This window comes from Ylistrum balloti, unplaced genomic scaffold, assembly GCF_031769215.1.
Source record: "Ylistrum balloti isolate Yb309-2 unplaced genomic scaffold, AGI_CSIRO_Ybal_v1 Utg371088, whole genome shotgun sequence".
NCBI lineage: Eukaryota > Metazoa > Mollusca > Bivalvia > Pectinida > Pectinidae > Ylistrum > Ylistrum balloti.
The window spans coordinates 898543-970631 of NW_026782600.1; the positions used below are offsets into that span (position 1 = coordinate 898543).

The window sequence follows — 72089 nt, forward strand, 5'->3', positions numbered from 1 at the left end:
CCCACTATCTAAAGAGTTACGGCCCTCCGTTCTAAAGAGTTGCGGCCCTTCCTTTGTCGGGTGTTAATTTTACCGGCCCCTAGATCTCCATATCGTATTGTCATTCATCAAACCCGTAATTGACATATCTAGCGTGCCACGGAATCTGCAGCTGCTATTTTTTGTTATTATTTTAACACATCTAACAGCGTGGTGTTGAATATTCGACCCGACGTTTTACTACCCCACTGACAGGAATATATATGTACTTACTGGGCACTGGTTTACTTACAGTGTTATTTTGTACTTACGATATGAGGATGCCTCGGCCACGTGTTCGTTCTTTTTACACAAATTGTTCATATATCAACTTATATATACATGGTTTATTGGACGTGCACTGTTCGTATGTCTTCAGTTCAACACAACAGTCATCGTGTGTCTAAGCAATATAAATGACCTTCTTGGTGATGTCGGTTATGACCTTCAACTGACCATGATGTCCAGGTCAATGAAATGTACACCAAAAGGAATGTTGTATATACGCATAAGTAATATTACATTATTGGGAAGAATAGACACCCTGATCCTAAACAGAAACAGCGTCAGAATGATCTAGACTCGCCTCTATTGTAGCCTTAGTTAGATGTATTTACTCACCGGACCCTACCCTAGGACCGAAGTTAAAAGGTTTCCCCACCAGTTATAGTCGGACAGAAGTTATTCAGTTTGATTTATGTTATGAATTTATAATTTCCTCGTGGAAACAAATAAAATGTAACAATACTTCTGGCTATTTTGGCTTCCGTCTCACTAATTATCCTGTTTGCTTCTCTGCATGGGACAGCAGTGTATTGTAGATTTTTTTTCAAATCTCCAAATTAGGCAAAAGTTGGAATAATTATGTACAAAGTTGGGAAGATCAGATATATATGAAAATGGTTGATAGTCTTTATCTTATAATAGTGATCATCAGACAGTATTATGTGTACGCAGACACAATTGAAATGGGCTTGTAGGGAGCTGCTCCAAATCTGGAAAGAAATAAGACGCAATTAATTATTTTATGGGACGATATTGTGAAACCAGATGCGTAAAGGAAGCCATGCACGTGATCATCAATGATTTACCCACAGAAACGTCGGCCTGAAAATTACAGATTTAGATAACACCAACTATGAAATGTGTGGTAAATCTACTATTGATATATATCACGTGTAGGTAGTCAGCGATTACATATGGCATCTGATTAGTAATGTCTAATGGTGCATGAAACATGACGCGAACACTCCTTTACTGATGGATAAATAAATGTTTTAAATTTGTTATACCAAAGATCCAAATTCACTTCGGGAGAATTCCACCAATGTGCATTACTTTGTATGTCTTTTTAAAGATTGTACGTTCGACTTGGGCATATCAGTGGAGATATATCAACTTAAAAGCACAGAATAAGTTACAGTCTATTTGAATATAAACTTATCCAGGTCTGTATAAACTAGGACATCAGAATAAGTTATATGTAAGTGAAGATGGACCTATCCTTGTCTCTACCACAGGGACATTAGAATTGTTACAGTCTCGATGAATATGGGCCTGTTCCGGCCTATGTTACAGGAAGAATATGTTATGTCTAGATGAATATGGACTTTTATCATTGTCTGTAGCACAGGGACATGTTAATTAGTTACATTCGAGATGAATAATGACTTATCATTGTCTGTACCACAGGGACATGTTAATTAGTTACGGCCTATAAGAATATGGACCTATCCTGGTCTGTATCGCATAGACGTGAGAACTGGTTAAAGTCTATGTGATTATGGGCCAAACAGAGTGTGTATTTGAGGGACTTGAGAATCATATAGTGTTTTATGTACCATTTTCTGTATAAAACTAGTATTAGAGAATCGTATTATAATCAACAATTCGTAAAATGACATTTACCCTGGTATATCATTTATAAGAAAAAACACTGATAAGGAAAGGTCCATTATAAACTTGACTGTTACCTTAGTCTCTGTGAATTAAAATGGCGTCGTTTCCAGAGAGAATGATCGTGGTGGATATTTAAAAGGTGTTTATCTTCTTCAAAATAATTTAAAACTTGAATTTTAAACAAGATTTATACAACTATAGTTCAATCTTGTTGACTCGAAATGCCATAACCCATTTGGAATGCATGTCGTTTGAGAGAGATAAACCTTTTTGTTGTGACGGCGTCGGGGTACTTTGTGCCGTAGTAATTACATCGAGAGCTTTACGGATTAACAGGTATACTAGTTTATACATAACCGAACGTACGGTCTAGATTCAACTGATATTGATTCTCAACATTCTATTATCGAACGGACACACGCGGGGACCTTTCGCTGTACATGTTGATTTACATTATGTACAATCATGCTCTGAAACTGTGGCATATTTGTTGGACATGAAATAGCTGTTGGCCTCGGAATTGTGTTCTGGTAGTCATCCTCGAGGTGTTCTGAGAGGTGAGTTAATGGCACATCTGATGGAAGATTATCTTCACGGCGATATGTTCTCTTCACGGTGAGAAGTTCTAGTCGATGAAGGAAAATAAGTGATACTCCATAAAAATGTAGCAACTCCATAAAAATGTAGCAACGATGTAAGAGGTTTACACGGCGGGATACGCCTTACAGAGATACCTTTGTGTTCGAGCTTCAATTTTCCCGTTTATCCGGTCGGTAAGTAGTATATCCCTGTTGTTGCTCTATTCGTTACAGATAATATTGGGATGGGGTAGTTTTATTCTATAGTTTATGTTACGTGATGTGTTTTTTTCTCGATTTCAGTATCTACTGTAGAATGTTAAGTTTTCAGAGACCAGTAAAACACGATTCCCTGTATGTAAACAATGGTAGGTCATATACATGTGTAAATTCTATATATGTTTGTTTACTTTAGCCTTCAAAATGTTTAAACTGAGGGAAACAAAACACGTGTATTTGACATAACATGTAAATCATATGAATTTATGTAAATGTGTGGTCACTTTCATGAATAGGGTTGTTGAGACCAAGTCCGCCTCGAAAGCCAGCAACGTTAGAAAACATATCTTGATTAATTATAAAACTGGGCCAGCACCGACACGACGGGGATCACCTGCTTAGCAACCATATTATCCTCGCGGGGATTATGGCCTTACGAGTTGTCCGCGCTGTCTTAAGTATCGGTTATTTTGTGGTTTTGGAGTGAAACAGGATAGCGAGGGTTTGATGGTTTGATAAGTTGCGAGTGACGAGGATTCATGCATTAATTACTGAATACTTATCATCTCGAGCAAACACAACAGAGCGTGAAAACAGTTCACCTTGTCGGCCCCTAGAACCTATCTCTTCATTTGTTATATAAATGATATATTGAAAAATATTTTACAAAAAATATCGAAGTTCTAAATGCCTTGGATATGATGCTTAAATCGAAAATCTCATCCGCTGAAATCTACAGTGACGATTTAAAAATACTACGTCAAGTAATTCACCAATGAAGTTAGGTATCTGACTTGAAATAAATGATCTTTTAAATTTCAAACTGGTATCACGTGTCTTGTCCGAACTAAGTACCTATAGTAGTGTGTCCTTTGTATGACCGCTATATAAGATATTTTATCTGTTATCGCTAAACGGTTACTTCACTTCTGCATTTTAATGATTACATTTACCATTTTATTTACTTGTCCCCTGCTGACCTAAACCTTGTAATTACAACGTATAAAATGTCTATAGAGATGCGAGATCCTACCAACAAATGACCCAGCTACTACGAGTGCAGATTGTGTTGTGAGCCTCACATTTAAGGGTTTGATTTTTGGTGAACATATTGCATTATTTTTCAGCATAACCCCGTTCAGGATCTATGCATTTTGCCAGCGATGTTTAAGGGCCTCAATGCCACTTTTAAAGAAGTCATTTTCTTGACCGTCCAGAAAGTCATCCACTGCATGACGTTATTGTCCTACCGGAAGTGGGTACCGGAAATGATTTGGCGAATAAGACGGATATTCAAATCAATTCAAAGCCACACTCGTTAATGGCTGTCATGACATTGAAAACTTGTGAACAGGGCATTGTCCTGGTGGAATATTATTTACACCTTTACTGAGTTTTCCGCCGCGCATGGGTTTAATATTTTCTCTTAACTGCCTAAGGAGTGATGCTTTTTTTCTGCTATTGATTGGTTGTCCCTTTTGCAGATAATCAGCCATAAACATCCTAGAAAACTGAGACCATAACCTTTCCAGCTGATGGAACAGTCTTTGCCTTCTTTGGCGGAAGTGAACCAGGGTGCTTCCATCATTTAGACAATTATTTGGCCTCTAGGGTGAAATGATGTACCCATGTTTCATCCATAGTCAAATCTCTGCAGAAAGTTAGCAGGATCTGCCTCTATAAGGTTCAGATTAGCACGCGACAAAGTCCGCTTGGTGTGCTTCTGATCAAATGTCAGAAGTCTTCGTACTCAACGGGCTGAGAGCAATATCATTGCAAGATCTTCCGTAAGAATAGAATGTACTCTTCCCTGTCAAATCCAAGCTGTAGTTGCTATGTATCTCTCTGTAACTCGCCGGTCAGTCATAACAGTATCATTGACTTTATTGACCATTTCTGAGGTTACAACAGTGACAGGTCCAGGACGGGCGTCACCCTCAATGCCTGCCTGACTCCCTTAAGTTCCGCCTACCACCTGTTTACTGTACCATATGTTTACTGTAGAGTGCTAACTCTTCGACAAAAACTTACCAAATTGCACAAGTCTTCGGGTACACAGCCTTAAATAGTCAGTGAATAGTAGAGCTGAAAAAGGGGGGTGGAAGGGGGTAGCCAGTCTTGTTCGGATGGAAGCGGTCATTGGGCCTTTCTGTGGGAGAAAACTTGGGTACACAGGAACCCATGTCGTCAGACAGAACATCCTGATACATTTTCACATCAGAAACGGCGAGGGAGCTACACCTGTATCACTTCTCTCGACTTTCACTGTCAACAATCCGAGCACATCACAGTTAGGGCTGAAATTTGAAACATGCCGCTTTCGACGCAACGCATCAACTTATTAAGACAGTATTTCATAACAGATCAAATTACTCTAACGGTGCATGGTAGGACTACTTACCCTTTTTCTTCTTATTGTGGATTTCCTGTGTATGCAGACCCCTCCTGGGGAATGGGGGGTGGGGGTAAAGTTTGATGATGATGACGCATCTCCTAATATTGATAATCGGTAGAAGTATGCTAACACGCAATTTCTGTGCCAAACATTTTATCTGAATTGGTTGCATAGAAATTTAAACAATGATAGCCTTGAAAACACTATCCTGAACAAATACAATTTGTTTGGCATTTAGCGATAATGTGTCTAATAATATCTGTAAACATCGGCAAACCAGGCTCGTGCATATCGACGACTGTCGAGCAGACGCGCATGCGCTTATCAGGCTGTTAATGTTAAACTTACGATGCTCTGACCTGTAAATGAGATGACATCCACTGATTTCAATGTACTGTATCACCCTCATAGTTATCTTTTCAGACAATGGTTAGAAATAAGGCAGAAAAAATCTATGCACCCGATATCCACTCTTCGGAGTTTACGAACTTTTCTGCGAATATGAATAGGGGTCGAAGGTTAAGTTATCAGGGCTGCTATGAACTTTACTAAGGATGCTGGCGAATTCTAAATGTTATTTTTAAAACGTTGATGTGTGCCTTCCATTAACACTTTTCCCTCCAGAAGTTTAAGATATAGACGTTTTGTGTTTTGCAGACACACCATTCATCGAAGATGACCTTGACATCTCTCGTTTGGGTCGTCGTCATGGTGATTCTCGGCTCCCTCCCCACCTCCCGCTCGGTCACGCCTTGGAATCCATCGTTGCCATGGAAGCCGTCGATGTCAAGTAAGTAGCTAATTATATTTCATAAGAAAATGTATATGCCATTACATTCGACAAAAGTTCAGCTCAACGTTTCGTTGGTCGAGACTTCAGTCGATTTGTGACTACAATCAACGTATCGACAAGAAGAACGTGCAATCCATAAACCTATACACATGTTGTAATGCGTTGAATGCTATGTGAAGAAAAATGACCTTCCAAAATCCCTCGTCTTTAGACGAAAATATATTTCTCGGAAGTGATTTATATGAAATCAAATATTCATTCAATGCCAAGACGATGCGTGCCATCTTGTGTTGAGTTGGAAATGAAACGGTAAATTGATTTATGATTCCGCATTGAGACGGAACTTATTTTGATAAAGATGGTGTAGTTTAAATGCGCGAGTTTCGTACAAATTACAGTCTTAAACATGTGTCATATATCACATATATTGCCACATGCTTCTATAAGTTACGGTTTAACCACATCAGTTGGGTGCCACATGCTTCTATAGTTTACGGTTTTGCCACATCAGTTGGTTGCCACATTCTTCTATAGTTTACAGTTAAGTCACATCAGTTGGGAGCCACATGCTTCTATAGTTTACGCTTTTGCCACATCAGTTGGTTGCCACATGCTTTTATAGTTTACAGTTTAGCCACATCAGTTGGTTGCTACAATCTTCTATAAGTTACGGTTTTGCCACATCAACTGGTTACCACATTCTTTTGTATGAATCAGTTTAGCTACATCACGTTTATGTCACATGGTTGTCTTGTTATGAAAGGGTATTGGATACTAGAATCTTTTTGTGCCATACAATAACGATACTGAGTTTCCTGAAGAAAACTTGCCAAGAGATGGCAGTGTTCTGTCATTCTCACGCGATCTACATTTGTAAATGATATGATGTTAAGATAAAGGGTTGAGGTTAAATGCTATTACATGGTGATATTTGGCCTTTAAAATGAAAGCTGCATTGTTATAAAACTTGGCTAAATTTACATCAAATGTCGATTGTCCTTACTATTTCAAAACCACACTGTGTCATTTGCGAAACCATTTCCGCGTTGGCCTAAAACCCCCGATTAGTCATAACATGAAGAGTAGGTAAAGCATACAATTGTAAAGTGTGGTTGTGAAAATTTAATGAGCCTACGTTTGACAAGGTAACATCCCATGTAGAATGAGATGTAGGTAACGTAACAGACATACCCTAAATTAATTCTAGTGTCACCTTGACCTTCAGCTATTCTGTCAACTTGTCTTACGATTTGCAATATTTGTCACTATGATTATCAACAACATGCTTGGCAAGTTCAGCGTTTTCAGCCCAACATCATCGGATTGTGCCTTGTTTAAATCGCCCTTCGTCCATGGTCTTTCGTTCGTGCCTTGTCTGTTGTAAATTATTCTTGTTATCACTATTTCTTGGGAATTACTGGATGGATCATTTTCAGATTTGATATGCAGATGTCCCTTGGTTACTAGTTGTGTATTGTTCATATTGGGACTGATCGGAAAAAGCAAAGTGCCATGATGGGTGGCCATATTAAGTTTAAGCAGTGGTAGGTAGTTAACGTAATTCTAAGGAAGTACTCGATGGGTTATTTTCAATTTCATATGCGGTTTCTCTTAGTCCCTGGTTGTGCGTGTTCTCCTTTTTGGAATGATCCCTGAAACTTAAATGACTGACAGACGGCCATCTTGTATTTTGACAATAATAATTTGTTATCGCTATTTCTTGAAGTATTGGATGGATCTAGCTCAAATACCACGTGTAGGTTTCCCTTGGTCTTAAGTGGTGCTCTTTTGATTTTGGGTTTGTTAACACGTGCAAAATTTTATTGTCGACAGTAAAAGATTTTGTAAGTACAAATACAGGTCATTATATGTCTACATGTCGACCGTGCCATTTGACGAGCCCTTAGCACCTCCTTTGTTTTCTTATTCATTATTTCCGCATCTCTTTTTCTTTCTGTTGTTTGCACCTTACTTATAATTAGAAAATTTCATTTGTATACTGATTAATTTAGACCATTGCTAAGTTATGCATATGTATAATTGTATTATGGAGATGACATTTATTAGTTGTGACAACTTGCGTCCGATCCTTTTGTGTAATATTTATGCAATAAAATTGATTTAAATTCAAATTTGATTTTGGGACGGATCATAAAAATGTAGTGGTAGGCGGCCATTGTTGATTTTGACAATAAAAATTTGTTGTCGCTGTTTCTTGGAGTACTGGTTAAATACTTGACTTCAGATAAATTTCAGCGCTTTGTGTTCCCGGTAATAGAAAGCCGAGATTAAGTAATGGTGTTGTTGTAATTGTGTCTTTAGACGAGATCACACTTCATGATCGCCATGGAAATTCACGGGACGATAAGCATTGCAAAGACGTGGGTTTTCCCCCTCTGTTATCAACGTTATACAGTTGGATTACTTACTATTAATGAACAATAGTTATCATAGTTCATGATAATCAACGTCCGATGTTCTAATCCTAATCCTAATCCATGTTAGATAGGTCGTACATGTGCTGATAACGGCAGTGGTGGCTAGCACGTCTCCTGTATCAAAGCCAGGACTTTATGACATCTATGTACATATATGTATGTCATGCTAAGATAAGGAGAACATGCTGATTTAGCACCTCCCCATTTGCCGTGCTAATACTACGGAACTAACACGTCACCAATGTTGTCCATGCTTTTTATGCTTTAGCTAGTTTATTACGTTCATAACTAGTTTATTACGTCGCGTGCTGTAGTATGTTTGCTCTGTTATGTCGTTGTTGTGTCCCTCTTCAGATGTTGTGCTAACGTTGTATGACTTTGTGCTTACTTGGGGTTAATAGGTCTGATGTTGGTGAGTAAACCTGGAGATATCTCGACAAAGGACGTATGTTACGAAACCCATCGTGATAGGACTGTGGCAAAACGTAAGGATGCATGAGTGTGTATAGTGTGTGTATACTCCGTCCTGTGCGTCGTCTGTTGTCGGCAGCTCTTGACACCTTAAATAACTCTAACAGCGGAAATGTCACCTTTTTATAAGTAGTCTCCGTAATAAATTATCACGTATTTGCCGTTTTCCTCAACGTTTCTGTTACGTACTAAAGAAAATAATTTGAACAAATGTGCAGGGTCATCAAAATGGAAAGATGGAGGTAAACTTTTACTTACGTAACAGCTGTGTGTGAGAGGTTGTAGATTCATTTTCGCGTTCTCAAACCTCTCACGTTTATCTCATATTTCAGTGGTAAACACGATAATACACACTACTGTTCGTAAACATGTAATCTAAGTCTGTCACACCGACCATGTAGTTACCTTTTCACTGATTTACGTAAAAATCAGTTAGCATATTAAGACGTTGCATTAAGCTCCATTTTGGCCTCGTGTTCCGTCCGTCTTCAACCGTCCGTAAACTTCTCCTCTAAAATGCTGCTCCTCTCTAACGCCTAAGTGATATTGCCTGAATAGTCCTGGAAGATAGGCAATTGTTTCTTACATACAGACGATTGATTTGACCTCTAGTGACTAGAGAGGGAGTTTTTTAGGTGAAAATTTTGCGTTCCAATGCGGGCATTCTTACATGCCAAAGTGGATTTCAGCAAACTTTCATTTGAAACATCACGTGGGGGTTCAATGATTTCTGAAGTGAATGATTTTGTTGTCAGATGACTGTTAATGCCAATAGACCACTTCTAACGATTAAACTGAGTTAAACTCGACCCCATTTCATGGTCAAACTGGGTTAAACTCGACCCCATTTCATGGTCAAACTGGGTTAAACTCGACCCCATTTCATGGTCAAACTGGGTTAAGCACCACTCGCTTGATTAATTCCTTGGTTTTGATACATTTGTATGATTGAACTCAGTTTTCAGTTAGATTCGTGTGTTTTTAACGAGAATTTAGATTAATATTTGATATATTATTGTACATAAAATGACGCGTTACCTGGTTCGTTGGCTGGTTCACTGTCCTGATAAAAATACGATAACTTAGTCTGGTGGCGATAATGAAATGTCTTTCGTAGACAACACACAATTGTAATAAACGGACTTATTCCAATGGTAGAAGAATAAAAAAAATCACCAGGCAATAGTGCAACTTCAAAAGCCCGCATAGAAACGTTATAATCAGTTGTGTTTTTCTCATCTTCTCTCATGTCAATATCACCATGAACATTAACAATTTTACCTCACCTCGATAAAACGATATGGGGGCAAATGGCATGGAGCAAATTTTTCATGGGTCTAGGGCCTCAGGGGCGGGGCACAGGAGGGGAAATCAGGCAAATTCTTTAAAATACTTCTTTTGTAGGAAATCCAGGAATTTGTTCATCGTCTTGATCTGTCCCCGTTGTGAGAGAGGGTAGGACAGGAAAGTGATGCAAAACTTCAGAATGCCTATTTTGATCCGCTTAGTTACAGGTATCCTTGAGGTAACAATTTTGTAACGTTACGTGTTTACCCCATTGGGGCTGGTGGTGGGGTACAATAAGGAAAATTAGGTTGTTTTCCTAAACCCGTCTGTAGGAATGACGGGATTATATCAAATTTTGTCGGAAGCATCGTTAACTAAAGAGAACGCAATCTGATGTAAAAAGTGTGGGCTTCTCTCAACAATTAACACCACCACCATCACTACTTCTCTCCATGGGGACAGAGCCGAGCTCATTAGTGGAAATGGAGGAGTCGCTTAAAATTATTTGATGTATTCGGGAGGGATGGAATTTGTTGACCAAATTTAGCCTTGAACATAAATATGTTGATGTAATCCAGTTTGATATAACCTGAGGGACAAAAGCACGGGGTTTAGTAGTGCAACGAGCTGTAAACTTTGAAAAATGATTATGTCAGGACAAATCAATGTCTGAACAAAACCAAGAGAAGCTATAGCTTAAGGGTCACTTGTTCCAGAACATTATCGAACTGGAGACACAAACAGTACATAGTTTGTAGATATTATAATCATAATATCAGTTTGTACGGTATATTTACATATTAAATACCTTTTTCTGTTTTCCGCACCTGTGTTCCTAGTCAGAATTTAGAATAGTTTATTTCGAACTGGAGGTCACCGAATGCGCCTTCGCTGTGTTTTAGCTTTCGTCATCCTTCATAAATATTTATGTTTCCGTTGTAAACCCATTAGATTTAACTACAAACGAATTCTAATGAAAACTTTCATTCAGAAAGGGTTCGGGTCTTTCCGTCATGATGTAACGGTAGATTCGGATACTCGACGGAAAGTTGAAATGTCTATGTTGGTTCTGATTGACGTGCGTTTCTCTGGAAACCCAAGCAGAGTTACCTTAAATCAACATTCGCTTGTTTTTAGCGTCAAGGAGCTTTGATGTCTAGGTATTTAAGAGAAGGATGGGACGTGATCCTAACACTAGAACACTTCTCACATATATCTAACCCAAAGTTCACCCCTCCCCATTGTCGCTCTCCGCAGACAAATTTATCTCCGTTTAACGATCTAATAACGCTGGACGATTTTCTTGTTGAATAGTGTTAATAGCGTCAACTTTGACGCATTTACTGCCAGTTTGAGAATTTCGGCCCACTCAACCTATATTACTTCCCAGTGGATGACATAGAACTTAATCACCATGTTGAACATGAAATTACTTCACTCCGTTATACTCTGAGTTCGTTTTACCATAGATTGCATTACGGCCTCCCGAAGCGACGCGCTAAATATAAAAACGCATTAACTCCCGCAAATGAAGTGTTGATATGACGTCACTGTAGATTTAACAATCAGGTGTTTTTGTTGCTGTTCTTCAATAATTTGGCAAAATGACTCGATAGCAGTGCGATATGAATATGATTCACACAGGGATTATATATGTTCGTGTTCAAGGATGACTGCACATTCAACATTACTCGAAATTTACCGTGTATTGACGTATAACATAGGTATGAAATGAAAAGTTACCAACCAACTATCATTCTCGATATCTGTAACATAAAATGTGATATTCATATAGAAATAGATAGGAAACACAACTACCAGTGGTCACAGCTTTTTACATTATTTTTCATTATTATAGATACTATTTTTTAATGATGACATTACGAGAAAGCAGAAAGTAACCGTAGTGTTAAAATAATTATATAGTATCTCAAATCAGCCTGAACCAGTTCATAGCTGGGAATCAGCGTGAACCAGTTCATAGCTGGGGATCAGCGTGAACCAGTCCATAGCTGGGGATCAGCGTGAACCAGTCCATAGCTGGGGATCAGCGTGAACCAGTCCATAGCTGGGGATCAGCGTGAACCAGTCCATAGCTGGGGATCAGCGTGAACCAGTCCATAGCTGGGGATCAGCGTGAACCAGTCCATAGCTGGGGATCAGCGTGAACTAGTCCACATAGCTGGGGATCAGCGTGAACCAGTCCATAGCTGAGGATCAGCGTGAACCAGTCCATAGCTGGGGATCAGCGTGAACCAGTCCATAGCTGGGGATCAGCGTGAACCAGTCCATAGCTGGGGATCAGCGTGAACCAGTCCATAGCTGGGGATCAGCGTGAACCAGTCCATAGCTGGGGATCAGCGTGAACTAGTCCATAGTTGGGGATCAGCGTGAACCAGTCCATAACTGGGGATCAGCGTGAACCAGTCCATAGTTGGGGATCAGCGTGAACCAGTCCATAGTTGGGGATCAGCGTGAACCAGTTCATAGCTGGGAATCAACGTGAACCAGTCCATAGCTGGGGATCATTGGGAACCGTTCAATAGCTGGGAATCACGTGGACCAGTCCGTAGCTAGGGATCAGCGTGAACCAGTTCATACCCGGGGATCAGTGTGAACCAGTCCATAGCTGAGAATCAATGTGAACCAGTCCATAGCTGGGAATCAGTGTGAACCAGTCCATTGCTAACAATCAGCGTGAACCAGTCCATAGTTGAGAATCAGCGTGAACTTGTCCATAGCTGGGAATCAATGTGAACTAGTCCATAGCTGATAATCAGCGTGAACCAGTCCATAGCTGAGAATCAATGTGAACTAGTCCATAGCTAGGAATCAGCGTGAACTGGTCCATAGCTAGGAATCAGCGTGAACTGGTCCATAGCTGGGAATCAGCGTGAACCAGTCCATAACTGAGGATCAGCCTGAACCAGTTCATAGCTGGGAATCAGCGTGAACCAGTTCATAGCTGGGGATCATTGGGAACCAATTCTTAGCTGGGAATAAGTGTGAACCAGTCCATATCTGGGAATCAGTGTGGACTAGTCCATAGCAGGCAATCAGTATGAATCAGTCCATAGCTGGCAGTCAGCGTTTACCAGTTCATAGCTGGGAATCAGCGTGAACCAGTCCATAGCTGGGGATCATTGGGAACCGTTCAATAGCTGGGAATCACGTGGACCAGTCCGTAGCTAGGGATCAGCGTGAACCAGTTCATACCCGGGGATCAGTGTGAACCAGTCCATAGCTGGGAATCAGCGTGAACCAGTCCATAACTGGGGATCAGCGTGAACCAGTTCATAGCTGGGAATCAGCGAGAACCAGTCCATAGCTTGGAATCAGTGTGAACCATTCCATAACTGGGAGTCAGCGTGGATAAGTCCGTAGCTGGGGATCAGCATGACCCAGTCCGTAGCTGGGGATCAGCATGACCCAGTCCATAGCTGGGAATCAGTGTGAACCAGTCCATAGCTGGGAATCAGCGTGAACCAGTCCATTGTTGGGGATCAGCGTGAACTAGTCCAAAGTTTAGCGGTAAAATAGCCTCATGCAGTAGAGGTTGTTTGTTGTGAACAGAGACCCAACTGATATTTACTAGTATATTGTACACCATCGTTACCCTTTAGAACCATCTGCTACAATAGAAGACAATGTACAATGTTCATTTCGGAGCCTCAGCACAGCATAACTTATTAATCTTAGAGGTGTTTCATTTGGTAGTGAAAGTGTTTCACTCAAAACCTTTGGATGAAGAATGAAATATTTGTGATGTCATACAATATGTTAACCTGATAACTTACTAATAAAGTTACACATATACGAATATACGATCGCCTAATAGGTACATGTCTTACGGCGGATTACTCTTTTGCAACACGTATCTATAAATTTACTTCTATTTCCATTGTGAAGTTCTTCTCTTTTCCTGTCAGATTACCACAACCATCCTTGCTCACGAGAGTGTGTAGAGGGCGCCCCGTCACTGGTTTGCGAGTACGATTTTATTATTGAGTACTACTACACCCTTACTCGCGCCTGCTACAACTGCCCGTACAACCAGACGGACTGTTTTCGCCCGCATTGCGTGCCTGCAGATGGAAGGTCACGTGGTATATTGACTGTTAACAGAATGATTCCAGGACCTGGAATTCACGTGAGTATTCTAATAAGCTATTTCTAAACTTTTCGATATCACTTGTAACAAGGCTATGACATATCCAAGTCATTGGGAACTTGTTATTGCAGGACGCGTCAGCGATACTAGAGTGTGTCCCACAACTGTTCTGTCCTTGCTGGACGCGTCAGTGATACTAGAGTGTGTAGTACGACTGTTACGTCCATGTTGGTCGCGTCAGTGATACTAGAGTGTGTAGTACGACTGAGCCGTCAATGTTGGTCGCGTCAGTGTTCTAGAGTGTGTATTACGACTGTTGCGTCCATGTTGGTCGCGTCAGTGATACTAGAGTGTGTAGTACGACTGATCCGTCGATGTTGGTCGCGTCAGTGATACTAGAGTGTGTAGTACGACTGTTACGTCCATGTTGGACGCGTCAGTGATACTAGAGTGTGTAGTACGACTGTTCCGTCCGTGTTGGTCGCGTCAGTGATACTAGAGTGTGTAGTACGACTGTTCCGTCCATGTTGGACGCGTCAGTGATACTAGAGTCTGTCCCACAACTGTTCTGTCCTTGCTGGACGCGTCAGTGATACTAGAGAGTGTAGTACGACTGTAACGTCCATGTTGGTCGCGTCAGTGATACTAGAGTGTGTAGTACGACTGTTCCGTCCATGTTGGTCGCTTCAGTGATACTAGAGTGTGTAGCACGACTGTTACGTTCATGTTGGACGCGTCAGTGATACTAGAGTCTGTCCCACAACTGTTGTGTCCTTGCTGGACGCGTCAGTGATACTAGAGTGTGTAGTACGACTGTTACGTCAATGTTGGACGCGTCAGTGATACTAGAGTGTGTAGTACGACTGTTCCGTCCATGTTGGACGCGTCAGTGATACTAGAGTGTGTTGTACGACTGTTCCGTCCATGTTGGACGCGTCAGTGATACTAGAGTGTGTCGTAGGACTGTTCCGTCCTTGTGTGACGCGTCAGTGATACTAGAGTCTGTTCCACAACTGTTCCGTCCTTATTGGTCGCGTCAGTGATACTAGAGTGTGTCGTAGGACTGTTCCGTCCTTGTGTGACGCATCAGTGATACTAGAGTCTGTTCCACAACTGTTCCGTCCTTGTGTGACGCGTCAGTGATACTAGAGTGTGTAGTACGACTGTTCCGTCCATATTGGACGCGTCAGTGATACTAGAGTGTGTCGTAGGACTGTTCCGTCCTTGTGTGACGCGTCAGTGATACTAGAGTCTGTCCCACAACTGTTCCGTCCTTGTTCGTCGCGTCAGTGATACTAGAGTGTGTCGTAGGACTGTTTCGTCCTTGTGTGACGCGTCAGTGATACTAGAGTCTGTCCCACAACTGTTCCGTCCTTGTTCGTCGCGTCAGTGATACTAGAGTGTGTCGTAGGACTGTTTCGTCCTTGTGTGACGCGTCAGTGATACTAGAGTCTGTCCCACAACTGTTCCGTCCTTGTTGGTCGCGTCAGTGATACTAGAATTACGTTGATCACTATGTTTATTGTTGGATCATAATTAAAGTCGCGTTCAGTTCTTGCATATTTCCAGATCCTAAAAGTGGGTATTCCAATTGTAGCGACTGTGATGTTATTTACGATATAGATTGAAGATATCAAGATAATGTATTGTAGGTTTGTGTCGGAGATGTTATCCGGGTGAATGTAAAGAACATGCTAGAAGGATCAGAGGGGACCACCATTCATTGGCACGGGGTTCTCCAACACGGAACTCCTCACATGGACGGCGTTTCCATGTTGACGCAGTGCCCTATCCATGCTCACTCCACATTTCAGTACGAGTATGTAAAGTTACACTTTGTATCATTCACAAATCGCCGAAGACGTCATCTGACTGAATTTTTCATTGTATGATATCAAATAGATACGCTGTATGCTAAGAGGAAATATATTATTAGTTTTTTGGCAGAACTTCCGGGCACTCATTATTGGCATGCGCACGCCGGCCTGCAAAGAGCTGATGGTCTATTTGGGGCTCTTGTGATTCGCCAACCACGATCACGTGACGTGCATGCTGCTGAGTATGATTTCGACCTCCCTGACCATACGGTGATCATTAATGATTGGTTGTCGGAAATGAGCGCCACTCGATACACCGGACACCACCACGCTATGACTGAACACGCTCCGGACTCCATCCTCATTAACGGTCAGTGTCACGTGTCTATTGTATGTTACTTGTCATTGGGTTACGTGCATTGGTCAGCAAATCTAAGCTATTTAAGGAGTTGCACTGGCTCCATCGTCATTGGTTGACAACATATAACCTTAACTGTTGCGCGACATCTCACACCGTCATTTGGATCGTTTTTTTTTTACTTTTTTGTATTGATGCATTTAAGTCGAATTGATACTAATGAAATTTCTATGATCAGGTCACGGGTCCAAGTATCTGTTTAGTGAGTCTCCGTCTCATAACGACCATTCCCATGGACACATGGACCACGCGACGGCCAACAATGGACATGATGGCCACGAGATGCACTCAATGGGAACAGTACCTCATAACCAACCAACTGTACACAGCGGAGGTTCCATCATATCCGGTCATAATGGTATGACGCATAGTGACCAATCACATGATCAAAATTCTAACCATTTGTCACATGGTCCTAGTCCGACTATGTTGGCCACTGAACCTCCTATGTCTCATGGTGACCACCAAGGAATGGCAGGGAATGATGCACATGGCGACATGGGACAGCCAATCGGAACACACCCTGCAACAACGCCAGAGGGGCATTTGGAAAGTGCTCGTGAAAACATGCATACTGACGGTACAACTGATGGCCATCACCATCATCAACGGTCAAGAAGGAGCTCAGAAAAGCCAGGTTGTAGTAAGGACCGGGGAGTGCACACGCCCCATGCTGTCTTCCTTGTTTCTCAAGGCTTCCGGCATCGATTCCGTTTGATAAGCAACGGAGTCAACAATTGTCCCATTAATTTTTCTGTTGATAACCATACTCTGATTGTGATTAGTTCTGACGGATCTCCATTTAAACCTGTTAAGGTAGAGTCTTTAAATATGTTTGCCGGTGAACGTTATGATGTTATAATTGACGCCACCAATCCTGTTGATAATTATTGGATTCGAACCAAGGGCATGGCAGATTGTGGACCAGAAATGAAATCTGCTGCTCAGACCGCCATCCTGCGTTATGTAGATGCGTCCGACACACTTCCACGTGGATGTACGGACTATGAAAGTGGCCATCGATATGGTATGGTAAGTAATTTATTTGCAATGTTGCCACTGAGTTAATATTTGTGTAGCATTTACATCGCTTTATTATACAGCTCATTTGCCTTTATAAAAATCACACAAAATTTTATGTATGTTTTCATTTGCCATTCCTTGGTCGAGGTAAACAAATCACTGATTATGCCGCGGTAAAATCAACAGGGGCGTGCTTTGTTTTTCCTTATCGGAAACTCTTCTGGCGAAATTTGGTATTAAGTGACCGTTGAATGTTAACAGATAACGGGAAAATTAAAATCATTGATACTGTTTTTATTTGAAGATATAGTAAGTAGTTTTTTTGTTGTTCGAATGAATACAAATAAGGAAATTATGATATCTATCCCTACAGAAGCTGAATCCCTTCAACGAAGAGATGAATTCAGACGGGGTGATCACTGTGGCAGATCTGTTATCGACAGAACCAAACGACATTTCTCTCAAATCCATCCCAGATAGGCAGTTTTATCTTGGTATGGACTTCAACTTGGTGGAAAACTACCGCTTCCATGACCCAGATTTCTACTCGTTGTCGTCTCAGATGAGGGCAGGAGTTGGTCATCACGCCCATCATCTCTTCACTCCTCAGATTAACGGTATCACCTACATCAACCCCCCATCGCCACCATTGTCTCAGTATCATCGTGCCTCTGTAAGTATATTTTACTACACGTGACCGTCGTGATCACTATCTTTAAAACCCTTCATTCTGGTTCATGTAACGTTTGTTATTCATGAGCTACCACTAATGTACCTGATTTACATAGCCAAAGGCCAGTTCCTTGGACAAGTATTCACCCACTTGTATGGATGGTATGTCGATCTGGCTGAATGGTTACCATATATCTGTATCTCAGAACCGTTATATATATACGGATATTGAAGAAACTGATCTCAATCTGTTAAAGTCATTACAGCTGTAGAGATGTCTTGCCTTCTATCCGCCATCTTCTCTGGGATTTTTCTTTGATAGGTGTCTCACCGATTTATTTAATTTTGAATTTTAGGATTAGTTTACTCAGGACAAATAATGAGCCACCCTGCTAGTTCTGATGAAGGTCTAAATCACTCTGCTAGTTCTGATGAAGATCTAAATCACCCTGCTAGTTCTGATGAAGATCTGAATCACTGCTAGTTCTGATGAAGATCTAAATCACCCTGCTAGTTCTGATGAAGATCTAAATCACCCTGCTACTTCTGATGAAGGTCCGAATCACCCTGCTAGTTCTGATGAAGATCTAAATCACCCTGCTAGTTCTGATGAAGATCTAAATCACCCTGCTAGTTCTGATGAAGATCTAAATCACCCTGCTACTTCTGATGAAGATCTGAATCACTGCTAGTTCTGATGAAGATCTAAATCACCCTGCTAGTTCTGATGAAGATCTAAATCACCCTGCTAGTTCTGATGAAGGTCCGAATCACCCTGCTAGTTCTGATGAAGATCTAAATCACCCTGCTAGTTCTGATGAAGATCTAAATCACCCTGCTAGTTCTGATGAAGGTCCGAATCACCCTGCTAGTTCTGATGAAGATCTAAATCACCCTGCTAGTTCTGATGAAGATCTAAAGCACCCTGATAGTTCAGATGAAGGTCTGAATCACCCTGCTAGTTCTGATGAAGATCTAAAGCACCCTGATAGTTCCGATGAAGGTCTGAATCACCCTGATATTTCTGATGAAGATCTAAATCACCCTGCTAGTTCTGATGAAGATCTAAATCACCCTGCTAGTTCTGATGAAGATCTAAAGCACCCTGATAGTTCAGATGAAGGTCTGAATCACCCTGATATTTCTGATGAAGGTCCGAATCACCCTGCTAGTTCTGATGAAGATCTGAATCACTGCTAGTTCTGATGCAGGTCTGAATCACCCTGCTAGTTCAGATGAAGGTCTGAATCACTGCTAGTTCTGATGAAGATCTAAATCACCCTGCTAGTTCTGATGAAGATCTAAATCACCCTGATAGTTCAGATGAAGGTCTGAATCACCCTGATATTTCTGATGAAGGTCCGAATCACCCTGCTAGTTCTGATGAAGATCTTAATTACTGCTAGTTCTGATGAAGATCTGAATCACTGCTTGTTCTGATGAAGATCTGAATCACCCTGCTAGTTCTGATGAAGATCTAAATCACCCTGCTAGTTCTGATGAAGATCTGAATCACCCTGCTAGTTCTGATGAAGGTCCGAATCACCCTGCTAGTTCTGATGAAGATCTAAATCACCCTGCTAGTTCTGATGAAGATCTAAAGCACCCTGATAGTTCAGATGAAGGTCTGAATCACCCTGCTAGTTCTGATGAAGATCTAAAGCACCCTGATAGTTCAGATGAAGGTCTGAATCACCCTGATATTTCTGATGAAGATCTAAATCACCCTGCTAGTTCTGATGAAGATCTAAATCACCCTGCTAGTTCCGATGAAGATCTAAATCACCCTGCTAGTTCTGATGAAGATCTGAATCACTGCTAGTTCTGATGAAGATCTAAATCACCCTGCTAGTTCTGATGAAGATCTAAATCACCCTGCTAGTTCTGAAATCACTGCTGCTAGTTCTGATGAAGATCTAAATCACCCTGCTAGTTCTGATGAAGATCTAAATCACCCTGCTAGTTCTGATGAAGGTCCGAATCACCCTGCTAGTTCTGATGAAGATCTAAATCACCCTGCTAGTTCTGATGAAGATCTAAATCACCCTGATATTTCTGATGAAGATCTAAATCACCCTGCTAGTTCTGATGAAGATCTAAATCACCCTGCTAGTTCTGATGAAGGTCCGAATCACCCTGCTAGTTCTGATGAAGGTCCGAATCACCCTGCTAGTTCTGATGAAGATCTAAATCACCCTGCTAGTTCTGATGAAGATCTAAAGCACCCTGATAGTTCAGATGAAGGTCTGAATCACCCTGATATTTCTGATGAAGATCTAAATCACCCTGCTAGTTCTGATGAAGATCTAAATCACCCTGCTAGTTCTGATGAAGGTCCGAATCACCCTGCTAGTTCTGATGAAGGTCCGAATCACCCTGCTAGTTCTGATGAAGATCTAAATCACTGCTAGTTCTGATGAAGGTCTGAATCACCCTGCTAGTTCAGATGAAGGTCTGAATCACTGCTAGTTCTGATGAAGATCTAAATCACCCTGCTAGTTCTGATGAAGATCTGAATCACTGCTAGTTCTAATGAAGGTCCGAATCACTTTGCTAGTTCAGATGAAGGTCTGAATCACTGCTAGTTCTGATGAAGATCTAAATCACCCTGCTAGTTCTGATGAAGATCTAAAGCACCCTGATAGTTCAGATGAAGGTCTGAATCACCCTGATATTTCTGATGAAGGTCCGAATCACCCTGCTAGTTCTGATGAAGATCTGAATCACTGCTAGTTCTGATGAAGGTCTGAATCACCCTGCTAGTTCAGATGAAGGTCTGAATCACTGCTAGTTCTGATGAAGATCTAAATCACCCTGCTAGTTCTGATGAAGATCTAAATCACCCTGATAGTTCAGATGAAGGTCTGAATCACCCTGATATTTCTGATGAAGGTCCGAATCACCCTGCTAGTTCTGATGAAGATCTGAATTACTGCTAGTTCTGATGAAGATCTGAATCACTGCTTGTTCTGATGAAGATCTGAATCACCCTGCTAGTTCTGATGAAGATCTAAATCACCCTGCTAGTTCTGATGAAGATCTGAATCACTGCTTGTTCTGATGAAGATCTAAACCACCCTGCTAGTTCTGATGAAGGTCTGAATCACCCTGCTAGTTCTGATGAAGATCTGAATCACTGCTTGTTCTGATGAAGATCTAAATCACCCTGCTAGTTCTGATGAAGATCTAAATCACCCTGCTAGTTCTGATGAAGGTCTGAATCACTGCTTGTTCTGATGAAGGTCTGAATCACTGCTAGTTCTGATGAAGATCTGAATAACTGCTAGTTCTGATGAAGATCTGAATCACCCTGGTAGTTCTGATGAAGATCTAAATCACCCTGCTAGTTCTGATGAAGATCTAAATCACCCTGCTAGTTCTGATGAAGGTCTGAATCACTGCTTGTTCTGATGAAGATCTGAATAACTGCTAGTTCTGATGAAGATCTGAATCACCCTGCTAGTTCTGATGAAGATCTAAATCACCCTGCTAGTTCTGATGAAGATCTAAATCACCCTGCTAGTTCTGATGTAGGTCTGAATCACCCTGCCAGTTCTGATGAAGATCTGAATCACTGCCAGTTCTGATGAAGATCTAAATCACCATGCTAGGTCTGATGAAGGTCCGAATCACTTTGCTAGTTCTGCTGAAGGTCCGAATCACTGCTAGCTCTGATGAAGATCTGAATCACCCTGCTAGCTCTGATGAAGATCTGAATCAGCCTGCTAGTTCTGATGAAGGTCTAAATCACCCTGCTAGTTCTGATGAAGATCTGAATCACTGCTTGTTCTGATGAAGATCTGAATCACCCTGCTAGTTCTGATGAAGGTCTGAATCACCCTGCTAGTTCTGATGAAGGTCCGAAGCACTGCTAGTTCTGATGAAGATCTGAATCACCCTGCTAGTTCTGATGAAGGTCCGAATCACTTTGCTAGTTCTGATGAAGGTCCGAATCACTGCTAGCTCTGATGAAGATCTGAATCACCCTGCTAGCTCTGATGAAAATCTGAATCAGCCTGCTAGTTCTGATGAAGATCAAAATCACCCTGCTAGTTCTGATGAAGGTCTGAATCACCCTGCTAGTTCTGATGAAGATCTGAATCACTGCTTGTTCTGATGAAGATCTAAATCACCCTGCTAGTTCTGATGAAGATCTAAATCACCCTGCTAGTTCTGATGAAGGTCTGAATCACTGCTTGTTCTGATGAAGATCTGAATCACTGCTAGTTCTGATGAAGATCTGAATAACTGCTAGTTCTGATGAAGATCTGAATCACCCTGCTAGTTCTGATGAAGATCTAAATCACCCTGCTAGTTCTGATGAAGATTTGAATCACTGCTAGTTCTGATGAAGATCTAAATCACCCTGCTAGGTCTGATGCAGGTCTGAATCACTGCTAGTTCTGATGAAGGTCTGAATCACTGTTAGTTCTGATGAAGGTCTGAATCACTGCTTGTTCTGATGAAGATCTGAATCACTGCTTGTTCTGATGAAGGTCTAAATCACCCTGCTAGTTCTGATGAAGATCTGAATCACTGCTTGTTCTGATGAAGATCAAAATCACCCTGGTAGTTCTGATGAAGGTCTGAATCACCCTGCTAGTTCTGATGAAAGTCTGAATCACTGCTTGTTCTGATGAAGGTCTGAATCACTGCTAGTTCTGATGAAGATCTGAATAACTGCTAGTTCTGATGAAGATCTGAATCATCCTGCTAGTTCTGATGAAGATCTAAATCACCCTGCTAGTTCTGATGAAGATCTAAATCACCCTGCTAGTTCTGATGTAGATCTGAATCACCCTGCTATTTCTGATGAAGATCTGAATCAATGCTAGTTTTAATGAAGATCTAAATCAGCCTGCTAGTTCTGATGAAGGTCCGAATCACCCTGCTAGTTCTGATGAAGGTCTGAATCACTGCTTGTTCTGATGAAGATCTGAATCACTGCTAGTTCTGATGCAGGTCCGAATCACTTTGATAGTTCTGATGAAGATCCGAATCACTGCTAGCTCTGATGAAGATCTGAATCACCCTGCTAGTTCTGATGAAGGTCCGAATCACCCTGCTAGTTCTGATGAAGGTCTGAATCACTGCTTGTTCTGATGAAGATCTGAATCACCCTGCTAGTTCTGATGAAAGTCCGAATCACCCTGATAGTTCTGATGAAGGTCTGAATCACCCTGATAGTTCAGATGAAGATCTAAATCACCCTGATAGTTCTGATGAAGGTCCGAATCACTGCTAGTTCTGATGAAGATCTGAATCACCCTGCTAGTTCTGATGAAGATCTAAATCACCCTGATAGTTCAGATGAAGGTCTGAATCACCCTGATATTTCTGATGAAGGTCCGAATCACCCTGCTAGTTCTGATGAAGATCTGAATTACTGCTAGTTCTGATGAAGATCTGAATCACTGCTTGTTCTGATGAAGATCTGAATCACCCTGCTAGTTCTGATGAAGATCTAAATCACCCTGCTAGTTCTGATGAAGATCTGAATCACTGCTTGTTCTGATGAAGATCTAAGCCACCCTGCTAGTTCTGATGAAGGTCTGAATCACCCTGCTAGTTCTGATGAAGATCTGAATCACTGCTTGTTCTGATGAAGATCTAAATCACCCTGCTAGTTCTGATGAAGATCTAAATCACCCTGCTAGTTCTGATGAAGGTCTGAATCACTGCTTGTTCTGATGAAGGTCTGAATCACTGCTAGTTCTGATGAAGATCTGAATAACTGCTAGTTCTGATGAAGATCTGAATCACCCTGGTAGTTCTGATGAAGATCTAAATCACCCTGCTAGTTCTGATGAAGATCTAAATCACCCTGCTAGTTCTGATGAAGGTCTGAATCACTGCTTGTTCTGATGAAGATCTGAAAAACTGCTAGTTCTGATGAAGATCTGAATCACCCTACTAGTTCTGATGAAGATCTAAATCACCCTGCTAGTTCTGATGAAGGTCTAAATCACCCTGCTAGTTCTGATGTAGGTCTGAATCACCCTGTCAGTTCTGATGAAGATCTGAATCACTGCTAGTTCTGATGAAGATCTAAATCACCCTGGTCTAGTCCGAATCTGATGAAGCTAGTCCGAATCACCCTGCTGCTAGAATTCTGATGAAGATCTGAATCACCCTGCTAGTTCTGATGAAATCACTGCTAGTTCTGATGAAGATCTGAATCACCCTGCTAGTTCTGCGAATCAGCTAGTTCTGATGAATCCGAATCACTGCTAGTTCTGATGAAGATCTGAATCACCCTGCTAGTTCTGATGAAGATCTAAATCACCCTGCTAGTTCTGATGAAGGTCTGAATCACCCTGCTAGTTCTGATGAAGATCTGAATCACCCTGCTAGTTCTGATGAAGTTCTGTCTCTCTTCTTGTTCTGATTAAGTTCTGAATCACCCTGCTAGTTCTGATGAAGGTCTGAAATCACTCTGCTAGTTCTGATGAAGATCTGAATCACCCTGCTGATGTAGTTCTGATGAAGATCTGAATCACCCTGCTAGTTCTGATGAAGATCTAAATCACCCTGCTAGTTCTGATGAAGGTCTGAATCACCCTGCTAGTTCTGATGAAGATCTGAATCACTGCTTGTTCTGATGAAGATCTAAATCACCCACCCTGCTAGTTCTGATGAAGATCTGAATCACCCTGCTAGTTCTGATGAAGATCTGAATCACCCTGCTAGTTCTGATGAAGATCTGAATCACTGCTGAAGTTCTGATGATCTGAATCACCCTGCTAGTTCTGATGAAGATCTGAATCACCCTGCTAGTTCTGATGAAGATCTGAATCACTGCTAGTTCTGATGAAGATCTGAATCACTGCTAGTTCTGATGAAGGTTCTGAATCACTGCTTGTTCTGATGAAGATCTGAATCACTGCTTGTTCTGATGAAGGTCTAAATCACCCTGCTAGTTCTGATGAAGATCTGAATCACTGCTTGTTCTGATGAAGATCAAAATCACCCTGGTAGTTCTGATGAAGGTCTGAATCACCCTGCTAGTTCTGATGAAAGTCTGAATCACTGCTTGTTCTGATGAAGGTCTGAATCACTGCTAGTTCTGATGAAGATCTGAATAACTGCTAGTTCTGATGAAGATCTGAATCATCCTGCTAGTTCTGATGAAGATCTAAATCACCCTGCTAGTTCTGATGAAGATCTAAATCACCCTGCTAGTTCTGATGTAGATGCTAGTTCTGATGAAGATCTGAATAACTGCTAGTTCTGATGAAGATCTGAATCACCCTGCTAGTTCTGATGAAGGTCCGAATCACCCTGCTAGTTCTGATGAAGGTCCGAATCACTGCTGCTTGATTCTGATGAAGATCTGAATCACCCTGCTAGTTCTGATGATGAATCACCCTGCTAGTTCTGATGAAGTTCTTAATCACCCTGCTAGTTCTGATGAAGGTCCGAATCACCCTGCTAGTTCTGATGAAGATCTGAATCACTGCTAGTTCTGATGAAGATCTGAATCACCCTGCTAGTTCTGATGAAGGTCTGAATCACCCTGCTAGTTCTGATGAATGAATCACCCTGCTAGTTCTGATGAAGATCTGAATCACCCTGCTAGTTCTGATGAAGATCTGAATCACCCTGCTAGTTCTGATGAAGATCTGAATCACCCTGCTAGTTCTGATAAATCAAGTTCTGAATCACCCTGCTAGTTCTGATGAAGATCTGAATCAAGTTCTGATGAAGATCTAAATCACCCTGCTAGTTCTGATGAAGGTCTGAATCACTGCTGTTCTGATGAAAGTCTGAATCACCCTGCTAGTTCTGAAGGGAATCACTGATGAAGGTCTGAATCACCCTGCTAGTTCTGATGAAGATCTGAATCACCCTGCTAGTTCTGATGAAGATGAATCAGCTAGTTCTGATGAAGAATCACTGTTCTGATGAAGTTCTGATGAAGATCTGAATCACTGCTAGTTCTGATGAAGTGAATCTGATGCTAGTTCTGATGAAGATCTAAATCCTGCTAGTTCTGATGAAGATCTGAATCATTTCCCTGCTAGTTCTGATGAAGATCTGAATCACCCTGCTAGTTCTGATGAATGAAGCTAGTTCTGATGAAGGTCTGAATCACTGCTAGTTCTGATGAAGATCTGAATCACTGCTAGTTCACGAATCACTGCTAGTTCTGATGAAGATCCGAATCACTGCTAGTTCTGATGAAGATCTGAATCACCCTGCTAGTTCTGATGAAGGTCTGAATCACCCTGCTAGTTCTGATGTCTGAATCACTGCTTGTTCTGATGAAGATCTGAATCACCCTGCTAGTTCTGATGAAAGTCCGAATCACCCTAGTTCTGATGAAGTCTGAATCACCCTGATAGTTCAGATGAAGATCTAAATCACCCTGATAGTTCTGATGAAGGTCCGAATCACTGCTAGTTCTGATGAAGATCTGAATCACCCTGCTAGTTCTGATGAAGATCTAAATCACCCTGATAGTTCAGATGAAGGTCTGAATCACCCTGATATTTCTGATGAAGTTCCGAATCACCCTGCTAGTTCTGATGAAGATCTGAATTACTGCTAGTTCTGATGAAGATCTGAATCACTGCTTGTTCTGATGAAGATCTGAATCACCCTGCTAGTTCTGATGAAGATCTTAATCACCCTGCTAGTTCTGATTAAGATCTGAATCACTGCTTGTTCTGATGAAGATCTAAACCACCCTGCTAGTTCTGATGAAGGTCTGAATCACCCTGCTAGTTCTGATGAAGATCTGAATCACTGCTTGTTCTGATGAAGATCTAAATCACCCTGCTAGTTCTGATGAAGATCTAAATCACCCTGCTAGTTCTGATGAAGGTCTGAATCACTGCTTGTTCTGATGAAGGTCTGAATCACTGCTAGTTCTGATGAAGATCTGAATAACTGCTAGTTCTGATGAAGATCTGAATCACCCTGGTAGTTCTGATGAAGATCTAAATCACCCTGCTAGTTCTGATGAAGATCTAAATCACCCTGCTAGTTCTGATGAAGGTCTGAATCACTGCTTGTTCTGATGAAGATCTGAATAACTGCTAGTTCTGATGAAGATCTGAATCACCCTACTAGTTCTGATGAAGATCTAAATCACCCTGCCTGAAGATCTAAATACCCTGTTCTGATGTAGGTCTGAATCACCCTGTCAGTTCTGATGAAGATCTGAATCACTGCTAGTTCTGATGAAGATCTAAATCACCATGCTAGGTCTGATGAAGGTCCGAATCACTTTGCTAGTTCTGATGAAGGTCCGAATCACTGCTAGCTCTGATGAAGATCTGAATACCCCTGCTAGCTCTGATGAAGATCTGAATCAGCCTGCTAGTTCTGATGAAGGTCTAAATCACCCTGCTAGTTCTGATGAAGATCTGAATCACTGCTTGTTCTGATGAAGATCTGAATCACCCTGCTAGTTCTGATGAAGGTCTGAATCACCCTGCTAGTTCTGATGAAGGTCCGAAGCACTGCTAGTTCTGATGAAAATCTGAATCACCCTGCTAGTTCTGATGAAGGTCCGAATCACTTTGCTAGTTCTGATGAAGGTCCGAATCACTGCTAGCTCTGATGAAGATCTGAATCACCCTGCTAGCTCTGATGAAGATCTGAATCAGCCTGCTAGTTCTGATGAAGATCAAAATCACCCTGCTAGTTCTGATGAAGGTCTGAATCACCCTGCTAGTTCTGATGAAGATCTGAATCACTGCTTGTTCTGATGAAGATCTAAATCACCCTGCTAGTTCTGATGAAGATCTAAATCACCCTGCTAGTTCTGATGAAGGTCTGAATCACTGCTTGTTCTGATGAAGATCTGAATCACTGCTAGTTCTGATGAAGATCTGAATAACTGCTAGTTCTGATGAAGATCTGAATCACCCTGCTAGTTCTGATGAAGATCTAAATCACCCTGCTAGTTCTGATGAAGATTTGAATCACTGCTAGTTCTGATGAAGATCTAAATCACCCTGCTAGGTCTGATGCAGGTCTGAATCACTGCTAGTTCTGATGAAGGTCTGAATCACTGTTAGTTCTGATGAAGGTCTGAATCACTGCTTGTTCTGATGAAGATCTGAATCACTGCTTGTTCTGATGAAGGTCTAAATCACCCTGCTAGTTCTGATGAAGATCTGAATCACTGCTTGTTCTGATGAAGATCAAAATCACCCTGGTAGTTCTGATGAAGGTCTGAATCACCCTGCTAGTTCTGATGAAAGTCTGAATCACTGCTTGTTCTGATGAAGGTCTGAATCACTGCTAGTTCTGATGAAGATCTGAATAACTGCTAGTTCTGATGAAGATCTGAATCATCCTGCTAGTTCTGATGAAGATCTAAATCACCCTGATAGTTCTGATGAAGATCTAAATCACCCTGCTAGTTCTGATGTAGGTCTGAATCACCCTGCTATTTCTGATGAAGATCTGAATCAATGCTAGTTTTGATGAAGATCTAAATCAGCCTGCTAGTTCTGATGAAGGTCCGAATCACCCTGCTAGTTCTGATGAAGGTCTGAATCACTGCTTGTTCTGATGAAGATCTGAATCACTGCTAGTTCTGATGCAGGTCCGAATCACTTTGCTAGTTCTGATGAAGATCCGAATCACTGCTAGCTCTGATGAAGATCTGAATCACCCTGCTAGTTCTGATGAAGGTCCGAATCACCCTGATAGTTCTGATGAAGATCTAAATCACCCTGATAGTTCAGATGAAGGTCTGAATCACCCTGATATTTCTGATGAAGGTCTGAATCACTGCTTGTTCTGATGAAGATCTGAATCACTGCTTGTTCTGATGAAGGTCTAAATCACCCTGCTAGTTCTGATGAAGATCTGAATCACTGCTTGTTCTGATGAAGATCAAAATCACCCTGGTAGTTCTGATGAAGGTCTGAATCACCCTGCTAGTTCTGATGAAGGTCTGTATCACTGCTTGTTCTGATGAAGATCTAAATCACCCTGCTAGTTCTGATGAAGATCTAAATCACCCTGCTAGTTCTGATGAAGGTCTGGATCACTGCTTGTTCTGATGAAGGTCTGAATCACTGCTAGTTCTGATGAAGATCTGAATAACTGCTAGTTCTGATGAAGATCTGAATCACCCTGGTAGTTCTGATGAAGATCTAAATCACCCTGCTAGTTCTGATGAAGATCTAAATCAGCCTGCTAGTTCTGATGTAGGTCTGAATCACCCTGCTAGTTCTGATGAAGATCTGAATCAATGCTAGTTCTGATGAAGATCTAAATCAGCCTGCTAGTTCTGATGAAGGTCCGAATCACCCTGCTAGTTCTGATGAAGGTCTGAATCACTGCTTGTTCTGATGAAGATCTGAATCACTGCTAGTTCTGATGCAGGTCCGAATCACTTTGCTAGTTCTGATGAAGATCCGAATCACTGCTAGCTCTGATGAAGATCTGAATCACTCTGCTAGCTCTGATGAAGATCTGAATCAGCCTGCTAGTTCTGATGAAGGTCCGAATCACCCTGCTAGTTCTGATGAAGGTCTGAATCACCCTGCTTGTTCTGATGAAGATCTGAATCACCCTGCTAGTTCTGATGAAAGTCCGAATCACCCTGATAGTTCTGATGAAGGTCTGAATCACCCTGATAGTTCAGATGAAGATCTAAATCAACCTGATAGTTCTGATGAAGGTCCGAATCACTGCTGGTTCTGATGAAGATCTGAATTACCCTGATAGTTATGATGAAGATCTGGATCACTGCTTGTTCTGATGAAGGTCTGAATCACCCTGCTAGTTCTGATGAAAGTCTGAATCACTGCTAGTTCTGATGAAGGTCTGAATCACTGCTAGTTCTGATGAAGGTCTGAATCACTGCTAGTTCTGATGAAGGTCTGAATCACTGCTAGTTCTGATGAAGGTCTGAATCACCCTGTGAATCACCCTGCTAGTTCTGATGAAGGTCTGAATCACTGATAGTTCTGATGAAGGTCCGAATGACTGCTGGTTCTGATGAAGATCTGAATCACCCTGATAGTTCATATGAAGGTCTGAATCACCCTGCTAGTTCTGATGATCTAAATCACCCTGTTAGTTCAGTCTAGTTCGAATTTAATATGCGTTGTGTTTTGTTTGTCTTTGTCTTCTCACATTCTGATGTTTTGTGGTGTTACTTTGGTTTAGTGATAAACAATCCTTTTTTAGCTTCCAAAACTTTTTTTCCGGAGGGCTTTCTGTTATATATTTCTTATAGAATGGCAGAAAACCTTTCTTATTCAGAATGTTTGTACGTTTGCCTCTGATCATTTCAGTCGATGAATTAGATAATTCAGATCACTACAATTCATTTCTTCTTCATGTCAGCTTCATAATATGGGCCCCACATTTCAGGGTGAAGGGTGATACTAAACACATACCTATTGAGAGACAGCTTTCCGTGTTTAGATATATCTATAGAATGGTTCTATATAAGATCTAATACATGATTCTAAAGCGATGAACCTGTTTACCATTAATGGAATAGATGAGTGGCCTAACAAATCATGGATTGATTCTTTTATTTTACCGTTATATATCAAGATATTTCTTAAACAAATGGTGGATATGTTTAAAGGTCTTCACGTATTATGCGGTTTTATTGATTGGAAAATATACATTTATCAAAATGATTAACCAATAAGTTTACTTGGTAACACTCTTGGTTCATGGCGTTGTTTTGTGGTACGCAATCGTCATCTTCATCAAATCTCGATTACTTTTTCTTCGTGTCAATATTTCCATTGTTGAATTTTCAGCCTTGTTCCATCGATTTTGTGTTGAAATTAGCGACAACTTGAGTGTTATATAATAACTTCTTTTGATGGCAATACTGAGTTAATCGTCAATCCTCATGGTGAAATTGATCGTATGAATATTTTATACGTACGTTTTCAGCGGCCTCCGTGTAAATCTTTAATTGGGTTATAATTTGATTTTAAGTTCGAGGTTCTGTTGACATTCAATCTTTGTTACACGACGTAGTTATAAATTAAATACAGCTAATAAGACATATTGGTTTCTGTGATATGTTTCGTTCTGTTTGTAAAGCCGCTAAACGTGTTTGTACAAACATGGTACCTTACTTCATTGATCTTGAATGTAGACCGTCTGAAAGTGAATGTTTTAGTTAGCGTTGATGGTCTGTCTCTACTGAGCTTCGATTATGTTACTTTGTAATAAGATTTCCTCGTCGCTCGTAGTTACATAATAGGATTATTCTTAATGAGTACACTTCGCCAAGGTGATTGTGTTTTCACTGCCAGTTTTTACAGGAGTTCCGTGTTACTAATTGTTAACACCTTGTCATTATTGTATCTCAGTGTAGACTTGTGTATTATACACGGTATTCACTGTATTGCCAGAGAGAAATCGATTGAAATGAATAACTAACTCCACTTTCAACATCTTTTCTAGATGAAACCTTAGATATTTATGAGAAATAATACAAATTTGAAAGAATCCCCAAAACCTGCCCACAAACTAGGCCACTGACCTCCCGGACCACGATACTACATGTTTCTTATTTCTGAGTACCGATGTACCTTGTCTTTCTCAGGAACACTCTTTAGATTAATGTTTTCACCCTAATGCAATGTGGAGATGGCGATTTATTTTCCCGACAGCTCGCTATATTTATACAGTAAGGTACTCTCACGTATATTTCGGAGCAAACAGAACAATTAATTGAGCCAATTACCTGTCACTTTACCACTCTCGTGTTGCCACTACTATAAGCTCCAGTATTTTGTAGTTATATATGCACCCTGTAAATAGTGAATTGTCGTTGTGACTTCTTTTTTTTCTTCTACATTATAGCAATTTTTCTGTGACGAAAACGATTTCCAAGTAGATTGCAAATCGCAGTTGTGCGAGTGCACTCACCGATTGAGGGTCAAGGTCGGCGAGGTCGTGGAGCTTGTCCTAATTGATGAGGGTAAACATTTGGACAACAGTCACCCCATGCATCTTCACGGACATAGCTTTAGGGTCGTAGCTACGGAAAAGGTAACTAAATCCTACTTTTAGAATTAAGACTTATTTTTGGTTGGGGTATGCTATTTCGAGACAATGCCATTTTTTATCGAGTCACTTTCCCCTCAAAACTCGTTCAACCTAACCTTTCACTCGTTCATAAAACCTGCTAGTTTGTAAACAACTCGTTTGTTACAATGAAGGTTGGACACATGTAATGGGATAAAAAACAAAACAAAAAACAAAAACAAAGGGATGAAATATGATTGTTGACAAATATTTGTTTCTAAGTTTGATTAGTGACCGAAGCCTTATCGCAACAGTAATTACTGATTTACTGAGTGTTTGTGTGAAACATTCCCTTTTTTGAGTCCTGCTTGTTTTTATGTCTCATTTGATTCATGATTTGCGTGCATGTGTTTGTTTACTGTTTGTTTCCGGATCATGTTATCGGTGTCATTCAGGAATCTTGTTTATGTTTCGTATAATACATAAGGATTGTTTTCTTGTTTTAACTGTAAAGGAACATTTATTGTTTCATTCCTTACAGTTTTTTTTCAGCGGACATTTTATTTTGTAAAAGAGGAAATGCTCTAGACTGTAATAAGAATTATATAAAACAAGCCTGATGTTTATTAGCAAATATTTAGAAAGTGATGTAAGTTCTTCTCCAGAGTAATGTCAATCACTTGTCAACAGGGTGACATCTACTGACAACAGTTTGTGTGGTGTTGTAAATTTAGAATGACATTTACATTGGCTTGTTTTCCACTTAGATACAGCTTTGTCATCGTCTGTATTGGTGAATGAAATGTGTTAACTATTAACGTATGTATGTTAATATCGTCTGTATAACTGGTGTGTCTATATCCGATGTTTGATGCTTCGAGTATGATGACTTTGATAAGTTATATTTTGACTATTTCCTCTGGCGCTATAGTTAATCGTGTTTTAGATGACGATTTAATTTATTATTATTGTATTAAATGTAAACAAGAAATGTATGAGGCATATGCTTGCGGGTGATTTGGTCGAGGATATACATTCGTCCAGTGTGTTTTCACCCTTACATAAAAATAAATCTTATAAATAGGAAAAAAAATCCACACATATACACTTTTGTATTTCAGCTTTAACAACAAAATGCAGTCTGGTATTTATTTTCATCCTACCTCCGAAAGGGCGAAACTTCATCTGCGGCTAAAGTTTCCAATTTCCAAATACGGTTAAAATTTTCCTAATACAAAAGTAACATCAATTAGATATAACGTCGATATAAATATATTGTTAGATTCTTTCATAAGTTTCAGGGCATGGACTTCAGGTAGTTCTGCGTTCATGTCCATTTTCGGACCTCGAGTAAATTGTATGAGTGCCATAAATAGCTTATTTTCTATTTAAACAATACTGTAGATACGTAAGTTACGATGGTCATTCTATACCATTCACTGTACCATGTTTTAAGACGCATGTATTTGTCAGACGGGTTACACAATTCATTGATTGTCTCTGATCACATCCGGTTTAGTCTTACAAATAATATATTAATTATATGAAATGGTACATTAAAGTTTCCGTAGAATTAAAATCTCAATTTTGATATAAGAATATTTTAAACATCGATTTTAGTACACTAAAGTTACTAGAGGTAACCTTTATGCCCTTGTCTAGATATGTAACGGTTGGTTAATCTTATGATATGACTACAATAGTATTCTAGCGGACACTTGATGGATAGAGATTGCTGTGACCCGATATATTGACACCATGTAAACATACAACCTGTCGGGGTGAATTATCTGTCGAGCTGTTTTAACGTAGTAGTCATGTCAGACAAATGACTTTTTACCACTTACTGGTGAGATATATACATTTTACTACAGCTAACATCTCATTGACTTAATTGTATATTACCACAAATGAACGACTTAATTACATTACCTCTAACCGCTAATTTATTTACATGTGTCTAATGTCTATCACTGGCCTCTGACCTCTAACCACTAATTTATTTACATGTGTCTAATGTCTATCACTGACCTCTGACTTCTGACCTCTAACCGCTAATTTACTTACACATGTGTAATGTCTATCACTGACCTTTGACCTATAACCGCTAATTTATTTAAATGTGTCTAAAGTCTATCACTGACCTCTGACCTCTAACCGCAAATTTATTAACAGGTGTCTAATGTCTGTCACTGACCATTTACAAATATTTAGGTATAATGTTAGTAATGGTTATCATCTAAACTCCTATAATTGTCCTGCGTCTGTAAATGATTGTTATAACTAAAACCCAAACAAAATGAAGCTATGTCACTTAATACAATTATCTAATGATCACGTCCTTACCGTTATAAACTTACAAATCTATTTACAGATTCTTCAATCACTTTATTTAATTGTTGGTTAAAATAATGATTTATTTACATGCACTTCCTACACTGCAGTAGTTACAGGAAATCGGTGCATACAATAATGGGCGTGTAGAATATCCTAGAAACTCTTAGACGCGGCGTATTTTCTTTGATAGGAAGAAAATGCAGATTAATTCACGTGAGAAACTACAGACTTATTTTCAGAGAAGCTTATTTTTGATATTTTTTAAATGTATACTTTTAAATGAAAGCGCTGTACGTTTGTCATTGCTATGGATGACTTGAAAAATGTTCCTGTCATCATAATGTTCATTGAAAGAGCCACTAGTTTCCGCCTCAAAACGACCATGTTTGTTGACGTGGCGATACACCAAACAAACAATGTACTGTGTGTTTTGATTGATTGTGTCGTTCTCATATGTTATACAGTTGATAGAACTGTCAATTTTTCGGAATGATTAAGTTTCCGAGTAAACCGGAGCACATAATCATTAATCGGTAAAAGTATTATTTTCACCGGGCAGCCCGAACGGTTCTGGTCACAGAAGTATTCACGTTTCATGCTTTATGCATTCCTAATTTTCAGAATGATATATGAAAGTTTCCTTCTCTATCTGTGTTTTTGTTTTACTCATATATCATGCATATGCTGATCCGAAGGTTACCTTTATGAATTACCTGTCACCATTGCACGGGGTTTCATTAATTAAGTGATACCATGTTAAAGTACATTCCTTTGATAAATGAAACCTGCACGATTGAGATGTAAATAGATACTTTTGAATCTCGATAAATCGAAACTATTTGACAAGCAGTTCGAATACATCACTTAGAAATATATTTGGTTAATTACCTCAGGTAAATGCAAAGATATACAGCCAACATTGTATGACATGACCCTGTTACATATTATTCCATGCGTAACTCAAGTTAGTCTAGACGTATGTATAATTATGATGATTCATGCACGACAAAAACATGTTTCTTGTGACGTAGTAGGTATTAAGCAGTTAAAATTGATAAACTTTACTGTCAATATCATAACATGTAATTGGATGTTGTCCTGTTAAAACACTTCTATGAAAAGTTTATGAAAAACGGTTATTAATTAGTAAAGCTAACAAAATATTTTATATAGCAGAGTTTTCGAGTGAAATCGCAAGCTCGTTAAATAACTCATCAGTAAATATCAAAGGATTTAAACAAATTCAAAACTTGACTCACCGATGTTAATAATTCTACACTGTTATAAAGTAGTATATATACTAGTATCAGTGCTAGGTGAACAATGAATATATTCATTGGAATAAGTTGTTTTGCATTAAATGTAGTATTAACGATATTTTATGCTTTAAGTTCAACCAACTCATTTCGTGTCAACTTGTCTGTTTAATACCTATTGTTTTTGCAAATCAGTCAATTAATATAACCTAATAGTAAAGATAAAGAATAGTGAGCATTCTGTATAATTTGTACATTACCTTGTTTCTTATTCTAGATAAAATGTAAATTTTACTATCGTGTTAACGTTCAACGAGTTCATCGACGGTATGTGATTGAAGGTGTTACTATAATTATCAGGTAACAAAATGATTGATGAGGTTTCGAACTGTCCAATTAACATATTTGTTATATAGACAAAATAAATGATTGATAGGCCACAGTTTTAACTAATTAAACATTACGAAAGCATGTCATTATCAATCAAATCATACTACTATATCGATTGATGTATGTCTGCGATTACAAATTCGCGATTATAACAGACATTGGCAAAAAGTAACGTTGTTAAGTAAAATTCTCACCGAAATCACATGAAGACTAGTTGATGCTAGTTTGCCTGCTGGTGCCATTGTTGTATGCCTTGTTCTCAATGGAGAACGTGACTTTTTTGCTTGGATTGGTCTATGTTTACATGGCGGTCGACGTCGATGGAGCAGAATAGGCTTACTCTTCCATAACACCTGGTCTCATTCTCCTCGTACTTTTCAGGAATCCCCTTGTAAATCTTTCTTTCGTTAATAATTTGCCCAGGGTTTATTGAATTTGAGTTTAAATTATGTTGATATTTTGGTATTTCCTTGTTTTGTTTGATTGTCTTTTTTTTCAAATTATTACATCAAGAAGAAATTCTTTGGAAGTATGTGCCACTGCTTTATTTTTTATGAGACAATAAGATAAAATCAAAGCTGTTTTCGAAATAAGCAACGACCAAAAACAATATGGAGACTAAAATGCTACTTTTACGTCGTCGTCGGCGTCCACACCTCTGTTTATATCAGTATATAAGTATGCGGGGATATAAAAACGTTGCCTCTTTATATCAGTATATAAGTATGCGGGGATATAAAAACGTTGCCTCATATCTCTTATTTTTTTCATTCGTGTTTCCCACTCATGAGATATTCTGTAATACTCGTGAAATGTTTAAGATATTAAACAGGAAACCATCAGATATCCTTTATTTATTGAGAAAACATAGGTCGTATCGATAAGTTAACCATTAATTAAATGACTTTTTATTCAGCTGAACACGTCAACCAGTGTAGATTATGTGAAGATGCGTGACCGTATAGGGTTAATCGGCAGGAATCTGGACAGGCCGATCACCAAGGATACCGTTAATGTCCCGGATGGTGGCTACACTATTGTCAGGTTCCATGCTAAAAACCCTGGTACATATTAAATCTTATTATTCATATTGCAGAGAACTAATTATATTTACTGCCAGGTAAATTTTGTTTTGTTGATGTTTCAACTAAGACGTGTTTTCACTTAAGTACTCTTCGTCTGTAGTCTGTATTTTATTTGAGATTTCAATAACAGGATGAACTTATTTTCAAACCACGTACAACAACATACATTACTATTTCTATGTTTTATTGTGTCGTCTGATTACTACAAGTACTGATGTTGTCCCGGTCGTTGTTATGAAAAGCACATTGTTATTATTCTTTTTAATTGATAAATATTATATGTTTTAATGATTATTCCTCAATTAAGCATGTTCAGTCTAGTGGAAGTCACTTCAAAGTTTTTTTTATATTAAACGTGGTGATCTTTATTTTCAGGATTTTGGTTGCTACACTGTCACATAGCTTTCCACATGGCTATGGGTATGAGTATCGTGATCCAGGTGGGCGAGGTGGAGCAGATGCCCGCACCTCCCAAGAATTTTCCACTCTGCGGGGATTGGACACCACATATCCAACGGATGGACGAGTACCCTGGATGTCCCCAGCAGTCTACGGCCTATCCTCTGGTCATGGGCTCTGATGTAGGCTCTGACGTAGGCACTGACGTGGGCACGACCTATTACGACTCTACCGTCCAACCAGTACTTATCTTTATTTCTTTGATTATTTCCCTTTTTAACAGCGTCACACAAACTACCTGATAAACGCTACACATAGAGAACTTATTTATCATTTCTGAAATCCATTGAACTCACAACATTGGTGTTGGTTTGATATAGTAGCAGTTTTTATTGGTTCAGCGTGGCAAAGACTTAAATCAAGGTAATTTGTACTGACATTTCAGAGATCTTGTATTTCGTCGACATCGCAGGTTTATTGTTATAAGATAAATACTTATGTTTCCTACCTACTGTATAGAATAACTCCTGTATTGTGTCAAGGGAATCTTAACTTTATATGTAACACTGTACCACTTTACAGTTTAATATTACAACTTATGTCCCATTTTACCTCTAGTTGCTATTGCAGTGCTTTGTGATACTTCTACAGTCTTTTTCGTCACACGAAATCCTCAGAACACTATTCAATCATTTGATACCAGATGAATTGCGTTCTATATGACCAACCCATTCTGCTGATTGAAAGTGTTGATATACTCCAGAAATCCACTTCAGATTTTTTATTACTTACATAATTTATTCTCGATATTTAAAATCGATTTAAATTATCCAAATTAAATTCCGTTAATTGTAAATATTTCCCGAGTTTTGTAATTAATTTTGTTTAAGTTGAAATCCCTCGAATATTTTCACTGATCGTTCTGGATATTTGTATATTTTGTATATGTTACTATATATTGTATGTGTTATATGTAAATATCATAGTATTACTGCACACCCTCTTGCTTTAACGGTGTCAATCATTTTGCAGCGAATTCCTGCAATTTTTCGGACGGTTGTTAACAAAGGTTACTTAATGTCGAATTCCCACACGTTATGTTGAACAACGTTGATCCGTAGACCGCGAAAATAACCACCGGTTGATGAAATATTGGTACACTAATAAAGTAGGTTTGCAGTAATACGATTCGTTTATACATTGTTAACACCACGATAACAAATTTGTGTAGTGTTGTCTATTAAATTATCATTATTAACGTATGTGTTGAGTATAATTTCATCTTGCTGTAGTTTGCATGGTTTTACGGAGTATCACGTTTGGTGGAAGTGTAGATCATGTTCACATCTAGATTGTATTGTTTAATCATAATTCGCATTTCACTTTGAGCCTCAATGAGAATTCACATGTCTTGTCAAAAATACATTTTACAAGTAATGGACGTTAAATGTGAGATATACACAAACCTACACAGTATTACTGCTTTATAAATGATATGTACAGTATATGTAGAATTAAAAAACTAGCTGATGTACAAGAAATTTTATTGCAGTTATGAAACTGATATAACGCGCATATAGTAAGACATATTCGTCTCACCAGGAATTCTCAGTCTTCTTTTGAATAATCTATAAAGTACCTATCAAAGATGTACATTACATATCAAAGGTGTACACTACATATCAAAGGTGTACAGTACATATCAAAGGTGTACAGTGCATATTCAAGATGTACAGTACATATCAAAGGTGTACAGTACATATCAAAGGTGTACAGTGCCTATCTAAGATGTACAGTACATATCAAATGTGTACAGTACATATCAATGATGTACAGTACATATCAAAGATGTACAGTACATATCAAAGGTGTACAGTACATATCAAAGGTGTACAGTGCATATTCAAGATGTACAGTACAAGGTGTACAGTACATATCAAAGGTGTACAGTACATATCAAAGGTGTACAGTGCCTATCTAAGGTGTACAGTACATATCAAAGGTGTACAGTACATATCAAAGGTGTACAGTGCATATTCAAGATGTACAGTACATATCAAATGTGTACAGTGCCTATCTAAGGTGTACAGTACATATCAAAGGTGTACAGTGCCTATCTAAGATGTACAGTACATATCAAATGTGTACAGTACATATCAAATGTGTACAGTACATATCAAAGATGTACAGTACATATCAAAGATGTACAGTACATATCAAAGATGTACAGTACATATCAAAGGTGTACAGTGCATATTCAAGATGTACAGTACAAGGTGTACAGTACATATCAAAGGTGTACAGTACATATCAAAGGTGTACAGTGCCTATCTAAGGTGTACAGTACATATCAAAGGTGTACAGTGCATATTCAAGATGTACAGTACATATCAAAGGTGTACAGTACATATCAAAGGTGTACAGTACATATCAAAGGTGTACAGTACATATCAAAGGTGTACAGTACATATCAAAGGTGTACATTACATATCAAAGGTGTACACTACATATCAAAGGTGTACAGTACATATCAAAGGTGTACAGTGCATATTCAAGATGTACAGTACATATCAAAGGTGTACAGTACATATTCAAGATGTACAGTACATGTCAAAGATGTACAGTACATATTTAAGATGTACAGTGCCTATCTCAGTTTTTAATGTTCCTGAAAACCACTGGTTTTTGCTGGTTAATTTGCTCATAGTGCAGTTTGATTTTGTGAGAGAGAACATAATTATAATCTTAATATACTTGTCATAGAATGTTTCCGGCCTACACCATTGTTTTGCCATCAGTATTTAGAGGCGTATAATATATTATAGTTGCGTGCCAGTCATAAAGATAGTGATCGAATGCAAACTTATAAATAAACGGTAAAACGATGTTTGTTCTATATTTCATAATATATGTGTTATCGTTGAGATATTCATCATTCCGTTTTACGTACGCTTATGTATATTATGTATATGGATTTTAGGGATAGATTATATCTAATTACTATTGTTATATCTTTCTCGAAAGTTATCTACCAGCAGTGCTTGAAGCCAGTGACCGCAGGATGGTGTATGTTGTATGGTTAGACAGGGTTTGTTTCAAATTGTGGAAAGTAGAGACACGCGTTATCAAACATAACGTAATTTAAAAAAAATCTCTGGACATATGAGGGCATATCAAAGTATTTATATTGTAACTAAAGAAGACCAGACAGGACTAAACATACCGCAGTATGCAGCAACATTTAGAAATAACACTTCGTTCCTTCCGTTATAGATATATTGTTTGACCAGGTTGGAAAACTCGTTGTTGGTAACGTTCTGATACATATCTATAACAAACATATCTAAATGATTGTGGAAAAAGTCTAACACCTTTAAAAAGTAATATTTCAATTTCTACCTAAATCAGACTCCATGAAACTACTAAATGTGATCTGTTTCGTTTACCGATGAATTTGACCAGATTAACATTGCCAGTGCTTATGAATACAAATTAGGTAAGGGGAGAAAACTCCCCAACTTCTACTAGACTGACAATATACCACAAGTATGAAATTTAAAAACATCAAAATAAGAATTTAAAACTATTAATAAAATAAAAAAAAATGTGTATTCAACATTTAATAATTGTAACTTTACGTTTCAAAAAATGGGAAGCGATTGAAGCCTGATATTTCTTTTTGTCCTCTTCGGTGTCTGTAGAAAAAAAAGGCCGACGCCGCTTCGTTTGCGAACCGGCGCACCACGTCTAGACGTTATTACTCCACGGGGAAATAATGCATACTGTCTTTGTCGCATAGTATTATTTAAATTTCCTTAAAGTTGTCGAAAAATATATTAAATTTTGTTCTTATTTAAGTTTCCACACTGAAATATCTTTCAACCTGTTACAATAATCTGCCTTCAAATGACGGACTATTTGCTTGTATGACGTCAAACGATATGATGACAATACACGAAAATAAAAGTAGAAGATAAATTGCGTCAGTTCCCATGATATAGAAAAAAGAAACGTGAATTGAAATATAAGGATTGAATTTTGCCTATGTCGATTTCATGGGATGATGAATTGAGTTGGTCTTTAGACAAATTCAACATGAACCGCTTCGTAGTTCATTAGATTTGTCTCAAGACCAACTCAATTCATCATCCCATGAAATCGTCATAAGCAAGATTCAATCCTCATATTTCTTCGCAGTTCATTAAATTTGTCTCAAGACCAACTCAATTCATCATCCCATGAAATCGACATAAGCAAGATTCAATCCTCAACTTCGTCAAACCACCATGTCTGTCTAGAACACAAAATTTATTAGAGGACAGAATACTCTAGAGTGAAGGTGGTACAGTTATCCGATAATTTGAATATTGTGACGAGTATTTAGATTAGTATAGTAAAACATGAGTATTAAACAGTATTATTTGGCATGGTGTATTGAACTCGTCTTTGTTCTAGTAATCTTATTGTCTCGGTGATTTGACCAGCTGCATTTGCAATGATTGACTGTATTTCAAGCTATATATTGAGGAGATTTGTTGCGTAGTACTTGGGCATCTATCACGTTGCCTTTTTATGTGAATGTCTTTACTGGTGACCCAGTGATTCCATAGGGGTATATGTCTTATTTCACGGTTGCGGTGAGATGTACTAATCTTATCATTTTTCACGGTGGTGGCGAAAATATGTTTTATTATAAATCTTTGTCACTAAAAAATGCATGATGGAATTCTTATCCAATTCAACTGAAATTTCCATCTTTCAGCACTATATTTCCAACTTCAACCCTCCACAACCCAATCTCAGCTCTCAGTCCAGTGTGAATGCTACTGCCAAGAACATGCGAATGCAAATGTTCAATATGTTCTTGTCCGGCAAAAAAGGTCGCCAAACTCAATCAAGAGGCTTGGAGTGGACAAAAAGTAGACCTTTGCCATCGCCGTTACATGATGTTCGACCCCGACGTACAGATCGTAACGTAATTAGAAGAGATCGCAATGACGACCGTCCGGAACGTGTATTGTCAGCGAACCCTCTGCTTTATCCATGAAATGAGCGGTGGGCAAGACTAACATCTGGGAAATTTCCCGGGTCTGACGTTTCAAGGCAATCTCTACCAGAGGTGTCGTTCCTTATGTCACAATACACCTCTGTAAACGGCTCACGGGTTACAAATAGTTGACCTCGCGGTCAGAGTCAAAGTTCAACGTAGTGCAAAAGTATGGTGACATCCCTGACATCATCAAGGAGGGACACAACTGTTGTTTTTTTATGCTATCAATCAGCATATCATTTGCGTGTGAGTTTTATGTCAGTATTGTAGCCAAATAGCAATCAGTTATCACTGACATCACGGTATATCAACGTGTATCCCAAGAACTCGTCGATAGTTGGAAAAGTGAAAGTACAAAATGTAAACGCGATGGATGGTGACTGTTCACTCAATGTTAATCTTCCGCGAAATAATCCATAACGTTTATAACCATAACATGTAATGTAGTTATTCTCCAAATAAACAAATATCTAATTTCCACATAATAATACTAAGAACAAAACAGAAAAATAATGTTATACTTTATTATTAGACACAAATACGTTTTTCAAAAATCTTGAAATGGCATGAGCCGTTTACAGAGGTGTTTTTGGGATACCGCAATTTACTCTAGGATGGATTGGTTTCAAGGATGTATCACATACCGGCTCTTCTTATGAACATACGCTGCTATTGTAGAGGGATTGCGGACTGACAATCACGGATGTGACGTCATCAAAACATGACACCGCAACGCCATGACCAGCACGCGCCTAGTCCCGTGGATTCGGAAAGGCTGTTGTTAGATGGTTTACATCTAAGTAATTATTGTTGAATTGTCCATATACATTATCTCGATAATTTGTTGGAAGTAATATATCAGCATCATTGTTCATAGTTAAGATTGCTGAAATTGCCAAAAAAATATAAACAGTTGTTGAAAATATTTATTTTGACTGGGACTTTTTGTTCAAGTTCATCTGACCCGAATGGTCAGGATGTCCTATATCCATCGTGTTTCGTCCGTTGTCGTACACCATGCTTTGTAAAACGTTAAACGTCACAACTTCTATCAGTGGGAATCAGCTGAAACCTGTCTTAAATGGTTCTGAGATGGTCCTGACAAAGTGTTGTTAATGTTGTTATGGCCATCATGGCCGCCATCTTCACAAGTTTCCACTGTTGACATTGGGCTGGAAATCTGTGGGAATGTTAAGGCAAGCCGACAAAGTACAATGTGGCAGCCACAGCGGCCATTTTGTATTTTTTATTCACCATCAAGCTATTCCAAAGCTCTCTTTGCTTTTAACGCTGAAATATTCTACACCAATTATAATTGTTTCCACTACTACGACTGCTGTTATAGAAGTGTTCAGTTCCCAGTTCTCTTGTTTCATATCCAACTTGTGCTTCATTTTAACACAATTACGTTCATATCAAGACCGTGAACAGCAGATGGAAAAGTGCCAATAAGCAATTCACATTGAATCATCATACAAGACAAAGCCTTTAAGGGATATTCTGCACATGTTGGCAGATTTCTGGCTAGATCTATGTGGAATTTCCACAAAGTACATGTTGTGTATTTGTGAATTGAAACGTATAATTTCTGTACGACCACAAGTTAACATTTTTGTTATTTATTATTTATCTATTTCACGCTGATGACTTCCGTACCAAAGAGTTTGTTTTATTTTATAGTATTAAACATTGTTAGCTTGCGAAGTTACATAAACGTGTGCAAACGTTATAATTTATAAAATTTAAAATCAAACAACAGAGACCGTTTAGAACGTGATAGAATAAGACAACGAACTCCATGCTGCTTCATCGACGATACACACTGTCAATATTGATCAATCTAAGTATGTCATGTTCTCCAAGAGAAACCCGATTTATATGAATGGAACCATCAAGACAGCGAGTATCGAGGATATCTAACTGCAAAACAGGAAATAAAAAATTCCCCGTAGTTATCAACTTACATCACTGTCAACACATTTCACAACAATCCTGATATCAGAAATAAATCCTGACTTATGGTATCGGTTCAGCGGCGACATGAAATACGATATACGATAATTTTCACTATTTAATCCTCGATATATTCATAAATTGTCAAGTCGTTGCCATGTAACTCATATAAACGCTAGCTTAAATATGGCGGCAATCTATCCATCCTATTGAGGTAGACAATCAACCTAGAAAGTAGAAAAAAAATATGATAACGACTTGCTCAAATGCGTCATCGAAAGTTAAGCGTACCCAAAAAACTATTTACATATACAGAATGTTTTATAAGTCCCCATCTCCTTTTGAAAGTTACATGTTGAAAACATCGGATGAGTCTTACGTCACTTGCCGAAATCTTTCCACGATTTCCGTTTTCATAGGCTAGATCTACTTAAGTGATCAAACACCTTTGTCATTCAGAAGGGAGACGTAATGAATTTCGGGCGTTACGCTAGGAATAAATATAACAACGCTGTAGATAGAAAGTCCACGCAGAGATACATCTGTAGTATTTTCATTTACATCCTGACCTGAATCTGTCGACAGCTTGACTTGGAAATGGGCAGACTTTTACGTCATCAATGGTTAAAAGGAGCGTTTTGATTGGCGAAAAACACGTGAAGGACCGTTTCAAACAAAAATGTACAGAACTTATTTTTTGTTGAATTTCGTTGGTATTGCGCAATTTTACCACTTTTGGGCTCCAATTATCGTCTTTTGACCAAACCAAAATACGTGATCTAATCTCCAGTATATGTATTAAACAAACATACTCTCCCCAAAATATATTACAGTGGCCGTGGTTTGAACATATACACAAGCACATTCGGAGCCTTGTCCCCTATTTTCATACCGAAATTGTGACGTCATTCCACGGCATGGAGTTTACCAAATGTTTAATAAGCCTGATAAAGAATGATTGTGCTTTCTCACCTTACTCGACAGACTTTCAGTTATAAACAACTCTTTTTATCGGAACATTTCCGTACGTCCTTTGTTCTATTTATGCTACGGTACACGTGTCAAAAAGTGAGTTTACTATCTTATACCATATCCTGGTGTATCTTAGTGTTGGCAGCTCAGTGTGTTACAGTCTATCATTATAGGACAATTTTACAACAAAGGTTTGTTTGTACAGATTTTATTTCTTTGTGCAACATGAAGCTGGACGTGTTTGATGCTCGTTAGTTTACCTGTTGGTTATGTTGTTGTATACTTTGTTCTCATTTGAGAACGTTACATTACTTACTTATACTTAGATGGTCGTTACTCTTCCGGAACACTTGGTCTTATTATCCTTGTACTTTTCCATTTCGTCATGTTTTGCACTATTTCTATCGAATTTGAGTTTTGATTACGATGATATTGACATGTTGGTATTGTTTTAGTTTCTTGATAAGTAGAGTGTCATATATGCAAGATATGGTCGTACAAGAGTTTTTTCCCTTTTTTGAGACAAAAAGTTATTTTTTTCCAGGTAAAAGTATGCTCTTATTAACACCATTTCTGATTTTTATTTCCGCTGCAGTGTGAATATAATTGTCAAATATCAGTTGATTATCCATTTAAGTTTCAATCTCTTTCTTTTCGCCATTTGTCATTACCTTGATTCGTTCTTTATAAAGTAGAATGTACAGAAACCAAGAACCATCGTGTAATGTTGTCAGTGTGGAACAGTGAAGATCCAAGGAGGCTGCCATCTGGGATTCCGCTCGACACTTTCTGTCATGGTGATGTAACGCCGTTCAGGTTAACACATTGGTGATATTGCTAGGGAAACATTACATCCAATGTTTTGCTAGGTCACGAAATGCTTTTCGTTTTCCAATCAATAAACGGTCGTCAGATACAATCTAAGTAACGGATAAATAATTTTGCAAAAGACAATGGTAAGACTCAAAAGGCGATAATGTTCTTTTTATTACTATGATTTGACCCAATGGGATAAAACCTTCCAGGATCGAAACAACACAGGCCTTTTTGTTAGCATTGCTCGGTATACATACCGTCTGGTTCAGACGAATCGGACATTTTGATCTAGATTCAACATTAAACTTTTTCTAATATATTCCTTTTCTTCAATATAGAAATTGCATCAGTCAACACATTCATTTTTTCTTGATCAGTATGGGCAATGAGTGTCTTTTTCTACCTTGCTTATGTGAATGTCCAATTCAACAGTACTGGGTTTTCAGCTGGCATGCTTCCAGAATTATTAGACGGATATCTAAAAAATAGACAAACAAAAAAAAAAAAAAAATAAATAAATAAATAAATAATAACAAAATATCGCGACAGCTTTTGCATCTATAAGTATTGAATTCGCCGAGCTCGCGTTGGTTTTTGCCTGTACTGTATTATACTGTTTGGAGAGAAGCAATGATGTGTAACGACGTGTTTTATGCTATGTTTGATACCGATCCGGCTTCATTAGGACTATCGAGCCTAGTGCAATTGTTCGATTATGCACTTACTCCTGCAGGTTTGGTTACACGTTCGTTAGTTCTTTGTAATGTGCAATTTTCCTAGAAAGCGTTTTTCAGATCAAACTCACCAATTATTAGCAGTTTGGTTTCTACCTGTTGTCTCGCGATTTCTAGCGAGAACTTCCATTATCGTCAAATCGCGTATCGTTACTGACTGAATGAAAATCAACAAGCATCAATGTAGGATCTTCCCAGTTTTCATGAATAGTTTAACAAATTGAGACAAAGGTTACCGATCACCTAGGTGCTATTGAGAAAGTAAAAAAGACGATATATCCAGAACTACAGAACTCTCTCTGATAGTATGTCAACATATTTAGTGCAGGTTAGTGAGTCGATTACATGAATCTTGAGTTTGCAACTTGGGTGTGTTTATGCGTAACAACATATGCCTCATTTGGAAAAGCATTAAAAACATGTTCTTTGAAATTCATAAAATATAAAAGGTTAAAATGTTTGATTTTGTTTCGTTCATAGGTTGTAAAATAATTTAACATAGAAATTTGACATGATTTGATAAAACTTTTTTTTCAGAATATATTATACATTGCGAAATGGAATGCCTTCTTCCATTTTTCTCAGATTTACTTCAAGAAATACTAACAAATTTAATTATGAAACGTGACAATTTATCTCTGACAACAGCTTCTATAATTATTGTTACACAGTCATTTAATTATAAAGTGACACTCGTAATTCTAGGCATTAGTGTAATAGATCGGATGTGCACGTTAAAAGTTGTCATACGCAATATTCGAGTTACAGTTGTATTTAAAGTAACGAGAATGCCATTTACATGACGTGTCTGTAGAAAGGTTTATTGAGTATAACTGTTGGCTAATGTATCTTATATAGAAACTGAAAGTTGGAATTTCCGGCTGTTCTTGTCTATTGCTGTAGATTGTGAAATACTCCGGTTTAGAAGAAAACTTGTTTAAAAGAACGTAGGAGTTCAACTATCACTTTAACATCAGGACATCGCGTATATATGGCACACAACCTAATCTGGTTACGTCGTTGGAATATTTGTTCAAAGTAACCTGGACCGACTTCAGTGAAAATGTAACCACGTAATCATCCTTGCTAACTGCGATCTATATAGTACATGCCCTAAACAAGATGAAGGGCGCAACTCTGTCTTCAGAACTTCGGAAATGAACTTTGAGGGCAAATGAAACAATGCACTGCGACATGAAACAGCAAGAACATTTGGTTTCCTATATCTAACTATAGATTATCCGTGAGGGCCGAGATGACGAGTACATACAGGTAGGTCTATAGTTTGGCATCACGATGTCTGTTTGTCAATGTCGAGAATTTTGTCAGAGTGGTTTGTTCTAAGGCATTACGTTGTCTGTTTGTCGATTTTGAGAATTTTGTTAGAGTGGTTTGTTCTTTGGCTTTACGATGTCTGTTTGTCAATGTCGAGAATTTTGTTAGAGTGGTTTGTTCTAAGGCATCACGTTGTCTGTTTGTCAATGTCGAGAATTTTGTCAGAGTGGTTTGTTCTTTGGCTTTACGATGTTTGTTTGTCGATGTCGAGAATTTTGTCATAGTGGTTTGTTCTTTGGCTTTACGATGTTTGTTTGTCGATGTCGAGAATTTTGTCAGAGTGGTCTGTATTTTGGCTTTACGATGTTTGTTTGTCAATGTCGAGCATTTTGTCAGAGTGGTCTGTACTTTGGCATTACGATGTCTATTTATCATCGTCGAGAAATTTGTCTAAATGGTTTCTCCCAGATAACGTCCTGATAAAAGCCAGTTTAGTCCTTATGATTTTGTCTGATACTGACTGAATTCTGTGAGATATTACCCCCGATATTATTTTGTAGGTAATATTTAGTTAAGAAATTATACGCCAGTTTTGAAGAAAGTGTCTTGGTTTATTCCCTATCGGAGTAAAGATGACAACAGCTTTTCTCCGAGTAACTGATAATTATCTCATGTCCGCATCCATCATTTAAATACCTAACAACAAAATTACCTACTTGTTTCCAGAAGAATTTGAAAATTTCTTCAGTAAACCCGTCTGATCCAGGACTTTTACTGTTTTTTTATATTTATAAGAAGGATACTAGTTTCTTCAAGAGAGATTAAACCACATAGGCTTCTGCAAAAGAATGCTTTGGAATTTTGTCGAAATTAAGATAATCGTCTAAATTAACATCTGCAGTATCAGAGATTTTCATAAAATATTTCTAATATCTCTTCCTTCTTTGATATTAGAGATCCTTCTTTTATCTGAAGTTTGGGAATTGTTTTGGTGGTTCTATCTTCCAAGTTATCCATTGTGCTCTTGATATTTTCATTTTAAGCATTCTGATCTGTTCTAATTCTCCGTTCTCAGTTTCAATCTCTTCTATGTTTATATCCTTCTTATTTTCTAAATACTGTATAGTATATTTTATTTCATTTTCCCTCATATTTCTTTTTTTTCTTTAGGAAAAATAGGAGATTGTCTTATCTATGATATTCATTAAAAGAAATTGATCATTAATAGTTCATTCCATGTCAGCATCTAAGGTTTGGTCTATGTGTCCATGGTCAAAACCTGGTAAAATATTGCCTTTTTGTATCTAAAATGACATTTTTTTTACTAATTCTAAACATTCTAAGTCATTGTAGACTTTGTAGAGAATTGTTAAACTTCTATTGGTCTTTACTCTTCTTAAATTTGAGGTTTTTTAATGTAAAACCAATTTTCATGAGGTAATACTTACCATAACTTTAGTATGCAAATATGGTACCTACACCCATCTTTGTATCCCAAAAACAAAAGATTAAAAAATCCCGCCCTCCCTACGACCATGAGCCTTCACGTCATGAACATAGAGTTATCTCCCTTCCTCTTAGCCTTTATGGGGCACCCGCAGAGGGGCAGTCAGGCAGATAGGAAGAGGGGAGGATAGGGTGGGACTCCATAAAGTTATGGTAAGTATTACCTCATGAAAATTGGTTTTACATTAAAAAACCTCAATTTCATTTCAGTAATAATTACCATAACTTTAGTATGCGAATTCGTCTTACCGTAGTGGTGACTAGTAGCAAGGTAGCCCATCTAGCACAACTGAACATGGTAGTGAGGGGGGACAGAGTGCATAGAAGAAGGAGGGGGAACCACAGACTGTGCAACCACCAGAGGTCCCAAAGAATACAAACCTGAGTGGGAAGCCAGGGATCGCAGATGAAAAAATCTGTAAACGTATTCCTGCCCTGCCAGAAGGCAGCAGACATGACCTCCTGAAAGGAGGACCCATTAAGGAGGGCCCAGGACGCAGCGAGGGCCCTTACCTCATGAGCCCGCACCCTCACCCTCGCCCGAGCCTGGTCATCCGAGTGCTCATAAGCATACTTAATGACCTGGCATACCCACCTAGACACCGACTGGGAGGAGATGTCTCGCTGTCCCTGTTTGATAGGCAAAAACAGACGGGATCTGGAGCCCCGCCCCCTGGTTTTATCAAGATAAAACCTAAGAGCCCTACAGGGACAAAACAATCTATCCCTCTCCTCTAGTCAATGCCGGAATCTTGATGGGATCGGGCGAGAACCCCGGGACCTGATTCTTCGCAAGGAACGAAGGATCAGTAAGAAGAGTAACGGCAGTGTAGCCTCTGGACCAACGAAGGCAAAAAGGAAGTGACGACAGGGTGTGCACTTCACTCCTCCTACGTCCAGAGGCCAGAGCCAAAAGGAAGACTGTCTTGAAAGTTAGAAACTTCAAAGAGGCAGACTCCATAGGCTCATAAGGGGCTCTTCCACCAGAAACGACAAGAGCTCCGGAAACTAAGGCTGCCCCGGCCACAGGGGGGCTATCAGAAGTAAGGAGCAGTGATGCTCCCTGAACTTCTGAAGCACCCTGCCCACCAGGTTGAAGGGAGGGAATGCATAGGCATGCATCCCGTCCCAGTCCAGAGAAAGGGCGTCCACAGCCCAAGCCTTTGGATCTGGGACCGGAGAGACGAAGGTTGGCAGCTGATTGTTCAGAGAAGTGGCAAACAGATCTATCAAAGGCCTGTCCCACACCTGACAAATTTCCCGGAAGACCGAGGGACACACCTGCCATTCCGTCAACACCGGTTGGCGGCGCCTGGAGAGGGTATCCGCCAACACATTCAACCTGCCCGGAAGATGCTTGACCGCAATGGACAATTGCATCTCCTGACAGAGGAGAAGGATGCGGATGGGGAGGGCACACAGGACGTGAGACCTGGTGCCCCCTTGTCTCTCAAGATACGCGACAACTGTAGAGTTGTCGGTAGCCACACAAATCGCCTTGGACTGCAGGAACCCCCGAAAGGATTGCAGTTCCAAAAGAACTGCCCTCATCTCGAGCACGTTGATGTGCTCCGAGAGCTGATCCCCAGACCACTCCCTCGAGCGACAATGGCCGTCGAGGTAAGTTCCCCATCCTGTCATGGAAGCATCCGTGAACAGGGTCATAGAGGGGACAGGCTTGGTCAGAGGAACCCCACGGAGAACGTTCTCCCGAATGGTCCACCAGCGAGCGAACTCCCTGACCGACTGAGTGAGAATTATCCAGGCCTCCCACTTCCTGGATGACGGAACCCAGTTGGACAGGAGGAACATCTGGAGAGGTCTGATGTGAAGCCTCCCGAGGGGGACCACATCTGCCAGGGCGTTGAGATACCCCAGAAAACTGAGGAACCAACGCACCTGGACCTGCGACCGTTCGATGAAGGACAGAGCTAGAGCCCTGGCCTTCTCGAACTTCTCCATTGGTGGTAGGGCTATGCCCAGAACCGTATCGAAACGATTCCCCAGGAAGACAAAGTCCTGAGATGGGGAAACCTCTGACTTCTCTCTTGAAGGAATGAAGCCGACTCTGAGCAAGACTTTCAGGACCAGCCGGGTATCCTTCACTAACGATTCCCTCACCCTGTGAAGCATGAGGGAGCCGTCGAAATAGATGTGGACGTCTATTCCGCGAGAGTGAAGGAATCCCACGACTACCTGCAGCAGCTTGGTGAACACCAAAGGAGCTGTCGTCAGCCCAAAGGGCATGGCACAGAATTGGAAGACCTTGCCGTTGCACGTGAAACGGAGGAACTTCCGTACCGATTTCTTGATGGGGATATGGAAATAGGCATCCTTCAGATCTACCGAAGTTGCCCACATCCCGTCCCTAACGGAGGCCATGATGCCCCGTGGGGTCTCCATCTTGAAGTGAGGAGAATCTACGTGCCTGTTGAAGGCACTGAGATCTATGATCGGACGCCACTCTCCGGACTTCTTCCGAACGAGAAACATTCGGGAGTAGAAATCGGGAGTGATTTCCGACATAGGAATCTCCTCTACCGCGCCCTTTGCAAGCATGGTCCTTACTTCCTCCTGGATCGCCCGAGCCTTCTCCAAATCCCCCGGAGGAGGAAAGGAGATCGGCTGGGCGGTAAGAGGCGGATCCCGAAGAAGGGGGATACCTAGACCCTCCTTGACCACCGACAACGCCCACGCGTCCTCCGTAATTTCCTGCCACTGAGACAGGAAAGCGGAGAGACGCCCGCCCACAGGAAGTTCCGGATGGGGCAGATCGAGTCCCTGCCAAACCAGCGATTCGTCCGCCCATCCGGAGCCTGAGCCTGCGGGAGAAGGACAAGAGACCTGAACGGGAGGACCGCCGTCCATCCCGCCAGACCCCTGTTCTGTCTCGGTCAAGGAGAAGAAAGAGTCAGGAGCCCTTCTTCTTGCCCCCAGGAGGTTTCTTACCCTTCTTACGTTTCCCCTTATTGCCCTTGAATTGTGGCTGTGATTTGGGCTGGGCAGACGCCTGCCCAGCCGAAAACTTAGCTCTCTTCTTGGGAGGCGCTGACCCCTGCGAGGCGCTGGCCTTCTCGGAACGAAACCTCTTCACCAAGAGTGCTGAGGCGACCGAGTCCTCCTTCATATCCTTCTGGACAGAAGGGAGAGCTCCCCCGAACAGGGTAGAGCCAGAGAAGGGGGCAGTCAATAGACGGGAAAGATAAGGTTCCTCGACTGGGATATTTTTCAAGACTGAAAATCGCCTAGCCACCACGACGTTGGCGAGCAGGGAGACCTGTAAGGCCGCCGGTGCCCTCAACGCCGCGTTCAGGGCAGCTGTGAGCCTGTCCTGAATGTCGGCCTATTCCGTCTCTGGTACCCGACCATCAGGGAAGTCAGATACCTTGTATAGACTCACAGTCAGGAAGTCTATGTCAGACACAACTTGGATGGAAAGGCGCAACATCCTCTCCATCCTGTAGTGCTCTCTAGCCTCGAGCACCACCTGGTCCGCCGATTTGCCGGGCCAGGCAGCCAGCTCCCTCGACTCCAGCTGTGCTGGTTGAGGGGCCAGTTGCCCGTCATGTGTAGCGTAGTCAGCGGTAGAAGCCTCTGACAAATCGCCAACACCGAGCTGCAGACCGGCAAACCCTGGGGTGCGGGTAGATGAAGAATTCTTCTCTAAAACCCGTGCCCGGGCGGTTAACCAGAGCCGAAGACACAATGGTGCCTTCTGGCAGAGTCCGATCAGTTCGAACAGAAGCCCGAGGAGCCACCAAAGAACCTAGAAGGGTGGTGGACTCGGGCACCGACGATGCAGAAGGCGGTGGGCATACCTCCGCCCCGAGAATCCGAGAAATGTCGGCCCGTAGGGCCCGCATCCCCGAAAAAACATGCTGAGCCTCGGTTTCAGCAATCTCGGAGCCACCTACCTCCTGGGAACCCTCCTGGTCGGAAGGGTCATCTTCAGATGACTCGGACGGATCAATCGCCGAGCACCCAGGAGACAGATGGATAACATCGTCATCCTCTGCCAAGCCCTCAGCGTCCATCTCCTCCTCGTTAGCGACCGAAGTCGCCCTGGGAGGAACAGGGGCCCCCGGAGAGGGGGACTCCTCTATACGGCGTTTAGACGTAGAACGTCTAACAGCCGAAGCTGTAGGCTTAGAAGCTAACCCCTAAGGACAGGAGACCGACGGGTCCGCGCGGGAGGCGGAAGTCCTAAAGGTCCGGCGAACCTTTTTAGGACCGGCCGAAACGGCCCCCGAAGTAGCAGAGCGTTGGGGGGATTCAGCACTGCTAAAACGTTTCCTAGAGGGAGAGACCATACCCCAAGGGTTCCACGAAGGAACCCAAACCCCTGAGGGAATGGGAACAGTCCCGCGGGCTGGGAGTGACCCCAGAACTGGCCAAACTGGCCTGCCTGAGCCTGGGGCTGGACACCCTGTCCAAAGGACCAGGATGAACCTCCACTCCCACTAGGGTGAAACCAAGCCATGTACGGGCCGAGCCCGTAACCGCTGGGTAACTGCTGGTACCCATGACCATCCGCAGGTTGGCCTGGGCGGCCCGGGATTGAGTGCCCGCAAGCACCCCTACACCCCGAGTCCGGGGGAAAAGGCGACCGGAAACCGGAAGCCTGACCTGGGGCCCCAAATCCCTGGGGGAAACCCCTGGGAAACCCTGCACCGGAAAATCTGGACTAGAGCGAAAAGCCCCAGATCCAGAGACCTGTGAGGGTAGGAACCCAGGCCCCGCACTGACACTAGGATTAGTGAACTCAGTGTCACTAATCTCCGTAGCCACTGACAACCCTGACAAAAAGTCAGTGGCCCCTGACCCCATACCCGAAGATACCGGTCCGGCGTAAAGACGGCCCCCACCAACGACGCCACCTGGCGTGCCGAGGTCCCTGAAAGAATCAGAGACCTGTGACCGGAAGTCCCTTTCCGACGGTAGCACCGCCGGCTGTCGGGAGCTACCGGCCGATTCGACCCAAGACCGCCGAGTCAGGGTCGGGCTGCTTCCCCCCTACACCAGGACGCCCCTGGACAGGGGGAGCCACCCCCTGCTCGAGGGCGGAGCTCAGTGCGAGAACACCCCCAGCAGTGACAACCTCACCCCTCGGCTCAGGGCCGGGGTAGAAAACTTGGATGGCTTACCTCTCTTACCGGAAGATGAGGACGAATCCCTCTTCCGGCGAGAGGTTCGCCGACTGGGCAGGGGAACCTTTACAGCGGACCCGGCGTGCAAACAAAGTTCGCACGGCGCGGTCTCGCTGCAAGGCCGGCATAAGAGACAGGCATCATGGGGGTCCTGCTCTCCATAGAAGTGAGATCACCCATGTGCCGAACCACGACGCAGCCCTGAACTATCCATAATTGTCACGAAATAAATAAGCAAATAACAAGTTATTAATACAAATAAACGCAACAAAACTAAATGGAGTGAAAAAACACAACTCCAACAAACAAATACAAACGAAAGCAAAAGCTAACGAAACGTAAAAAAGCTAAACAAAAAGTGCGCTCGAATAAATAATACGACCGATAAAAAGCGAAAAAACTTCACGAAAAACCGAACGGCGCAAAACACGTGGATACGCGCTCGATGCGTGGAGTATAACAATGGCCGAACAAAGGCCGAACAAAGCCGGCCGAATAAAGGCCTAAAAGCAGGATATATTAACAAATAAAAGTCTGCAAAAGACTGTTAAAGTTAACGATGGGTTAAAGCAACAAGCCGATATATAAATACTCGGCTATAAACTAGACTTAAGCGATAAGGAAAAGGAAGGCAGTCAGCTGGATATAGCACGTCCGCCCGCTCCGGTAGCCATAAAGATAAGAGGAAGGGAGATAACTCTATGTTCATGACGTGAAGGCTCATGGTCGTAGGGAGGGCAGGATTTTTTAATCTTTTGTTTTTTGATACAAAGATGGGTGTAGGTACCATATTTGCATACTAAAGTTATGGTAATTATTACTGAAATGAAATTGTTAAATTGGGGAAAAAGTTTATGAAAGCAGTGGTCTGATCTATCTCCTGATTCTGTTGAGGCACCTTTGATACAGGGTAATTAACTGTCTGCGACAATTAATAATTCGCCTCCTCGTATACCTTCTTCGACTTGAAATATGCTGTCTGTATATGTCAATGAAATATTCACGGTCTATTGCTTCTAAAGTTTTCTCGTGCATAAGCATTGTAAGTGCTTAAGTGTGTATCATCATGGTCAATCTCAGGGTTAAGAACTACATTTAAATCACCACACACTACTGTTTTTTTCATCGCCAAGTGATTTTTACATAGTTTCCATCAAGTTGTCAATGAACTCTGGGTTGTCCGAGTTTTGGCCTGTAAAATCTAATAACAGTATATTACTCTTTTTTCTTTCTTTCTTTCCTCTCAATTCAAAATTGTTATTAGATAACATAGCATTACTTCCCGAGTTTGACTTAACCCCATTCGTTTCTGACAATATGTTCTTGGTCATCAAATAAATAAGTATCCTGAAGACAGTAAATATTCATAAAAATAAGAGAAAGGATCTTTTCGTTTTTACTGGTCACCTAAACCCTGACAGTTTGCCTATAGAGATACATATGTCTTAAACAGTAGTGTGAGCGGAATACAACATCCCAAGGAGGATATGGGAGAGCATAGAAGAGGGAAAATAAAACATATGTTTCAAAAAGGCATTTGTGGTCAAAATCGTTCCCAACCGCTAACTAACCTACACATCCTTTTTAAACACCCTTGTTTAACTTTTTGTTACACCCCTGCAGCCGGAAATGAAAAAAACGTAAACAAAACAGGAGGTCACGTTAGAAAGTTAGGCTCCTGTTGACGGAACCCGGCAAAGCGAACACTTTAAAATGTAAGACGGAAAAAACCAGGAAAGTAGTAAATACATCGTTTTCAGTAGAAATATCATCTCTTTATTACAAAATAAAACAAACTGATGCCCTTATACTTTCTTTTGTCGTGTATATATTGATAAAAATGTGAAGAAATGAGAAAGCGCGTTATCGTATATTATATATTATACATACACGTATAGTTCACCCGAAGTGATCACTGGTGCGTAACCTTACCTGTGCAAAGGAAAACTACTCCCTTTTAATACTGATAAATCCACGGAAAATCACTCAATCACACTACTACTGACACAATAAAATCGTTAGCACACATAGATTGTCCGACACGATCTTTTTATCGGCAGCCGCGTACAAGTCCCTGGCAGTGTCCATCGCCGATTCTCACAAACGTCTCTCCCCTAACTGGTGCGCTGGAAGTTTAAGTTGTTTAACGTATACTCCGGATACTCAGTCAGTGACTTGTCCTACAGGATCTCCGAAGCTTATTCTTGTCTCTCTGACTTTCACTTTCAACTCAGCGAATAGTTTCCAGTCAACGTTAAACGTGTTCTGTACACATTTTGGTATCAGTTTGCTGAGAGCTAGCCAGCTGTGACCGAATTTGATAATGGGTAGTGATTTTGTAACACACCGGGTAACTTCTACATGCGTATACATTATAACCACTTGAGTGGCTTCCCAAATGTTAAAATTAATTTGCATTTCATTTCTCATGAAGTGGGATTTCTATTTGTACTCCTTCTTATCTCAATTAAGACCTCGAGTTACCGGTTTATTTTTTATGTTGTTAAAAGCTATTTCAGCAATACTAATTTTATCCTTATCTTCTGTCTGCTACTATTAATTTGCATGGACATACACGAAAATCCCGGGCCTGATGTATATTCCAATAACCTAACAATTATCTATTTAAACATACGTAGTTTAAGAAATAAATCGACTCACCTTGAGAATATCGTAGATGAATTTCCTGTAGTGTGCATTACCGAATCCCACTTATTACAATCCCTGGTTTCAGTATTATTCCCTTCCGCAAAGACCGCGAACATGCACATTGTCTTGATTTAGAATTTTAATCAGGTGAGGCCATCTGGATTGAAATTTTCTTCCATAACTCATCGTATCTTCTATGTACAGTATATATATATCAAATGACTGTAAACTCATTCTGGGAACAATTCGACGATTCCATTGAGAAGGCATTTGATGAAAATCCACGTGTTATTATAGTTGGTGATATAGATGTTGATTTACTAGTTGAAATCCATCATAAACTGAACGACATTATCCGTACGTAACTATTTATAATGTAATAAACCAACCTACCCGCGTAGGCCATACACGTGCTTCTCTTCTTGACCCCGTTTTAGCAAGTGATTCATGCGTGGTCGGCTTTTCTAGCGTAATTGAACTTGATAGGGACATTGCGGACCATGACGCAACTATCGTTGAATTTAAACTTGAAATGCTGACTTTCCTAAGTTTAATCACCTGTTACAAAACACTGACTGACAACAGGTATTTAGGAATGCTCATACATGTGATGATATGTGCTTGATTTTCACCGATAAATTTATAAATTACGCCGCTCAATGTATTCCTAATAAATCTATTACGGTAAGACCGAACGATAAACCGTGGTTTACTACAGAATTGAGACATGAAATCAGAATTAGAAACAGATTACACAAAAAAACTTTTAAAGATTTTTTTGTAGAAAATTTGGCTAAATTTAAAAACCAAAGAAATCATGTCAACAATCTTAAACGTAGGACAAGAAAACATTTTTATGTCGATATTAATGGGCTACTAGATAATTATGCGAAACCTAATTAATTCCTGGAAACTAGTCCGTAAATCAATTAAGAGTGCTAATGTATCTGACACTATACCTCCACTCATAGACCCTATCACGTGATGGCTGAACTGTGAAGACCAGGGTTAAGGAGCGCGGTGAATTTTTCGCTAGAAGTGATATTTCTACATGTCTTTCGTTATTGTGAATAAGCCAGTGTGTTAATATTGTACCCGGCAACATTTTGGTTGAACATATTTCGTCTCAGGAACTTTTGGAACATCTTATTGTGACATAATTTGTTGGTGATTGACTGTTCACTCTGTGCTATTTTTAGAACTTGTCACGGATTCGTGTGCAATATAGGGACGCAGGTCTACGCAAGAATATCCAGGTATGTCGATCACTATATCCAAGGAACAGGCCAGCATGTTCACTAACGCATTAAGCCAAAGGGATGTTAAGAGGAAAGAACCTAGTAGCCCAATAACACCCGATAATATTGAGACAAAGCGAACCTCAAACTTTCCAACACCGCCCCCTGCATATTTGCTACCTACAAGCACTTATGATCAGTCGTCAGCCCCCGGGATATTATCTTCTTCATCCTCTGACTCGGTTATGACGCAAATGATGTTTGCTCCCGAATTTTTGGCAAAATTTTCCGAAATGTTGGCCCCCTCTCTGGCATCATTAGTTTCACAGCTATTAATTGATTCTATGAAACCCCTTATTGATCAGGCGGTCCACCAGGCTGTGTCCAACAATCAAGTCATTAATGAGTTAATTGACTCTAAGGTCCGTGATACTACTGCATCGATGAAATTTGAATTCGGACGTCAAGCTTCGGAGATCGCCAAACTTCGTGAGTCTGTATCGTCACTCCAACTAGAACTTGACGAGCAACAGCAATACACCAGGCGAGGTGCATTGAAATTCCATAATGTTCCTATTGATAAGCCTATTTCTGAATTCGATACCTACCAGGCAGTGATTGACATCTGTAACAAATTGGGTGTACATCTTACCAAAGCTGATCTTTCGAGAACTCACACTATCGGGAGGGTCCGGAATAACAAGGTGACTATTATTACGAGGTTTGTCCGATACACTGATCGACAAGCTATCTTCAAGGTGAAGTCGGATCTCAAATCCCAATACAAAGATGAAAAAATATTCATCTCTGAATGCCTCACTCCTTTCCGCCAGGGTATTGTAAACGAGCTCGGAAAATTATGGAAAAACAACCTCATCGAGTCCCATTGGACGATGGATTGGCGAATTTTCGCCAAAAAGGAGAAAACATCTCCCAAACTCCTCATCACTTCATATGAATGTGTACACAGGATTGCCAGTACTTTACATATCCCGGATCGCCAGTCCCCTCCGTCGTCCTCTAATACTCCTTCATCACATCGAGCTGCCCTCTCTGGCACCCCTCTCCAATCAGTTTTCCCACCTACGAGCCTGTCAGCATCTTCTGCGTCGTCCTCATCTAATCTGTAAACTTCATTCTTATCTTAGTGACCTTTACAGATATTTGAATAAAAATGAAGTTTCTTCTATGTTTGCCTCAATAATTGTAACATAACAAAGTTGATATGCAGCACGAGTCTTGTCAACCTCTGGTATTGTCGCAGCTTGTATACTGCGGTCCTATAAACATGTGCCTAATGTCATGTGTGTACTGAACCATACACATATACCACGTGCTAGTAATCTACAACAATTCTTATGTGCTAATCAATTATACTTATAGTCAATAAATTGATATTAATTGTGATTTACATGAGATAAAATGTACATTAAAGAATACCCTATTTTCATTTTTATACAACAAATCATGTTCATGATGAAGTTCAACGATGCGGCACCCGTGCGTGCTTACATTTGATGACCAACATAAAAAATAACTGAGTGAATCCAACCTAGTGTAATTTACATTTATACAGCCTTTATGTAGTACAATATACGGTTTTAACGGCTTAATGCAAGCCAGAGTCAATTATCGTCAGAGGTGTTATGTTGAATTTATTTTACAACTTGCTGTTTTTCTAGCTACAATGTATAAAAACAACTGCACAGAATGTGTTCCACGGAACATTTGCGGGATAATTGAGCTCTTGTTAGTGTTGACTTTTTTTTTACACTCATTATCTCAATAATTAACTAGTCTAGTTTATGTTTATCATCTTTACACATCGTTCCCATATGCATGTGCCATAAAAAATCATTCAAACAAATCATTTGAAAAACATACAGCAAAGACAATATTGTTTAGTGTCATGAGTTGTCTCCCTTCGAACGAAACCGGAAGTGAATGTCTGTAAAAGATGAGGCTTGCGAGCATGTGGATCATCAGTTAATGATGATATTATTGACCTTAAGCAATGGGGACGACCCTGACTAAGTAAGTCATCATATGGATCTTATTTTTGGTTTCTGTGTTTGTATTAACCTTGTTTCAGTTATGACATTGTATCTAATGATGAGTGGTGTGATCGCTGTATTCATGGGTTTACACACCCGTGCAGCTGTTGAGCAGGGACTAGTTGACAGCGGCGAAGTGCTATATATCATGATTAAATACAAATGACAAAACTTATATTATGATTCTGGTGTTACTAGTTAATTAAATCTTATTCAGTGTCCACGACCCTGTCAGCCGGTGCCTGTTCAATGTAAATAGACAATAGTGTTGCTTAATTTAAAGATATGCTGACATCATTTGTGAGATATATAATACATGTACATGTACGTGTATGCTTATCCAATATGTGAATGAACGGTAGCATGTTAATTTATGTGTGGGTTAGCCTGTGAAATCTCCTATATCATATCTTGTATGTTTTTCAAAGAACTCTTGAATGCCATATATATGCAGTAGGTATATAGATGCATGTGTTCATGTGTAACTGTGAATTCCTTAGCCCAGATGGTGCAGCTGAACTGTAATTATTAAGATGGTAGTGAATGAACTGGTGGACGCATATGTAGGGACGGAATGTCATGAACTTTTTGATGTGTTGTGAGTATTGAATAGAGGAACCGTACTGCTGATGCCGTCTGGGTCTAAAGTGTCAATTAAATTTTATGTACAGTATATGTTACAAGACTACCAATATTTGTGCATGTATTATATGTACATATGCATGAGCTATTATACAGTTATAGAAGGTGAAAATTTTTCATGTGTGATTGAATATATATCCTAGCTGTCTATGTATATGTGTGTTATGAATGTATGCACACATGTGAGGGTCTACTATTGTGAGTCAATTATGCATGAGTATATGGATATGCATGCATATGTGTGTTATAAATGTATGCATGCATGTGAATGTTTACTATTGACAGTCAATAATGCATGAGTGTATGGATGTGCATGTATATGTGTGATATGAATGTATGCATGCATGTGAGGGTTTACAACCGAGAGTCATCTATGCATGAGTGTATGGATATCTATCTTTGGTTATCAATTGACTCAAACTGTGATTATTGTTCACTTCTCTTGTGCAGGTGGATCATTGTCTACAATCTATTATTTTTGTTATGCTTACCAATATGAAATATATATATCAATGCTATCATATTAGCCCTGGTATCTATCTTTGTCTACTCTATTTAAATCTCTAATAATTCACCAAACTCTTATTCCCTACTGGTATATTTTAAATCATAGATCCCCTAAAATGTTTATTTCTCTGTCACTCCCTTTACTGTTTGTTTTACACTGCCTCTTGCTCAATCTTTACTCTTTTTGTTACTTGACCTATCCTGTGTTCTTCAACCAAACAAATGCTTTATTTCTTCCTCCATTCAATTCCATCTTCTTTCCTGTTTTGCTCCAACCTCCCTTCCTAGAATATGTTTGTCCATTCTGCAGAACATTGGCAGACCTCCAGCAATGTCCTATGACTTTTATTTTTAACCCCCCATGATGGGAAATGATGTAAGTGCATGGAGGGCTGCCATTGGATGTTTTTATTGTAAAATTTCTTGTATACCAGTCACCTTGGTTTTCATCCACAATTATTTTAAGTACTTCAGAACATTCATATCGCATCTTAACTGTCTGAACCTGTTATCTTTTTTGCTACTGCAGCTGTCCCATTACATCCTCCATCCATTCAATATAGTTATAATTATTTTATTAATAGCAGGTGACATACATCCAAACCCAGGGCCCAATCTAATTAATGATTCTACTATCAGTGCTCTCAGTTTACTCCATTTGAATATTCAAAGTTTACGTAACAAAGTTAATTACCTAAGTTCATTATTACATGATGTCGATATTCTCTGTATTACCGAAACTCATTTGGATGATTCTATAATAAATCCTGAAATTGCTATTGATGGCTTTACTGAACCTTTTCGAAATGATAGAAATATGTTCGGGGGAGGTGTTGCAATTTATTTTTCTGAATCTCTCTTTGCTAAAAGAAGAAATGACTTGGAATTTGGTAATGATGAAATTATATGGTCCCAGATTAAATTTAAAAATACCCTTTATTTGCTTTGTAATATTTATAGACCTCCCTCTCATAATGATGCTACATTATGGCATCATCTCCGTCACTCTGTTGATATAGCTTTCGAAGAAACATCTAATATAATAATTACAGGTGATCTTAATGTTGATTTCCTAAAAAATATTAGGGGCCATTTAAACAATATTCTCTCTGATTATAACCTAAGAAATGTAATAACAGAACCTACTAGACTAACTGATAACTCATCTACTCTTCTTGACCCAATTATTGTAAGTGATAATGTAAATGTAACTTTTTCTGATGTAATTGAAATTGATCGTGCTATTAGTGACCATGATGCTGTTTTTGCTATTATCAGTATACCTGTCAAAATTAGACATAGTTTTAAGAGAAAAGTATGGCTATATAACCAATGTAACATTGATGAACTCAAAACAATGTTCGCTAGCATCCCTTGGAATGATGTCCTTAACAACATATCTGATGTAAATGAAATGTGTTCATCTTTTACTGAGAAATTTTTTGAGGTTATAATAAAGTGTATACCATCTAAAGAAATATTAGTACGGGAAGGGGACAAACCATGGATGAATGGGATCATCAGAAACAATATAAGGAAAAGGGAAAGATTAAAAAAGATAATGTTTAATAACAATACTGAAACAAATAGAAATAAATACAAACATATTAGAAATAAAATAAACAACATGGTTAAACGAGCTAAAGAAATTTTTTATGAAAATATAGATTCAACTATTGATAATAGCAAAAACAACCCTAAGGCATATTGGAAACTTCTTCGCAATATTTTAAAAGTTAGTAAACATACTGACATATCCCCACTTTTAGACAATAATACTAATGAAATTATATATGATAACAACAGTAAATGTGAATTATTGAATAATTATTTCAGTTCTGTTTGTACATTATTAGAAACTGACCTTGATAAAGCTTTACCCTTTTTTGAGAGGCGAACTGATTCAGTCTTAAATGAAATAATATTACTACCTAAAGAAATTGAAGACATCGTCAATATACTTGATACAAACAAAGCATCAGGACCCGACGGTATTAGTCACAAAATGCTAAAGTTACTATCTACTGAAATTTCTGTACCATTATCTATCATTTTCAATTATTCCTTATCATCTGGTATATATCCAAATGGCTGGAAAATTGCCCATGTTATGCCCGTATTTAAAGCTAATGATCCAAGTATTGTTTCAAACTATAGGCCTATTTCATTGTTAAGTTGTTTGGGTAAGCTATTTGAGCGTGTTGTTTATAAACACATATACAATCATTTAGTACAAAATGATCTTATCTATAAGTACCAATCAGGTTTCTTACCCAACCATTCTACAACCCATCAACTCATTGAATTATATCACTCAATAATTACTTCTCTGGAAAAATATGAGCATACTGTTTTGATTTTTTGTGATTTCTCGAAGGCCTTTGACCGAGTGTGGCATAAAGGTCTTCTACACAAACTAGAGAAATATGGCATTTGTGGAAAACTTCTTCTCTGGATACGTAACTATCTCTATGAAAGAAAACAGGCAGTTTTTATAAAAGATGCACTTTCTTCATACAAACCTATAAATGCCGGTGTACCCCAAGGTTCAGTCCTTGGGCCACTCTTCTTCTTAATGTACATAAATGATATTTCTTGCGAACTTATCTCCCTGTCTAGACTTTTCGCTGATGATACATCCCTCTCTTATTCCTCTAGTAATTTAAATCAAATTGAATCCGCAGCAAGATCTGATCTCCGAAAACTTGAAACTTGGTCTAAAGATTGGCTGATGTCCTTCAATCCCATAAAAACCGAAGCCCTTATCATTTCAAATCTTCAACTTCCTTTTGTCCCCTCATTCATTTTCGACAACATACCTATCAAAATTACCAATCAGCATAAACACTTAGGTGTTATTATTTCTAACGACGGTAAATGGAACCTACATGTAGATTATATTGTTAGTAAAATCTCAAAATATATTGCAACCCTACGTAAATTAAAACTCATATTGAATAGACATAATTTAGAGAAATTATTCTTAACTTATATCCGACCACTTCTTGAATATGCATGTGAGGTATGGGGCAACTGTAGTGAAACAAATTCCCTGTCATTAGAAAAAATCCAATTAGAAGCTGCCAGAATAGTCACAGGTTTACCTATTTACACAAAAATAGATTTTCTATATAGAGAAACAGGATGGTTACCTCTTTCAAAAAGAAGAGAAGCCAGGAAGCTCTCCCTCTTTTACTCGATAGTTAACAACTTGGCACCTGATTTCCTTATTGATTTATTACCTGATATTGTTGGTAACTTCCACGAATTTCCCCTATAATTTAAGACGAGCCCATTTAATCGGGAGAGATCGACATGGAACTAAATGTCAACGATATATAATTATATATTATTAAACATAACAAATATCATTGTGATGCTAAGTATGAATTCGTTAGCGACACTGTGGACACTAGGCTTTCGGACCATCTTTCTATCCGACTACAGGTTCACAATAATTATTAATAATGCAGATCTTGTTTACACACCTGTTTACACACATGGTCCAATTGATACGCGTGGTGTTTTCAATTATGACTGCGGTACACCGACTGATCAGCGCACAATGTTTATCCACTGAAAACAATTGTTTTTAAATTGATTACACGCCAGGATATATACTGATTTGTGGTTTGATATTAATGCGAGACCAGCGTTATAAAAACACAACTGAAAAAAAACGTTCTTTTAATCAGTGTTAATTCCTTGAACATAGCCTTAATACAAACAGAAAAAATTTCGACTGGAAGCAAAAAGAGAAAATTCTAACGTTTTTATTTTTTTCCCACAGAATCAAAAATATTTATGAGAAATTTGTACGAAAATTTAGTAATTCTATAATTTAAGACGAGCCCATTTAATAGAGATCAACAATTCCGTTTACAAAATCATAATTCTTTTTTTCCTTCTGCAACTAATCTTTGGAACAACCTGAACAATGATATAGAAATTCACCCACTTTAAATTCCTTCAAGCTAAATCTTAAAAAATCTATGTCTGTGAATAGTACTCTCCACAAGCAATTTATTAGTTATGGCTCCAGAAAATTAAATATCATCCACTGTCGTCTCCGAAACCGTGCAAGTCCACTCAATTATGATCTTTTTAGGGCTAATCTTGTAAATTCACCAGAGTGTCAATGTGGGCACCCATGTGAAGATTCTTATCATCTTTTTTTTAATTGTCCTTTATATGCTGATCAACGTAGAGCACTATACCAAGAATTAATATGGTATGACGGTATTGTTAATGTAAATATTCTTTGCAATGGTGACTCTAATATCTCTGTGGATGATAACCTTAGAATGGCCAAATCGGTCCAAACATTCCTAGGAAGGTCAGGAAGATTCACTTAAATTCTCTCTCTCTCTCTCCCCCCCCCCCCCCCCCTTTTTTTTTTTTTTTTTTTTTTCTCTCTCTCCCATTCTACATCCCTCTTTCTATTTCTCTTTCCCTATGCCATACCCTGTTCTTATTTCTCTGTCTCTTTCTTTATTTTTTGTCCACTTATACATTTTACATAAAAATGACTATTATAATAGTTTCATGTCACCACGTGATCATATTTATGTAAATGTTTATGTGTATGTTGTAGAAGTCATTCATAAGTTGGTAAAACTTACTGACTAATCCTATTGTCAATGTCATTGTCAGATAACATTATATGTTGAACTCAAAGTCCTACATTGACGCAGAGTCCGGATTTCGCACGGGTTAATGACGCAAATCTTATTTTTTTCCTAGCGTGAAATTAGAAATATTGTGCGTGAAAACGCATTCACGCAGGCTATCTGGAGCACTGTATAGGTAAAGGATATGATAGAATTAGTCACCAAATGTTAAACAATACTGCTCTTTCTGTGTCATTTCCGTTATTTCTTATCTTCAGAAAGTCTTTTGATCAAGGAATATATCCTATTTCCTCGGAAAAAACACTGGTCTTGCCTATTTTCAAGAATGGCGATAAACAACGTCCAAGTAATTATAAACCTATATATACCCTTATTAAGCACGGTAGGGATGGTATTTGAAAAAGTCATCACTAAATTTCTACATAATTATTTAATAGACAATTCATTGATATATAAATACCAATCTGGATTCCAGCAAAGTCATTCATCAGTACATCATCTAATTGAAATTTATCGTAAGGTATGTAAAAATTTAGAAAACCGTAAACACGCTTGTCTTGTTTTTGTGACATCTCAAAAGCATTTGATCGTGTTTGGCATGGAGGTCTGGTACATAAATTACAAAGCTATGGAATCACTGGAATCCATTTAAACTACAAAATCGTTCCTAACAAGTCTTTATCCATAATGTGACTTCTCGTTTTAAAACGACAAATGCTGGTGACCACAGGACTCTGTCTTAGGTCCATTTCTTTTTCTTTAGTGTATAAATGATATAACAGATAATATTGACAGTCTTTCCCGCCTATTTGCTGATGATAACTCCGTTTCTATCTCTTCCCACTCCCCAATCGAACTGGAAACCACCACAAACAGAGATCTTGAAACTATTCAAAACTGGACAGATAATTGACTTGTAAAGTTTAATCCCAATAAAATGGAAGCACTTATTTCAAATACCAGTACGGAACTTGACATAAATTTAGTTTTTTTCATAATGTTGGTATCGATTTTATTGAACATCATAAACATTTAGGCATTTTCCTAGATGCTGGTTTTGAATGGACTCATCATATTGACATTATTTGTAAAAATGTCACGAGGCATATTTAGATACTTCGTAAGTTAAACTATACTTTGAATTGCAACACTTTAAATAGAATCTATCTTATTTTTATATTGCCTCTACTAGAATATTGCTGCGGAGTTTGGGACGGATGTACGATTGCAGATGCTGATAAACAAGAAAAACTACAGCTAGCAGAGCATCTCTTTATTTCGAAACTGGTTGGGAAGTCTGATCTAAACGCCATACTCGCTGCAAACTTCAACTTTTCAATAAAATTAACAAAATATGTCTCCCTCATACCTAACAGACCTTCTTTTCCCATAAGTATCTTCCTTAACTCAATACAACTTGAAAAACTTCCATTTCTAATTTTCTTTTACAATCTACACTCAATTCTTTTATACCTTCTATGTTAAGGTTGTGGAATGATCTAGACACTAATATTAAAACTGCGCCCGTTTTAAAGATCTTCAAAGACCGTCATTAAATGAAGATCTCTTCAACATTAATCTAACCGACTCTCCTTCTTGTGTATGTGGATATCCTTATGAAAATGCTCATCATTTCTTGTTTGCATGTGGTAGATATAACGACCAACGTCTGGTAATGTTCAGAACCTTTGATAAATATTTGCCGTTAAGTTTAAGTAAATCATTATTTGGCCATGGAGACTACTCAGGTGATGATAATAAAGATTTATCTATATATTTCCAACAGTACATATTGAGTTCTCGTCGGTTTAGTTAGGTTACGTTCTACAATCCTGTGTTTCACTATGAAATCGCATAATTATTTCTTTCCAATTAGTTTAATTTTGTGTCCGAATTTTCATGGCTTGCGAGCATGCTTGTAGAGTGCGACAGCATGATTCGGTTGGTGTGGTTAAATGTATAATATACTGTAAGATATTTTTAAGATGTATTTTGTAAGAATGTATTTATTTAGCCATGATATTCAAGTAAATCTCTCTCTCAATTAAAATGATATATATATATATATATGTATGATTATTTTGAGCCATATTGTACTGTATAAATGTAATTGTTTTTTTCCTAAAGGAAAGGGCGTTAATAATGTTATTACAACTTGTGCTATATCATTTTGCTGAACGGCAATAAAATATGGTAAAACTAAACACATTCCAGTCTGTAGTCCTGACGTTGCCTGTCCTGATTGAGCTTCGTTATGGTATGGAATTAGGAGTTCTAAAACAGTTACATATAAATTGTAATGTGTGATCTATTTTGCTCTAATCTGTATGAAGTTAACTTTCATGTAAGCCAGCAGTTATGATATGCATATGTTATAAACATGCTCTTTTTGGATGTTATGATTTTTTCGAAGAAAAAGCAAGGAACATTTATGACTTTGTATCATAAAAGATGTCACGTCACATTATTTGTTAATTTTGTTCTCATTTTGTCATATCGTTATGTTGACTGGGATGCATTAATTTGTCTTACAAAAAGTCCACAAGATATAACACATTCACCAGTGTTGTGATTTATATATTGACAGTTGACCATAACAGATGGCAGATCTAATTGAGGATAACGGGAAATCCTGGCTCCTATATCATATTCTTAATAGGATAATAGGAAGTCGAGAGATCGTTGACGTCAGAAGAAAACTTGAATTGATGAAAGAGATATTATGCAATGATCGGCGAACTCCAAATTATTTACAAAGATATTTCGCAGGAAGCCGAGCCGAGGGATTTTCTATGGCGGGTTCGGATTCTGATGTAATGTTCATTTACAAAGAAATAAATGTCTGCCTGAACAAAAATACAAACCCATATAGCAGAGACAAGACAGTTTTTGTCATGAGAGATGCTGCCAGTCGACCTGGTTTTGTGACATTAGAACTAGTTCAAATCAGGGAATCATGTCATCCTTTGGTAGCAGAATCCATTGTTCCGGTTCTGGACAAGCTTTTCATATCCAGTGAGATTTTTCTAAGTCAGTATAAAAAAATTGTGAGATCGGGTTTCCGCATTGACATCGAAACATCTGGACCGGCAGCTGCTGTAAAAAAAACGCACAGTCATCTTGGGCAAGATATGGATATTGTTACGTCTTTTCAATGTCATAGTTATCCACCAGCAGCCAACGAGTGGTTGAGCAGGTCCCGACTTCATGGATGGCCGGACAAAGCATTAATTTGTGATATTTCACAAAGTGGTTGTCATGTTGTGCCCAAGGGAGATAACACTTCTGCTGACACATTTCTACAATGGATGATATCATTCGTGACTGCAGAAAGAAAACTTGTCCATTCTTTGACTCATGAACAGTTCTTGGTATATGGACTTCTCAAGTACTTCCTGAAACAAATATCTGGAAAGTTGAAAGAGATAACAGGAAATGTAGACATTCTGTCGTCCTATATCATGAAAACAATTGTGTTCTTTACAGTAGAAAATACACCCCTTTCATTCTGGAAAGGACAAAATACATTTCTATGCTTCATGCTTTGTTTGAAGACATTGGTGGCATGGATAAATGCTGGGTATTGTCCCAATTATTTCATTATAGGCAACAATATGTTTCAAGGGAAACTTTCCGAGGAAATCAAGCGAAAACTTCTTCGTTTTCTAGTGGAAATGTACGAAATGAATTGGATGTGTCTTTCAGTTGGAACATTCCTACAACCATCTATCGGAGAGAATTTGGAGATGGTAATGAATGGAAAATGGAATCACATATTATTGTCACCAAAGGACAAAGAATGTCAATACGATATGGAAATTTTAAGAAAAAGCACGATACCTAACGGAAACGTCACTCGGTCGCTGGCTATTTTGTGTAGGGCAAAATCGGATGTGGATGAATTCTTAGGCTATCATCAAACAGTTACGTCTCTGTCTTTAATGGGAATTGACACTTTTGGCGAACACATTATGGTAAAATCGAACAAAGAGAAATACAAATTTCTAAGGAGATGTAAGAAGTTTACGGAGCTATTTGCATCAGTGAGTACAAGTCCAGGACAGCTGACTCTGGCAACATACTACTACCAGACTGGTAATTACGAGAAAGCACTATTGATGTGTGGGAACATGATCTCGTCAGTTAAAGTATATGTTGATACTGGCTTAAACCGCGTCGACAGAGACAGGTACCAACATCTGGTTTGCGGACGAGGATATACACTTTTAAAAAAATATCAAGATACAATCGTTTCTGATATAGAATTTGACAAAGACGTTCCCGGATTCTGTCCATTCCAACTACACGTCTATCTTAACAGATGCATTTGCAGAATTCAAATTCCTCCACTGCCGTACGCCTTATTCCTTTCCTTTCTCTGCTACCAGGAGCTTGGTGACACGAGAAGGCGTGATGCCACGTTGATTAATCTTCGGGTGGTGAAATATGATTTGAAACAGGGATGTGCTCAACACTGGATTGTTCACAATCTCTTGGGAATTTGCTATGAAATGTTAGGGGACACCAATAATGCCATCAGAGAATACATGGAAAGTTCAAATGGAGGAAAATGGCATCAGCAGTTCAACCCTGCAGAGGAAGAGATTAGACGTTTACAGCACTTATAGTAAAATGCAATATACTGTTAGACTATTACGATCCTATAAAAGCGGTTTATGATCAGTTGGATATATGTATGTCTATGTATATAGAATACACCTCGTATGTGACACTTATTGTGATAACATCTTAGATAGTTCACCTTGTTTAAGTCAGTGTTCATACATACTATTGCTTATGTTGTCCTGTGTGTAGGATAACACTATCTGAAATGACTATATATTGTTGGTTTTTCTTTTTCACTATTTGATAACTACATGTTATTTTGTAGATAAGATTATTTGTTGTCTACCTCATTTCATTTTGATGTTTAGTTTTGCTTGGAAATCCATCGATATATGACGACATTTTAATTTCCTTCGTCTGCTTAAAGGGACATTATAGTAAAACGTTTTTCGTTTTATGTGTTTTTAATACACTTTCAGTTAAGTTTCTATACTATCCAACCTCAAAGTTGATTTCTAGTATCCAATATGTCAATATCTTATTCGGGAAACCCTTCTTAAATTTAGAGCTGATAACATCACGTGATAAATTTGAAAGCGATGCAGTTCATTTGTATTCACGAACTCGTGTGATGGCGGAGAAAAATGTAGTCTCAAAATACGTAAACACCTGTTTTTCGGCATCCGACGTTGTTTGTTAACGTGAGAATTACGAAAAAAGACAGAAATAACCACCTTTTATGTAAAAGTCTCATTCCAGCCCCACTGGT

General features: G+C 39.3%; 2 protein-coding genes across 2 annotated transcripts; both read left to right on the forward strand.

The window, feature by feature from the left end:
* The first annotated feature begins 5784 nt into the window (after positions 1-5784).
* LOC132560644 (uncharacterized) lies at positions 5785-38439 on the forward strand. Its single transcript, XM_060225308.1, has 9 exons — positions 5785-5899; positions 14028-14248; positions 15862-16028; positions 16146-16396; positions 16623-17476; positions 17841-18140; positions 31949-32137; positions 37013-37160; positions 37557-38439. The coding sequence occupies exons 1-9, from the start codon at positions 5785-5787 to the stop codon at positions 37880-37882; spliced, it is 2571 nt and encodes an 856-aa protein (XP_060081291.1). The 3' UTR covers positions 37883-38439.
* A 22435-nt stretch (positions 38440-60874) lies between these two features.
* Positions 60875-71590, forward strand: LOC132560643 (uncharacterized). The gene is made up of 2 exons (XM_060225306.1): positions 60875-60954; positions 69342-71590. Exon 2 carries the CDS (start codon positions 69355-69357, stop codon positions 71380-71382), a length of 2028 nt encoding a protein of 675 aa, XP_060081289.1. The 5' UTR covers positions 60875-60954; positions 69342-69354; the 3' UTR covers positions 71383-71590.
* Positions 71591-72089: the final 499 nt, after the last annotated feature.

Coding starts and splice junctions, on each gene's coding strand:
- LOC132560644 (XM_060225308.1), top strand. CDS start 5,785: ATGACCTTGACATCTCTCGTTTGGGTCGTCGTCATGGTGATTCTCGGC. Junction 16,029..16,145: donor CACTCCACATTTCAGTACGA/GTATGTAAAGTT, acceptor ATATATTATTAG/TTTTTTGGCAGAACTTCCGG. Junction 16,397..16,622: donor GGACTCCATCCTCATTAACG/GTCAGTGTCACG, acceptor TTCTATGATCAG/GTCACGGGTCCAAGTATCTG.
- LOC132560643 (XM_060225306.1), top strand. CDS start 69,355: ATGGCAGATCTAATTGAGGATAACGGGAAATCCTGGCTCCTATATCAT.